Raw genomic sequence first — 72,089 nt, 5'->3', positions numbered from 1 at the left:
TGTCTTCAGTAAGCAGCTTTCAGTGTGCTGAGGTCACAAGGGTATGCGGGGAATGTTAGTGTCGCTACGCTCTGACCCGGTAATTGAGGTACAACATACCTATAAAAACGTGAACAGGTTTGATTCACTTTAGGGAGAGGTGACAGGCCTGCTCTGAGCTTCAGAAAGATAGTCGTCACAGCCAGGAGGAAAGGGGGCGGTAAAGGAAGCCAGGAGGAAGGGGGCCTCGTATTGAGATGTTTGTCAGAGTGAGATGACGAAGAATCAGGACTTGAACAAAGGCATCGGCAATGGGAAGGGAAGGAACAGAGAGATCTGAGGGAAGCTACCTGGCATCTCAGGCTCTCTGTAGTGGTTTACCTCTAATCAGTTAATGGCTTACCTGGATCTAGAAATAAAAACCCCCTCACTGTAACTTGGATTATAGCTTAGTATTTTTCACTAATCAGACCTGTAATTCTTTTTTCTTAGGAAGCCTCTGGTCTTGGCCATGCTAACTCTTTTTATTAACTTCCTTTGCTCATTAAAAAGCCTGCTTATTTTGATGCAATAGGTTACTAACAATTCCTTCCTCACTTTGGATGCCAGCCTTCCTCCTGCTTTATCCCAGCCAGCAAGCAAATAAAATATTGAGCTGCTGATTAATGACCCTACGTGCACCACTTTGAGATGGCTGAAAGAATTATCCAAATGCCCAGACAGCTCTATAATGTCACACTTAAATTAGAGACTGAATCTTTAAAAGGCTGTCCTCTGTTGTGAAGCCTGTGTTATAAAGATGGTAAATCAGACCTAATTTCCTTTTAAGAGAAAAAACAGAAACATTACCTTTTGATGCCAAGAAAAGAGCATGAGATACACTACTCGTACTATGCAAATGTGTAAGTTAATGCAACTTCAGCTACATCTGGTTCTAGATGCAAAGCATGCCTTCTCAGGAGAGTCTACGAGTAGATAGGGACTCCTTTTTGTTTTTAACTTGCTTCTGTGTTAGAATTCTGAGTCAATGCTGCTTTGCCCTCCTCTGGCTTTTATGGGCATTGTTCAGGACTGTACCTCTTCCCATAGAGGGCACTGGTAGTTGACATTGCCCCCTCATTACAGAAAAACACACCACCCCATCAGGGCTACAGAGCAGGAAGTAGTACCTCTGAGCTGACAGCTGAGATTCCATATGGAAGTTCAGTAGAGCCGGGGTCTTGAGGAGCTAGCTTTCAGTCATCTCAATCCTGAACAATAACTGAAATGACAATAATAATAACAGCAGCAGGAGTCATTGTATTGGCAATAGGCATCATATAGCTGATGTGACTAAGGGCTGATTATGTGCGTGAAACGGCTGAGTACATTATATACTGCATCTCATTTAGTCTTCTCAACTCTTATTATCCAAGATCATGCTGCTGGAAGAGGCAGAGGGAAGATCCGAAACAATGCCTGTCTGATACCAAATAATATGCCTTTCTCTATTGTATTACACTGTAAGGATCTGAACTACTACACAGCATGATATTCAGACTTAGGCCATGATGGCTCCCTCCATGTAAATTATATCTTGAGTTTAACCTCTATTTAAAGGAAAACAAACACTGCTTGGATGGGAATGCATGACCCCAAACAGAATATCTAAATCTAGGAGCTACATGACCAAAAGTTATACAGATCTCAAAGTTTCCAGGAAGGCTTAGATTTAAAATATCATTTTCCTCTACCCCTATAAATATCATTTCACTTATCAGACCATGTGTCTCAATTTTTGAATTAGAAATTGTGGTCACAGTACCCACACTGATCTTTTCATGCCAGGAAAAGGGGATGTTTGTCTTTACCTTGAGAGCCTTTTAGCTGAATGCCACTAAGTCCATCTCAGAGGACTGTCACAACTGAAAATGTTTTCTTGTTATTGTATGTTACCTCACCTTAAAGCAATTTTTAGTATTATAAAATCCAAAATTCCCAGCTAGAAAATGAGACATTGTTTCTTTAAGTGCAATAAACTCCTTTCTGAAAAATGACAAAATTATTCTAAAGTTCATCTTGAAAAAAAAAGTAAGAGTTAAGAAAAGAAGGGTCCTGTATTTCAAAATACACTTAAAAGCTTCAATAATTAAAACATTATGGTGCTGTGCAAAAATTGACAGATAAATATGAGTTGAAATATATATCAATATATCTATACCTATATTGAATTACATATATGATTAAGGCCCGGCCGGCGTGGCTCAGCAGTTGAGCATCAACCTATGATCCAGGAGATTGCAGTTCGATTCCCGGTCAGGGCACATGCCCTGGTTGCGGGCTCGATCCCCAGCAGAGGGCCTGCAGGAGGCAGCCGATCAATGACTCTCGCTCATCACTGATGTTTCTATCTCTCTCTCCCTCTCCTTCCCTCTCTCTGAAATTGATAAAAATTTAAAAAGAAAAAAGAAAAAAGAGAAGAAACAGTCAGTGAGAAAATGATGGATTACCTCTATGTGATATAAAGAAAATAGGCTTTTGGGGAAAAAAATTAACCTAGATCCTCACCTCAAACTATAGCCCTAAATATATTCCACATCGTTTGAAAACTAAGTATAAGTATTAAAAACTTAGTTTTATTTAATATTTTTAAATAGGAAGAACCTATATAGAAATATTTAACTTTTCTTACATTGGTCAAGGAATGCCTGAGCACTGGAGAAATGAATGAAATCACCAAGGAAATGATATGTAAAGTTGGCCACTTAAAAATGCAGATGTCGTCTTAAAGTCAAAAATACACCAAAAACACTCCAGAAAAGTTATTTGCAACAAGCACAAAATACAGAGGATTAAAGTCTTTGATACATATTTTTATACTTTCAAATATGTACAATAGAAAAAGAGCAAAATATATAAAAATAAACTTATAACCACCCATAAAACTGAGCTGTTCAGTCTTACTTGTAGTAAAGAGGGTTAATTACCATATAAAAAATTAACGTCAGTGTGAATGCGGTGACATAGGCATTCTCAAACACCAGAGGGAATTTATATTATTGCTACCTGCCCTATAGTAAATTGGCAAGTATACTAAAGAAATTAAAAAGTTCACAATCTGCCCAGCTGGCGTGGCTCAGCAGCTGAGCATCGACCTAGGATCCAGGAGATCGATTCGATTCCTGGTCAGGGCACATTCCCCCAGATTACGGGCTTGATCCCCAGCAGGGGGCATGCAAGAGGCAGCCGATCAATGACTCTCTCATCATTGATGTTTCTATCGACCTCTCCCTCTCCCTTCCTCTCTCTGAAATCAATAAAAAAAATTTTTTTTTTAAAGTTCACAATCTGTGTCAAAATAATTTCAAACCTAGCAATTTTGGTAAAAATCTTATATACAAAGGTATTTATCAAATATTATTTATGTCATTCAGGACTAAAAGGAACAAAGGCTCCTTGGGAAATGGTTGATTCCAGAGCTGAGTGAGACAGGAAATGTAAGTCTGGAACACACTGAGCCAAAAAGTAAGGAAGCCCAAGGACAATAGGGGGATGTCAAAAGACACAGAAGTCAGACTGGAGGGGTGCCCATTAGAGAACTTGAACATCAGAAAATTATAACTGATTGCAAAACACTAAAGAAAAATCTATTAGTCTATGGTAATACTAAAAAAAACAGTAAATAAAAGAAAAACGAAACTCGTTTTTCACTCTTTAAATTAGTACTTAGAACATAAGAAGTAAGCATTAACCTTGCATTTGAAGAGGAAAATGTCTTCTTTCCAGGGGAATAGTAGTTATTCATTGTAGGTGAAATAGCAGAATTAGAAAAATCCCCATTTGAAGCTCTCAGTAAAATAACTGGCTTAGACAAGAATTACTACTGATGCTAAAAACCATTAGGTGAAAAGTTGGGGAATAAGACAGTCATATGGTACCTAAGTGGCAACCCGTAGAATGTGAACTGAAAAAAAACATACCTCTAAGTCAAGAAATCTAGTTCTCAGCACCTTAATCGAGCAATCAAACTTCACATCATTGATCAAGGGACAACCTGATGTTATAACCTCCTGATGATGCAGTTACCTATGAAGCATCCTTGTCAAAATTGTTCACATTAATCTAATTAAGACTTTAGATCTAAATTCCAGTTTACAGGAAATCCAGAGGCTGGAGAAACAAGTTAAATGAACTATAAGACAGCAATCAGACAAATTCAGAAAATGGTAACGTAGGAGAATGTCTTTTTTTCAAGAGAGGCATGCTGAAGCCTTTAAGAGTGAAACGCTAGGATGTTTGCAATATTCTTTTAAGTGGTCCCACAAAAGGATAACAAAAATACTCAATACACATGTCTATATCCATGTAGATACCCCCCCACACACACTTACAGACACACACAAATAAAGAGAGAAAATATAGCACGTTTTAAAAACATTTAAAATATGGGTTACACCATACTATTCTTTCAAATTTTATATGTTTGAAATTTTTCACCATAAAAAGAAAACACATTATTTATAAAAAACTAACATCATGAACATACTCCAAATTATATGAAGATTAATTAGAGAGCATTCAGAGTTGATATAATGCACTTACTAAACATCTTTTTAAAGACTTTCCAAACACATAGGCAAATAGCCACAATGCAGTGGTAAGGAGAAAAACAGAAGGCAAAACTTTATATGTGACATGTATAACTTGATCTCATGTTTCATGTTCATCCAATACATTTACTGAGCAATATAATATGCTGGGAACTTCTCTAGGTGCATAAGAAGAAAATACACCTGCATGTTAATAGGGTTGTCCCTGACTGTTAGGGTTACAGGAGATCCTTATTAGCTTCTGATGCTTTCCTAAATTTTTCAAATTATGCAGTCATTTTTACAGCAAAAATAACAAGCATTTTGCTTCAGAGCAGTCATCAGGAATTCAATGCTAATAATCGCTGACATTGACTGAGTGCCTGGTGAGTGGCAGCCTCTCTTCCTTGCGCTCTACAGGGACAAATCTGCTGAGCCCTCCCAGCCGCTCCTTGAGGTATTACTTTTATCCCCATTTTACCACAGCAACTGAGCACTCAGAGGTTTGGTAATTTGCCTCATGTAATGATTCTTAAGGTGGGGAAGTGTTGTCCCCAAGGAAAATTTGGCAACGTTGGAAGACATTTTTGGTTGTCACATTGGGGAGCAGGGGCAGGAGAGGCCAGGGACATTGTCAAACATCCTGCGATGCACAGGACAGCTCCCCACACCAAAAACAGTGTCAGTCCCAAATGTCAATAGTGCCGAGGCTGAGAAATCCTGACCTAAGGCCACCTCACTGGCAAGCGGTAGAGCCCAGCTCCGAGCCAGGAAGCCTGACCCCCAAGCCCACCCTCTTCGCCCCGTATAGACTGCTCTCAGACGCTCCCGTACTCTTTCAATGATACGGTGTTTACTTATGGAAGGCAATGATTAATAAGGATAATAATTGCTGCCATATATGAGCCTTTGTGATTTATCAAAAAATTTAAGCAAAATATAAAAATGATCATCCTTTTCTACAAGTTCCCAAGGTACAAATGAACTCAAGTGGCACACCGGCCCTGGCTGGCTTGCTCAGTGGTTAGAGTGTTGAACAGGGGCACTGAGGGGTCCTGGTTCGATTCCGGCCAAGGGCACGTGCAATCCATGTGTCTCTCTCACATTGATGTCTGTCTATCTGTCTGTCTGTCTGTCTGTCTCTCTCCCTCTCTTTCTCGTCCCCTTCCAGCCTCTCTGAAAAGCAATGGGAAAAGTATCCTTGGGTGAGGAATAAAAAATAAAAATTTAAAAACATAAATAAATAAAATGGCACAATGTGTGGTGAAAGGGAATTCCATTGGTGTCGTTCTTTCCGAAAGTAATTTTTCAGTTCGCAGCAACATCTTCACATGTATAACCTTTGATCCAGAAATTCTACTTTGGAGAATTTATTCTAAGGATATAAATCAAAATAGGGCAAAATCCTGGGGTGCAAATATATTTTTTAGGGGAAAAAGAAGGAAGCTACCCACATGCCTAATACTAGGAGTGCTTGATAAACGGGGCACATGGAACGGTGTGGAGAATCCCGTATAGCATGATGCTAGGGGAACAAAGGAAACGGGCTGTCAAAGCACGTACAGATGTTTGCAAGCATGTTAAAAAGCAGTGTCCTTTAAATGGAAAGGAAATACATCACTAGGGTTGCTGGATTAGGATAGTAGGATGAAGAGGGAATTCATCACCTTTTCTTTTTTCTGTCTTTTATTTTCAAGATCGTCTGAAACGTAGTTATCATTTTTACGGAGTAAAAAGATAAAAATATTTTTAGATGTACCTAAATCCGGGGAAAATGATATTTTTTTTTAAAAGGGGGGCCCTTTAAACCTGAAATATGTGTAAACAAGCTTATGACCTAGATCTGAGCACTTTAAAGGTAAAAACAAATCTGAGAACAGAGCCAAAGTCCTCCCAACACATTCTCTATGTCGATATTAGATGAGAAAATCTCCTCTCTGGCGATCTTAATGTCTTCTTCTCCCTCGGTAATGACTTGATGCATAAAAATTAATCTTTCTCCTCCGCTTTGATCCCTGAGCTCCTTAGCGAAGATTCCATCTTGTTCTACAACACATGATGAAGCATTTTCCCTGTTATAATGTGACAATGGCCCTACTGAGCACACCAATTTGAGTCTGAATGTGCTACAGCCAAAGAGGAAATTTTAAGAGGCAATTCCACCTAGAACTATTTGGAAAATGCATAAAAAAGACACATTAACACTGTGTCTGAACATAGTGCCCTTAACAAAAGAACACAAAACAGAGCTGAAAAGGGGGAGGTGGAAAGGGAAGGAGGGAAGGGAAAGCAGAGGTGAGATGCTCCTGGGGTTTCCACCAAGGGCAAGTCAAGTAGACCGATCAGTTTCACCTGCCCTGCAACCCCCCCCCCCCAGTGCCTTTGAAAACTTTCTATAGAAAAGACTGTCAAGGCTAGGAAAAAGCATTCTTTAATTAGTTTACTCAAGTATTAAGTTTGACATCTAGAATCTCAATATTAGCAAAAATGTGATAATTATAGCTTGAAGGTTTTTTAATTGAATGTAAATTCATGTATAACACTTTTAGATCTCACCCTCTATTGTTATTTCTCCCAGTGTTCACACTTAACTGGAAGCCTTGGGCTCCACTCTGAAGTCTGATCTCAAATCCAGTCTCCACACTTCTTTGTAAAATAGTTGCAGTTCAGCAACAACTGTGACAGAGGACATATCTAGTCCATCCCGAAGGAAAATATAACCTTGAGAGACCCTACCGACTTGGGGGCACCCAACAAGTCAGAACACCCACTCTGCTCCAGAGGGGCTTTCTGTGTCCGCTGGAGTCCCACAGCACACCACTGCCCCACAGGAGGTTTGGTGTGTTTTCTGGAAATCATTTTGTCTGATTTGGCTGTCAATTCAGGGAGGGAGTTTGCCAACTCCATTTAGTTATTGGCTTGAAAGGAGAGAACAGAAGCAGCGAACATGTGTTCGGTGTTACAGTGGGTCAGGTCTGTGCAAACAGGCGTTTCCTCATTTTACCTTCCTGGCTTCCCGTTTTATAGAGAGCTGGGAGAACATAACTGATTGCCCAACATCACTGATCAGTGTCACACCACAACTCATCTGAGCTCGGGCTGCCTCATGGCAAAGCCTGTGCTCTGCCCCCTCCAGGCCCTGCTGGCGCGGGGGAGGGGAGAGTGCGGGCCACACAGCATGCCGTGGGCGCCCCACCGCAGAAACAACTCAACAGGCACATGCCCAGAAGTGGGCTGACCGTGTACCCCTTCTCCCAAATGGTAATGCATTTTCATTTGTTCTTATTACAAATATTGAGAAGTGGTCATGTTTGATGGTTGGTTTGTCATTTTGTCTTTTGGTTAGATTTTTGAGGGTGGCAGCCATTGACTAATCTTCTAGGTTGTCATCTCAAATGCATCCAGGGACCAAGCTTTTCTCAAGACATGGGAAAGAGGTGGGGACCAAAGCAGCCTGGAGAGAATACACCCCTTATAAAGGGACAGAGCTGTATAATCAATACCTCATGTCACTCTGGGCAACTGTGGGACCAGTGTGCAGAGCTCTGGAATTTTCAAATGATGCTAGAAACTTCTTATTCTTATGAACATTTCAGATTTGTTTTAAGTTTGGCAACTATAAAATTTTTTTTTTTCAATTGCGTGAGCCAAATAAAACAGGTCCATGAGCCTGATTTGGTCATGACCCTTTGCTCTGCAGCTTCTGGTCCAGATGACACACCTGGGCCAGAGCTGAGGCGGTGAGAAGGACCTGAGCTCAGCCCTCGTCGGATAAGAGTAGCAGACTCAGCTTAATCGCTCCCCACGCGGCCAGGGAGGAAACGCCTGTCCATTTTAGGCAGCGTTTGTCATCTTAACCACACTATTTGGAAAAAGGAAACAATCTCACAAATTTTACATTAAAATATGTATAAATTTCAAAACCAATGATCAGGGCAAGAGACAAGGGGATTTTACAGTTCAGCAAAATAGAAAAACAGAAAAAAAAAAAAAAAAAGGCACTGGTTGGTATCAAGCAAATGTGTAACAGGAGCCCCGTTCCAGCTATGTGGAGACCCATCACAGGCTTTCCTGGAGAAGCTATTTTTTTTTTTCAGAAGGAGCACATTTTCTACCATCTATCCTTCCCCCCAACTCTTTCCTCTTACCACCTCGCTTCTCAGGAAACTGATCCCAGCTTCAGTTTATTACTGAAACCCTCCTCTTGCCACGAAGAGATCAGAAGTAAAAGATGACCTGGTGCTCCTGACCACGCCGGCTCAGGCCCCAAAGCGCACCTTCAGACAGCCTTCCTACCTAGCAAGATGAGTGCCCTCATATGAAAATATGCCTAGATGCAAGCGTTTGAGTGCACTTTTTGCCCACATAAACGTCCAGGTGCAGGGACATCTCACGGTGGTGTGTTAAAAAGTGGAGGGGAAGAACTGTAATGAGATCGCAGATGTGAGAGACCATTTAGGAAAATCCTGCATTATTGTTTGTTAATATTTTTAAATGTCTCCAACTGGGCACTGACTTATAACAACTTATTTCTAGCAGAAAAAATACTCCTCGTTAAATAGCTCAAGTGCATTAATTTCTAAATCTAAATAAAACCACTTCGCTGTCATTTATGGAAGGAAAACTAGTTCTTATGTCTGCAATCTAGTTTACCACGAGGAGGTGAAGAACTCTCTCTCTGGAAAATTTGTTTTCCCAAGCATGAAGCTCAGGCCCTTGATTTTGTGGTCTGGGATAATATTGGCAGTGGCATAGTTTGATAGAAAGCTTAAACAGCATGGCCTTTCCCAAGGTCACAGAGCCAGTAAGTAGCAGCATGGGTATTCTGACCTTGGGCAAAGCCAGGCTATTTAAGCTGTTATGTAGGGTGTGTGCCCAGAAAAAAACTGACATGAAATTTTGATCCCCACCCCACTCTTATTAGCTGTGTGAACCTTAGGCAAGTTCCTTAATATCTCTGAGCCTCACTGTCCTTGTCTCTAAAAGTAAGGGTGAAAAGAAAATTAACTAAATAAAAGTAAGGGTGAAGATTTAAAATATCACATCAATAGCTAATTTATTATATGCATTCTCTAAGTTAGAAAGTTCAGTACTAAGTGTATTACCTAACGGATCTCACTTATTAACTAGTAATGATAACATCATTAATTTTTAAAGTTAATACCAATTGGCAATAACACCATCTTCACAGGATCATTATGATGATTAAGTGATAGAAAATAGGTTAAAACTCTTTGCCAACCAAAAAGATATATAGATGTTAATTGTAACATATTGTTAAAGACAAGACAACAGGCCCCAAATGGAGCTGCTTATGCTAAGCCCCACGTTGCTAACTGAAGACTTATAGTTTCAGCTCTTCCAGAAATGGAATCTTAAACCAGTCATTAGGAATCACCTGACAAGCATTTGTTAGGTAATCTGCCTGATAGACCCCTGTCATCCCCTAGCAGCACTGTGGAACCTTTTTTCTGCCAAGAGCCATTTGGATATTTATAACATCATTCCAGGGACATACAAAATTATCAACTTAAAAATTAGCTATGAAAAAAGCTGCTAGATTTATTGAATTTCGAGTCCTTCCCATGGTTGCCTTGGCAGGGCCAGACCACCCCTGCAAGGAAAGTAACTGTGTAATAACCAACCCGTTTTTGTTTTGTTTTTCCCCACTGTAACTTCCTTGCTCTGTCTCCCTTCTGCTTATCAAAATCTTTCATTTTGTACAGCTCCTCGGAGCTCCTTTCCATCTGCTAGATTGAATGCTGCCTGATTTGAATCAATTTTTGCTCAAATAAACTCTTAAATACTTTAATATGCATCAGTTTATCTTTTAACAATATGCAATAAAAATTTAGAAGCACCCAGAAAGGTCCACAGATTACAAAACTGTTATCTGTGTCCTGAAATATCTTTATCAGGGATCAAATTATCTTTTACTCCAAAATTGCCATAGGATTTAAAACCCACTGACCTGGAATCTCTATTTGGGGATTCAGTGATCTAAATATCATACCAAGGCATAAATGGTGTATCAGCAGTCTTTTCCTAGGTCTGGGTTTTGCTTGGGCAGAGGGTATAGAAAAACCACAAGGTCCCTGAAATCTGGGGAGGACGGAGGAGCAGGTAACAACCTGTGTCACAGAGAGGGGACGATGCAGGAAGGACAGCTGGAAGGGTTGGAGACAAACTTGTCTGGCCTTGATGGACTTCTTTTAATGGACAGAGAGGAAATTATTAATTCTTAATAATAACATAATAGATGTTTCCTCAAGTACAGTACAGCTATTTCATTCTATCAACTAGTCCTATGTAGCTGCAACACCAGCACACCAGGACAATTACACCAGAAGTACCAACTTCACATTTAAAAAGCTGAGAAAATAAATCTATCAGCGGCTTCATTAATTTGAACATCAATATGCTGGAATGTGTGGTGATGAATCGGGCAAGGCTGATGCTTCCCTTTGCTGGGCAACCCGCCTCTTCATTGATAATGCAAATTGTGACTGCAAACAGCATCTCTGGGGGGCGTTTAAAGTGCTTAAGGGAACACAGTGCACACTTCAGAAGCGTTTCTTTTATATGCAATTAGTCTGTTCATGACACATCATTCCTATCTATTCATTAATGTAAGTCCCTGGCTTAGATGGAAGCATTGTATGGATTTATAGACTTGGGGAAGCTCGGAACTGGCTGGAGCCTAAAGGTCATCCAGTTCACTCCCCTGCTGGTGGTGGCCCCTCTCTCCAACATCCATGCCTGGCCTGCCTTCATCTCTGATCCCACCCAGTGAGAGGCCACTCTTGACCTCCTGGGGCAGCCCTTGGAAAGATCAGGAGCTCTGGAGGCGGGAGGACCTGCATCAAATCCCAGCTTCATCCTTGACTAGTAACTCGAGCCTCAGTTTCCTCAGGAGGACTGTGTGCATTGTGGCTGGAATACAGTGTGGTCTCAAAACGAGAGACAGGAGGTCTCTAAGTTAGCAGACTCCCGGGCATGGGGATGGGGAGTGACTACAAATGGACACGAGGGTTCTTTTTGGGGTGATGGAAATGTTCAATTAGATTGGGTTGATGGTCACGCAGCTTGTAAATTCACTAAGTCATTGCATTTTAGACTCAAAACAAGCGAATTTTACGATATGTACATTATGCCTCACTAAAGCTGTTAAACAAAAGAAAACAAGATATAAAAAAATACATAAGGACTTACTTTAATTACAAAAACCTAGGGTGCTATGCACAGTATACATGAAATAGAAGCTCATTTGGGGTGTTGTGGGAGAAAGTCTATGTAGTGAAAAGCAAAAAAGAGTTTTAGAAAAGCATCTGCTTTGTACTCTGAAGAATACTAAAGAAAAATTGTCTCTATGAAGGATAAAGATGAAATTATAACACACACTGAAAAAATATATATAAAAGAAATACATGAGACCAATGTGTTTAAGAATTCAGACTTTTTTTGCATTTTAGAAAGGTGATATGGGGCATTTTCCATAAATTACATAACACCCCCAAAAGGGTATGTGGCAACATCTCATAATTAGACACATCAGTATTTCTTTAATGAAATATATGAATATTCATACTAAGTAGAATAAATACAAAACTATAAATAGGCTCATGTCAGTTCAGGCCCAGTTTTGCCAGCCAGGGAATTTACTACAAACTTCAGGAAAACCTTGGTCTGTCAGACCTTTGGATTTCCGGAATGGGGATCTAGGTGTAGCTATTATCACACTCAACACAACCCTGCCTCTCACGTGGGAGATACTTCAGCGACTGTTACTTCCCTGTTCCTCTCTCTCCCTGTCTTATCCCCAGACTGTGACAGTCTCTCCCAAGGGAGACCCTGAAGTTGGGGACCCAGCTTGGAAATAGATTGGAATTGTTTGCTCTTCCACTACTGAGCTTAGATGAGAGTGAGATACTGAATGAAAACAGAATAAAATGGGGATTTAAAACGGGAAATACTGTTCAGGATGGGGTAGGACAGAAGGAAGGACCAAACTCTTTTAAGTCAGGATAACAGGTAGAGAGCAGGCCCTTAAAAACTAGCATCAAAGTAAGGAGGCAGAAAAATGAACATTTCAGGCCTGATTCATTAGGAAGCTCTGTATCCTGGACTTGGCTCATTTATTTTTTTCAGAACTACCTTTCGGCAGTTTATGAACCTTTGCAAAGGGTTTCCCACCTGCTCTTCTGTGTCTTCAATGCCCTACGTGACTGACTCCCTCCTTCTGCTCTGCGGTGGAGCCTGGCTCAGCAGGGGTCCAGGGTGCTAGGGCACCATGCCCGAGAGGGCCTGGCTTTCCCCTCGGTCTGATGAAGTAAGGTGACAGCCCGGCACGGCTGGCCAGACCACAAACGATGTGCCTGGGTTTCAGAGCAACTCTTCTCCACTAGGCTCCAAACTTTGTAAGGGCAGGGACCTTGTGAATCAATGTGATATTTCCAAGGCCTAGAAGCTGCTCAATAAACACATGTTGATTAATTGAATGGCTCAAAGAACCAATCAATCGAATGTCAAATAAAAGTAGTCGGACAGTTTACTGTTTTGCAAAGACTCTGCCCCCTGCTCTGGGATCAAATATTTCATAGGAAGGATGCTTTTCCTTGGGCTCTCCTCCTGCCCCTAATGATATGCTCTTCTGCGCACCTGTTTCTCCTTGTGGACATCCAGCATTAGGGGCTGAGGGAGGCGAGCCGACTATGGGGATGAAGGGATTGGCACACTGGCATCCTAAAAAGAATCAGCGTAGCTTCTTAACACCTGACTGTCATCCAAGGATTCATTAACCACCAGCGAGATGAGAACAGCGTGTGCACTGGAATCTTCCCCATCGCACTGACCAAGTTCGTCAAGTTAGAGCAGGGCAGCTCCCAATTTTCTACATGAGAGGCCCTCAGGGACTGGGGGCAGGTCAGGGGGACAGGTAGGGGACTTGTCTTGCTGCTGAATTTCCACAGCAAGCAAACATTTTCATTTAGACCTGTATTTATTGGGGTCGTCTTGGAGATACTGAAGAGACTATGGAAGGGCTGGTAAGGCTTCCCAGCCCAACCCGTTGTCACTGCTTTAGAGAAACGCAGCCTACTCCATTCACATGCCAAAGAGATGTAGATAAATCATTACTGAACTCAAAGCACAGAGACTAATAGACACAGAGAGCAGCATGGTTACTGCCAGAGAGAAAGGAGGGTGGGAGAGGCAGGAGAGGGCATAGCGGGGATAAATGGTGATGCACGCCTGAGACCTATATAATTTTATTAACCAGTGTCACCCCCATATGTTCAATAAAAAGAAAAGAAAGTGCAGGCATGCCTCGGAGATAGTGCGGGCTCGGTTCTAGGCCACGGTAATAAAGCAAGTATCACAATAAAGCGAGTGGTAACCTTTTTGCTGGTGGAGGGTCTTACCTTTAATTTGCAAAGCAAGGTACCCAGCATCAGCTTTTTCCTTGGGACTTTGTTTACCTTATCACCATGTCTCCTCCCACCCCACCCTCACAATTTTATCGACTTGCAAAATCACGGACTCAGGTTCAGGCGAGGACTTTAAGACAAACAGACCGCATGTGGTTTCAATACCAGCTCTAATGTAACGTCCAGGTGCAGGGAACCTGGAAGCCAACATTTATGCAGTTCCTGGGACAGCCCGGCGATTTATGCATATACACGCACTTATTTACATTATTTCATATCCTTGTAAGTGCTTACCTTAATTTCCCCCGAGGAAACTAGGACTCTGACACTCCGCGTGACTTTCACGAGGCCCACAGCTAATAGGTGAGAGCCAAACCCAGAGAAACGCCAAATTCCGCGCTCTTTCTGCCAAGTCTGTGGTCTTGCTACCCACCAAGAGGCTGAGGCTGTGTGGCTGTGGGAACATTCCTCCTGACAACGTGTAGAAAACTCTGTCCTTGGACCCTTCCCCCGCTGGCCCCGTGTCTGGACCAAGGAGGCCTCAGAGCCCGGCCTGAATGCTCTTGCTCAGACAGACCCCTCTAGCCCGTGAGGACAGATCTCCTCCCAGCCCCGCCCCGCCCCGCCCCGCCCTCCTCCTGAGGCCCAGCTCCCAGGGCTAGGTGTCTCCTCTTAGTGGGGCTTCTCCTCCCTGCAGTTGATTATTCTGAGGCTGCAAAAGCATGGAGAGAAATGGCTTTGTCTTTTGAGACTCCAGAATCTGAAGCCCATGCCTGAGAAAGCGGTTCTCCTCTGTTCCTCTATTATCTTGGTGGGACATAAGCAATCAGAGGCACACAGGATGGACTGGGGAGACCCCTGCCCTCCCTGCCTGTCCACAGAGCACCAGAGCCACAGATCTTTTTAATATGTATATATATCAAGTTCTCTGTTTTGTTCTCCCCTCCCTCCCTTTCTTTCCTTCCTTCCTTTCCTTTCACTCTTTTTTCCCCCTCACAACATCACATTACAATAGAAAGTCTAGTAAACTTAGAATCGAAAGCCTGGATTCAGAATCTAATGTTGGAATCCTCTGTTGGGTGACCTTTGGTAAGTCACTGCAGTGTGTTGAGCCTCAGTTGCCTCACTATCCAGTGGTGTCAGTAACCTAGCGGAGGAAGCACTGGGAGTCGTAGGTGCTGTGCTCCACCGGGGCCGTTTACTGCGTGAGTGGAATGGGAATTACCGGGTAATAAGTGCTGGCATGGCCCAGGGCATATTTCAGAAGTTCTGCACACATTATCGCATGTTATTGCCTATGGTGTTAAGAGAAGGGATGTGGCCTGTAGCTTACATTTACCATGTAGAAATAATAGGAGGGAGGACAGGGCCCAAGGACATGTTTTGCCATTCATCTGGTTGTGGCTCTGGTCCTTTAACAGAAACACTTTAGGTAAGTTATTAAACTAAATAAATATAAGCAACGATTCCACCATTCAATAAGTCATAATGCAGCCAAAGAAAATGACATTGTACAAAATTTAATGACATGGAAAGATGGTCTCAATATTTTTAAGTGAAGTAAGCTGATTACAAAACAGAATATACATTATGACTCTTTCATAAACAATATAGGTTTACATAGACACACATCCCAACATGTTTGCTTTTGTTGTCTAGTTTGTAGAACCGTGGGTGAATTTTATTTCTTTTTGCTACTTTGATTTTCTGCAATAATGCTGTATTGCCTTTGCAATGAAAGATTTTTAAATAAATAAACTCAAGCAAGTCCAAATCGGCCAGTTCATTAACTTCTCATGTCCAGAATATAAGTGCTGGGCCCAATTAATGCTCCGGCGGCTGCATGACTATGTTCCTTATATAAACTGCATCCTCATGCATGAATTCGAAGAGACTCAACTCCTCTCTCAGCATTGGCCGTGAAGCAAATCGCTCTTCTGGCTACCCAGGAAACCACTGTTGGCAGACAATTTGTATGTGAATCAAAGACAGGCCAGCTTGGAAGCCCGGTAGAAATGCTCAAATTTTATAATGCACATATGAATATATTTCCATGAGAGCAAAGGCAATTAGTAATTAGTCTTTATACAGCATGTATTGTGCATGAATATTTATTTATTTATACCTGAAAAATTATGAATTCACAGTGGCTATGAATATACATATATAATTTATATAGAAAGATGAAACTATGGCTTAGTAAATGGTCAGCGGACTGAGAATGAAATATTTGTTCTGGTATCTTTTGCAACTTGTTCAAGATCACTTAGCTGCATGTGCCTCAGTTTACTCATCTGTGTGGCAGCATAGTTTCGCTTGATGGTGCCAGCAAGAACCTTTAAGTAGGTAAAGCTGAGTGTGAAGCCCAGGGATGTGCTTTGGTGTGTTACCTTAGGCAAGCTGCTTGACTTTGTGCTCCTCAGTTTTCCTCTCTGCGCAATGGGCAGCAGTGCCTATCTCGTGGGGTGTTGTGCCTGGCACACAGGAGCTCTTCTGCTAATGATGGGGAGAATGGCCTGGCAATTGCATCTTTCACTTGAATGGAAGAGAACTGAGTTTCTTTTCATTGTCCCCTTGAAGTTGTGCAGGGTGCCACGTAGATACAACATTGAGCTTCAGCACGAGGTACATTGCTCACCTGATACACACCTACTCTAAAAGGGTCTCAGGTTTTCAGCAGCAACAACTTGCTCTAAAAATGTGCTTTTTCATGATAATAAAGTTTCCTCTTTCCAGCAATGGAACTTTCAAAGGTTGACAATTTTAGAAAAAAAATTTCTAAATTACATTTTACAATAATCACCTATTATCCTGGCTTCTTAAACTAAACATCCTGACCTGCAGGTAACCTTTCATTGACATTTCAGGTCCCCATTATTACACTGTGGGGTGACGGCTCTCTCCCTGTGTTAATGTTTGTACCCCTTCCCGTCAGAGGCTCTAGGTCTTGTTTCTTTTCTGCTCTTGTACCTGTCTTGCAAAGCAATCCTATTGCCTCCTAGTCGCGATAAAATCAGTGTTATATGATTATCCGGGGCAAACTCCGTCTTTTGAGAAATAAGAAGCAGGTTTGGAGAGGTGGAGAGAAACAGTGCAGGTAAGTTCTCCTCGAGGTGTTTAATTGACTATGGATCGGGGAGCTGAGGAAAAGAGCTTAATCGGAACTGCATGGTGAAAAAAAATCAGTAAGATCAGATGAAAGTCCCCTGAAAGAAGGAAAGCACATGGCTTGAGTGCAGCCACCGTGTAGCAGTACCTTTTCAGGGACCCTCAGAAATCTTTTCTATACATCTCTCCGCCCCCTGGGATCAAGAGAGCTGAGGGAACTGGGGGACTGACTTCCAGTTAAGAGAGGTCACCTATGTGTGCACACACACACATGCACACACACACACTCCATATGTACGCACAGACGCACACTCACACACGGAAGAGATTGGGTACCTACATGGGCTACCCAGTGAAATAAGCCCCACTTAACCCCTGTCTCGACCCTTGAACAGGCCCCATTTTAACCGATGCCCTTTGAGGTAACCTGCAGGAGCTCTGCGCACTGGCTGTGTGAGAGGGCTGGAGACACCGACATCAGAGGTTTGTCAGACCCTGTCCTCATTTCCTGCCTGTCCCTGCAGCAACTGCCTCCCATGCCTATTGAAGAAACATGCCTTTTCTCTCCAAGGCCACAGAGCTGCTGCCGGGGAAGGAACAAATACAAAAACTATAACAGCATCTCAAGAGTGTTCCCCCTTTGCTCCTCACCAACTACTGACAATCAATGTAAAAGTAATCCTAGTTTTTATTTGAAGCTATCTTGGCTTTAAAAGAACCTTCCAAAAAATGATTGATGTGATGAATTAAACCCATAGGTAACCCCTGAAATCTGCTTTGAATAGCAACAAATTCCTAACAATATCTTCAATGCCTGCAGCAACGAAATCTAATCTCTGAACTCCTAAAGGTCAAGATTTGCTGTCTGGTAGCACGGCTCAAGAGTAAATGCTCCCTAATGCTGTGCTAGGCGATTGCTTTGCACTCCAGACAATGTCAATTTTGTCCAAGTAGCCGCAGATGTGTCTAGCATTAAGTCAGAATGGTGTCAAGGGCCCTTCTTGAACACCGGCGGCTTCTCAGAGAAACTGGTCCTAAAGCCCTAGTCTATTACAGTCCATGCCCAAAAGGCAGACATTTAAGGCTTAAAGGAGGTTGGAGAATAAAGCTGCATTAGGTTTTTTAATGTTTCTGAGTCAGGAGACCCGCGGGAAGAAATTCTCTGGTGATCCTAATGTCCTTCCCTCTCCCTTCCCAGCACCACCGGGCCTTTGGATTCCTGATTAAGGCGCTGCTGTAATATCCATGAAGCCTACCCTGAGCCGCTTTCCCGATAAACCATTCATCACCACTCCGGGCCTTTCCAGCTATGGGAAAGCTATCATAGACTAATGAACCCATTAAATTAAGAAATGTACATGTTACAGGAAGTAATGTGCCCAGGGAAGGCATGGGCTGGGGGCGGGGAGCTGAGATTGAACCAACCTCAGAGCAGACTACTCAGTATAATGAAGCAGCCCCTGCACCCCCAGCCCTGCAAAGGACACATCCCTCTCCCCAGCGCAGCACGCTTCTTTGGTTTTTAAAACTGGTATGATTCAGATGAAAGTATTTTGCTTTTAAAATTGGTAGGGCTGAGTGTAAACCAAGTAGTCCTCATATTTTACTGAGAAAACCCATTTATCTGCCACCATTAGTATCTCTGCTACTGAGGAGTGATTGATTTAAAAAAAATAACTTTATTGAGATAACATAGGTTAATATGGAGTCATTGATTCCCCCCCCCCCCGTTTCCTTCTCTGTTCTCTTTGTCCTCGAGTTAGCCTTAAGATAACAAACATCTACCATGCAGGCTGGCATGAGATCCCATGGGCATGCCTTGCCAGTCTATCGAGGAAATACTTCTTAAGGCAGGGAAATCAGAGTGTTGTTGCTCGTGTCGAACAGAAGACTCTTCCCTTTGGCAGTGCATCTCACATTTTCACTTGGCAGCACCCATGACCCAGGAGGAGGGAACATGCCGAATAGTTTTCCAACCCTCTTTAGTAAAAGATGAGTAACAAGTGGCAGAAGTTACCATAAATTCACTGCGGACAGTCTGTTGAAAACCACAGTGTGTTCCGCAGATATGTCATTCATTCTGTGACATCGACAAAGGAGGTGAGCCTGATTTCTCTGCACTAGAAAACAAGATGTTATGGAAAACCCTGGGGCTTGATTTCCTTCTTTACCTCTGTCCTGACAGCACCGTGGCTTTGGCTCTTCTTTACTGCTAATAACTTGCACTGGACGCTGAGCACCACCTGGAGAACCAGGACTGTCAACGACAGAACCTAGACTGGTGACGTACAAATGGGTGAAGGCAGCAGGTGTAATACAATAGTGTGGTGGGAACTGGGGTGATCTGGAGGCAGTAGCTATTCAGCTTGAGCGAAGAGCTGCCATGTAGAAATATTTACTTGCATTGCTTTTTATTTTATTTTTTTAGAGAGAAATCCAAATTTTACTGTGGGTGAAATCTCCAGATTGTTGAATATTGGCTCAAAAATTTAAAAACATTGTGTAGGCCAAAGAATATTCAGCTGCTGTCTCTCCTGCCATGCCATTTGTGATTTCTGCTTTAAGCCCATTTTTATAGCTCAGCTCAAATGGGAAGTCATCTGACTAATGAGACATGCTGGTGGGGAGATCAAAAGAGGGGAGAGGTAACAGAGGACTAGTTGGGGAAAAATCCAACCTGCATGTCCACACAGGCCTTCAGATTGAGCAAATCCCAGGATTTCACATATGCGAATGGGTTCAAAAGCCTCTTATTGTAAAAGTAGGAATATGGGACTAATAAGTGCCAAAAGGGACGAAGAGAGGGAGCTAAAGAGACCAAGAAAGATGAATGCAGATAGCCCAATGTCTAAACCAGAGGTGCTGCTATGGACTGGACATTTGAGTCCCCTCACCCCCCACCCCCCACTCCCCACCCATATGCTCAATGTGATGGTTCCTTGAAGGTGGGCCTTCGGGAGGTAACTGGATTTAGATGAGGTCATGGGGGTGGAGCTCCCATGATGGAATTGGTACCCTTGTGAAAGGATAAGAGACCAGAGCTGCTCTCTCTGTCTGCCATGTGAGGATACAAGAAAACAGTCATCTATAACCGGGAAGAGGGCTCTCTCCCAGGACCTGACCAAGCTATCACCCTGATCTCAGACTTCAGCCTCCAGAACCATGGGAAATAAATGTTTGTTGTTTAAACCACCCAATCTATGATATTCTGTTATAGCAGCTGAGCTGATTAAGACAGATGCTAAGCAGGATTCCTCACACCTGCCAACTCCAATAGACTAGGCTGATAGGCTGCTGGGGAGGTTGGGAAGCTGGAAGGAAAGAATGCTAACAAGAGTGGTCTCTGAGTGCAATGCTTTTGCTACCCCTGGTCTGAAAGAGCCTAGCATTTGAGGGATTACCTGATAATTAGTTCTTACTCAGGGAGGCAGGGTTCCAAGTCCACACATAAGGCAGCGACATAACCCCAGGCTCTCAGGGTTATCCTGCTTTGTATCTTGAAGTCGTGTTTATAGTGACTCTATAAAACACACTACCATTTGGACTTACATCATTCATTTTGAAACACACAAGAACACTCATCACATTGAAAAGAACAATTTAAAAATATAGATTCTAGAGTGAATGACTCAGTGTCTGTGATTATAAAGAAAAACATCAAGTCACACTTGGCCCTTAGTACTTAAACATTAGAATTACGTGAGTCTGTCTTCCACTCTTTGGAAATCCACTGAAGTGGACGCAGTAGTGCTCTACTCACATTCCCCTTCAGGACCTGGCAATTCACTTTCCCAGCTGCTGGGAGTGTTGGCTACCGCTGGCTCACAGATGAGTCCTCTCCAGGAGCTGCCTTCAGCCACAGAGCTGCTCCTGGGGGGCAGCCTCCATTCAACGGCTGGTCTAAGGAAGATACACAGTCCTGCCCTCCCTTGCCTCAATTAGGTCAACTCTGAAGGGCCATCCTAGTTCCAAAGATCTCATAAGACCACCTGAAGCCTCTGCTGCAACTACATCACAGGTCAGTTCCTCCTTTGCCCGATTTTACTTCCTTCACTCTGTGTGCACATAAACCTCATAGCCTCAGAATGTTTCCTGGGAAACCGACATACAACAGGGCCTTGTTGAAATACAGCTGACCCTTGAACAACGTGGGTTTGAACTGCCCGGGCCCACTTATACGTGGGTTTTGTTGTTGTTTTTCCAATAAATGCTGTAAATATATTTTCTCTTCCTTATGATGTTCTTAATAACATTTTTATTTTATCTAGCTTACTTTATTATAAGAATACAGTATATAATACATATAACATACAAAGTGTGTGTTAATTGACTATGTTATTGGTGAGGCTTCTGGTCAACAGCAGGCTATTAAGGTTTTTGGGAGATCAAATGCTACACTCAGATTTTTAACTCCATGGGGGTTGGTGTCCTAACCCCCACATTGTTCCAGGGTCAACTGTATAGAAGACTAGACTAGCAGAGATGCTGTGGACCAGGCTAATTTATTTATTTATTTATTTATTTATTTATGTATTTATTTATTTATAAAAATATTTTTTTATTGATTTTAGAGAGAGGAAAGGAGAGGGAGAGAGAGAGATAGAAACATCAATGATGAGAGAGTCATTGATCGAGCCCGCAACCTGGGCATGTGCCCTGACCGGGAATCGAACCGTGATCGCCTGGATCCTAGGTCGACGCTTAACCACTGAGCCATGCCCGGCCGGGCGGACCAGGCTAATTTTAAATGACTTTCCCACTGATGGAGTAGAATTGCAAATTTAGGGAAGCAATTTTAGTGAAAAACATTTTCATATGTCAATATTTAGCTTTATCTATGCGTGAGGGATATATGTTGTTGCACCTTACCCAGGATGCCTCTCTGTTCAGTTGAGGGACTTCTTCCCATTCCAATCATAAGATTTGAGGAACAGATGCCAGCTGGGATGTCCAAGTCCCTGGAGGCAGGAGTAGGCAAGTGACCCCGCTCTGGACAGTCTTGGTTCACCATGTGACCAAGGCAGAGCCAATCAGAGTCATTCCACAGGATTTACTAGAACAAGTCAAGGAAGACAGAGTAATCCCTTTCCTCTTCTATCACAAGCTATGATAATGTAAGCCTGGAGCTGCTACTGGCCACACACCTCACGGCCCAGCTACAGAAGAGAATAAATTCAACACAGAAAGAGCAGCAGAGCCGAGAGATGAATTGATGCAAAAAAAAAACAAACCCCAAAACACACAAAACACTGTGTATGTTCTTGGATTCAACTTACTTGAAGTCAGAACTGACCTTGGACATCCCAGTTACATGAACCAAAAGCACTCCTCCTCATTTTGCTCAAGCTATTTTGAGTTGGGATGTCCATCACCGGCAACCAAAAGAGCCCTGACTAATTCACTGTATCAATAATGCAGAGAAAGATGGAAACAAAGGCCAATAACAGCCCTGAGGGGTAGCAGCAAAGCAGAGGTCCCTAGCATCAGGGGCCAAGAGGCCAAGAGCTCTACCAGGTCCCAGCAGAGTAATGCAGCCATGAAATAGAGAGAGGATGCTCTTTGTCTAACAGTTCAAACCTAGAAGAATTAACAGAGGCAGAGTATAGACTAGAACACAGGCAGAAATAAAATGGTGCTTGCAGTGTATAAAAAAAAAATCACTAATGATCTGTGGAATTAAAAATAAATAGGACAATAAAAAATTGTACCTGATATTTTTGGAGAAGAGGAAACAGGGTGTTGAGTTGAGGTCAGGGAAGATGGAGAAGGTTGGCCTGACCTGGGCCGAGGCTAAGAAGGCTGATGGCAGTGGAGGAAGCCCAGGTCCAGGCGGGCAGTCCGGAGGAAAGGGCTGCCAGGTCACGTTAGTGCAGGGGCCTTCCAGGTCAAGGAAAAGGCAGGTGAGGAGGGAGAGGCTCACTGGCGTAGCCACATCCTGCAGTTCATAACAGAGGCAGATTAGCTGTAACGCTAACACAAATTAAACTTCAGTGTTCCTCACTTGCAAAAGCCCATCCAGGCTCTTGCAATTTGTTTGCATGGTCATATGTCTTTGTGAAAGTAAGATATTTTAGCCATGATTGGTCAACAAGTGGTTTAAGTCTCTTTCTCACCTGATTTCCCCTCTTTCCTACTGACCCTCATGTTGTGTGGAGTAAGCGGCCATGAGTATCTTGGGGATCCAGCTAAGGGGAGTTGAGTTAGGGGTCCATTTCGATTGGGTTCCGTGGATTGTATTTATGCAGTTGGGCATCTCTTCCATGCAGAGCCATGCCGGTATCGCTGACCGTCCTAGCACAGGGCTGTCTTCCAGGATTACTCCTAGCGCTGCTTGCCTGGCTCTTGAAGGTGCAGAGCAAAGGTGCTAGAGCCGTGTGGCCCTCTCCTTTGCCACCTGCCATCAGACAGATGTGTGTAAGGGAGGAGGGATGCGGAAAGTGGTCATGTGAAAAAGTCTTCCACTCATCAGATGTGGAAAACGTAAAGAGGAGCCATTTCCTGTCACCACCTACTCAGAACAGAAGTTGGATCTCCTGTCAACAATAAACTCAGTAATTCAGGATACACAACTCCTTTTTATTTTCTAGCGTTTGGGTAGGAATTGCATGACTTATATATAAGAACCCTTGTGTTCCTAGGCATAAACCATTAGCGGTACTGCAAACAGCTGTGTGACAAATTGAATGCTTTATGCCTTTTCATAAAAATCTTGAATCAAGTCAGACATTTTGTGCACCTCTGTAAATCCAACATGATTGAAGGTAACACGAAATTCACATATTACGTGCCCGTAATGAGGACTTTGACAACACAGTGGTTAATGCATGATCTCATTTCAAAGGATACTTAAGCTTAGTCCTTGCACAAGAAACCTTGAGATGTTCTGAATCCTTAAGTGAAAGAAACTGGATAAGTTTTTCCCCAAATTTAAAAACAATTCTACAATTCTAAAAATGTATTCGACATTACTGGTAACAATTTGTGAAGCTAAAAAAGTCATGATTTTCTAAATGGTCAATAAGTGAAAATTTGTCTGTCAACCATATTAAAAGAAATTAAGGTTTCTCTATAGGATATATTGCATTTGAGAAAGCAAAGTGTCTGCAGCTAGAAAATATTAGGGGGGAGTATTTTAAAAATACACCAAGCAGATAATTAATGATGGGTCTAGTGAATGTTATTTTTTCCAGATTTTGTAACAAATTTTAAAATTTATCATTTATTTTGATTTCTATGATCATTCTAAATAAATATATCCACTCACACCTAATTTTGTACCTATAATGTATTCTTTGGCAAGGCCCCCTCCCATCCTCCAGGTTGTAGGTGTCAAGCCCCACAAAAGCTGTTCCTGGGGATGGATTTCCTCCACTGGACAAGGGACAAAGTGCAGCCGGAAAAGGCCTTGAACCAGCCCTTCCAGTTCCACCCAGTGACCATGGCAAAGGTCTACATTTTTGTTATCTGCATTCACAGCCAGTTACGGAGACTATGAGCTAATTCAGGGGACTCATTCCTTCCCACGACATCTTTGTACCTGCTTGCTGAAACCTACCTGGCGCCTGGGATTCCTTCACCAGGGGTTAGAGAATCCTATTTTTCTACAATTCAGCTTAAAATCAAATGTTTGTGTAAATTAGTTTCAGTGTAAAAAAACAAGATCTGATCTATAACTATTGTGCACATAAGATCTGATTTAAAGGCTCAGGAAGGGCAGGCTTGGAGGGGACAGTAGTTATCACAGAGAGACACAATGGACGTGTGAGAGAGGGGCGCTCCACAGCTATTCTGCGGCAACAAAAAGGTTACATTACAGGCCAGCTGTGTTCACTCCAGTCCCAGGTCTTGCGTGGTTTCCACGGGCAAACAAAGCTACCTTTTTTCCAGCCCTCTCTCTTTCCCCACGGGCTTGCTGTACGAGCCATGGGCTGTCTGTTCCGATCAAGACGTCAGGGTGCCTGCCATGCCCTTGTCATCCCCTATCTAGGCTGCCCTGTCCTCAGCTCCCTCGGCAGAGTAGGCACGAGACTCTTCCCTGCCCGGGGCAGCCGCTGACTGGAGAAGAGACGGACGAGTGACACAAGGGTGGCCCATCTGTGGGTCAGCAGTGACTCCTTGGAGGCCACAGTAACTAACCAAACCAACCAGGTTGGGAAGCTGGGAACGTGCCTCGCTCCTGGAGCAGCCTCCTTCTCGGTGGCTGGCTGCTTCTGGTGCCAGTTCTGGGCCACATGGCTCCTCACACCAACCACCATCCCCTGCTTATTTCAGAGGGTCCTAGGAAGTTTTGTCACTTCCATTTAAATCTCTGATGCAGAGCAGCAACTCACTGAACCCGAACGGCAGCAGCTTCGGTTGTCCCAAATCCTCTCTGGTGACAGACTAAGTCACAGAGCAGCCCAGAGGGGGACACCACTACAGCTAGGTTCTCAAGGTTGTCCCCAGGGAACACGGATGCTCAGGGCGGCAGGCTACATGGTAGACACACAGCAGGGGTTTTGTATTCGATCAAAGGCACCTGTCCATACAGCAGACCCTCCCCAGGTGGGGGGCTGTCCCAGAACATCTGCGAAGGCGGCAGGGGAAGGTCAGGGCACCCAGCAGCACACTGCCCTTGCTGAGACAGGCTCCAAGACAGCGGCTCGTTACAAACACTGCAGATGGGGAGGTGCTTCGGGCCACCTGCCTTTGCCCTGGAACGTCGGGAAGCTTCAGAGAGAAAAAAACAACTATGGATAAGAACCGGTATAATAAATTAGAGAGAAAGCCATTGCTCCCAGCCGTGTAACACATGAATTTTCTCCCCTTGTCAGCTTGTCAGAAATGCAATCCTGATTCCCCTCCGTCAACGTCAAACCCTCCCTGCCTAGTTAACATGGCAGGACGAGGTGAGACTGGCATCTGATAAGTGCCGGGGAGCGTTGCTTTAGAAAAGCGCATTCACCCTTTTTTCTGTTCCAGCTCCTACGGGGAGACAGAACCAGTGGGCTTAATTGGCTCTGAACAAAGTCCTTGAAATTCCCTAGAAAACTATATGACCAGATGTCACTGACTGGCGCTGGGTGTTGAAGGGGCGTCTTTGTAACGAGCCCAGTGGAAGGTGGATGGCAGATTTGTTTTCATGAAACCAAGCTCCCACCCTCACTTTACGGACATTTGAGGACAACCCACCAGAGGAAAGAAGACAACAAGGTCCTTACTGGAAAAGATTATGATTTGAGTTCTAAATGGACCACATAAGGGTTGAAAGCCAGGTAAAGAGCATCCTGTCAAAACAGCCAGACCATGGAGTTGTTCCCACCCCCGCCCTTGTTCGCGCACTTGCCCCGGTTTTTGAGGCTAGTTCATGTGTTCTGATGGAAAGACCAATTTGCCAGGAGACGAAAGTCCTGGGTTTGAGTTGTTTCCCCCGTTTACGATCTGTGTGACCCTGGGCATGTCCTTGGTCTACTCTGAGCCCCTGTGTCCTTCAGCATCAACGGGACGGCTTTGTGTCCTGTCCCCTCGCGGGCTCACTGTGGGACTGAGCATTTTCATTTGCAGCCATGTGCCAGGCGCTGCTTTGTACCGAACGGATATCCTGGTGAGGGCGGCTGGAAGGAATACCGATTTGAACTTGACTTAGTTCCAACCTTACTGGGCAACTGATGCGCAGGAATGTGCTCTGTAAACGGACGAGCTCCTCACAAAGGGAAGCCGTTTCCATCCTGCTGCACAAGCTGTTAGAGTCCTCTAGATTTACCCGGGACTGGGCCTTGCTTTGTTCTTCCAGGCAGTTTTAGCTCATTCCCTCCTGGTCCCAGCTGCTTTCTTTTGACACACTTCTAAGTTATGGCTTCTACATGAGCTTCCCTTGCGAGCAGAGCAGTTCCCAGTTTCTAATCCACATTGAATATGAGCCCTGAGAGGGGCAGCCCTTCTGCTTTGAGACCCTCTGCCTGGGCCCAGGAGAGATTCTCAATCCAAGATGAGCCTATTTGCAGATGGAACCTCTATCCAGGAATTCCGAATTGGGACAGTGAATGACGGACAGACAGCAGCCGCCACACGCAGGGGTGGCGTGTGAGTAGTGAGCTCCAGGGTGAAGATCCATCACTTTACCAGGTGGGTCCCCAAAGCCATCCCAGTGACTGTCTGGGGAACTCCCTGCCCTGTCTGCTTTATTTACATTAGTTTGAGGGGGGTTTTGTTCCTTGTGAACAGATGATCTCCGTCTGACCTCCTCTCCCAGGGAAGCATGGCCCAGGGCCCTGCCCCAGGATGGCCTGCAATGTCCTAGGTCTCTGGGTTTAGCCCAGAAATGAGCCGTGCATCTGTGTGCTGCAGCCTATGAAGCTGTAGCCATGGAAAACCTGTGTAAAAGCAGCAGCTATTAAGGAAACAAAATGAAAACAAACAGTGGGACTGCATCAAACTAAAAAGCTTCTGCACAGCAGAGGACGCCATCAACAAAATTAAAAGGCAACCTACTGAATGGAAGAAAACATTTGCAAATTATATATCTTACAAAGGGTTAATATTCAATACATATAAAGAACTCACAGAACTAAATAGCAAAAAACTAAAAATCAAAACCCAACAAATAATTTAATTGAAAAATGGACAGAGAACCTGAATAGACATTTTCCCAAAGATGTACAGAAAAGGAGCTCTACTAATCATCAGGGAAATACAAATCAAAACCACAATGAGATATCACCTCATACCTCTTACAATAGCTATTATCAAAAAGGCATGGAATAACAAGTGTTGGTTGTGGAGAGAAGGGAACTCTTGTGCACTGTTGGTGGGAATGTAAATTGGTGTAGCCACTGTGGAGAACAGTATGGAGGTTCCTCAAAAAGTTAAAAATAGACTTACCATACAATCCAGCAACTCCACTTCTGAGTATTTATCCAAAGAAACAAAAACACAAACTTGATGCATCCCCATGCTTATTGCATCATTATTTACAATAGCCAAGATGTGGAAGCAACTTAAGTGTCCAACGACGGATGAATGGATAAATTGTGGAATGCAATGGAATACTATTCAGCCATAAAAAAGGGAATCTTGCCATTTGTGACAACATGGATAGATACTGAGGGAATTATGCTGAGTGAAATAAGTTAGAGAAAGACAAATACTGTATGATTTCATATGTGGAATCTAAAACAAACAAACCAACCAAGCTCCTGGGTACAGAGAACAGACTGATGGCTGCAGGAGGCCACCTGGGAGAAGGAGTGAGAGACAAAATGGGGGAGGTGGGTTAAAAAGTATGAACTTCCAGTTATAAAATAATCCTGGGGAAGCAATGCACAGGATGGTAGCTATAGTTAAAAATACCATATTGTATATTTGAAAGTTGCTAAGAGAGAAAATCTTAAAAGTTCCCATCACAAGAAAAAAATTTTGTAACTATGTTTGGTGATGGATGTTCACTAGAGTTACTGTGATACTTTCACGATATAAACAAATAATGAATCATTATATTGTAATACCTGAAACACGTATAATGTTCTATGTCAATTATATCCAAAGTTCAAAAAATAAAATAAATTTTAAAAGAAGAAGCTATGAAGAGCTAACCCAATGTAAACACAAACAACCAGTGTCAACAGCGTTACCATATATCCAAAACATTTAATAACAACTCTGTCAAAACCACATCAACAGATTAGAAAATATTATCTGGTCCAGGCCACAGAACTTGCCTTCTACCTCAGTTTCCTTGCATTACACCCCATTCTGCCAATAGTAACAAAGTTGGGCATTGGACTTTGGCAGGAGCCTTGAGGCTCCATTGGGCCCATGCTTACCCACTGCCCCAGATGCAAACTGATGTCCACCATTCATTCACTCTTTTACTTAACAGATAATTATTTAACATCTAGATGACAGCTAGGCACTGAGGGGGAGAAAGAACACTTGAGGAAGAGGAAACAGAGCATCACCCAGGACCACAGTCCTTCAACCCCTGCCCCTGCCCCTGCCCCTCGGGGTCGCCTACCACCAGGCCCCAAGCCTGGCCACGGCTTCTGCAGGCTCAGTGTCGCAGATCTTTGGCTAAGTTTACAGAGGCCATGGGTCTCGGCTATCGCATGCCTTTCTCCCGTCCTTGCCCACGGTCCTGATTTATCCCTCTTGTCCTGGTCCTTTGGTTGAGATCCCAGCTTTTACTATTTCCAGATTCATCTGGGCTGTGACCCTGAGGATGCGGTGAGTGTTTCATGCATAGAGGTGGGGCTAGGCCCTGGAGGGTAAGAAGTTGGTGGGGAGCAGAAGGAGAAAATTCGAGGTGGGGGTGGAGAGATGGTGAGCCTACCCTGGGCTCTGTGAGGGAGCAGTGGATTCCTCACCGAACAGGGCAAGGAGAAACCGAAGAGAGGGATAGTTACGCTGGGAAAGACACTGCTTCAAACAGTAATCTCCTGGGCAACCCGTCACACACAGGTGCCAAGGGCGTGGTGTATCCAAACAGCCTTGAGAGTGGGACCTTGTCCTACCATGGGTCCGAGTCGAGCAACATTCTAAAGCTCCAATTTGCCCTAAGTGAACCAATGTGCAGAACTAACGAGGTCATCAATTTTTCTTCCAGCTAATGAACTCGTCAGGAAGGGTGTGATGCGGGAAGATGATGAGATGAGCAACCAAATCTGATTAAATAGTTTCATCTTCATCAAAGAATCAGACAGCGCTGAAGCCCCATTATTCACTGGAAGGGGATAATTACACAGAGGGGCCTGCCAGCCGGGCCACCCCACCCCTCGCCCCTCACCCAACTGGCTCTACTCCCGTGGGTGCGGAGAATATGTTGGACCTGGGAACAGGCACTCATTTAATTCAACAGCTATTTGTGGGCGGCCTGCTCTATGCCAGGTGTGGGCCAAGAACAAAAGATGGAGACAGATAAGATGTTGTCCTTGCTTTTAAGTAGTCCATGGGCGACCTAGTCTGGAACAACAACTGACTGAATTTGCTATGAAAGATGCTCTTCTAGCACTTTGAACCCAGTGCTGTGGGGCTATAGGGGGTGGGAGAGGGGAGGGAACCAGGAAGTCTTCTCATGGGTGGTCACCCTTGAGCTGGGCTGCAAAGTCCAGCATAACCTCATTATGGAAGAAAGCAGGACCTGGAAGGACACACTGGCAGAGGGATGAGCTTGAGCTAAGGTGAGGTAGTATGTATGATAACATCCCGCTTGACTGGACAAACAGCTGTTTCTTACCCAGCTCCATAGATGGGCAGCCTTCCAAGGCCATTCATATGCATTTTAAAACAAATTAATGAGCTCTTTTCAAATAATCCAAATTATATCGGTCATTCCCAGACGTTTTTGTGTTGGGATCTTGTTGGATGGTTTTCATGACAGCTTTTTCGCTCACATTCTCCATATTCTATGTCATTTATTTTGCTCCTTTATGATCTTGTCTTACCATGAGATGTTCTGAAATTGTAAAAGAGCAAAGGCTGGCCCAATAACTTTAAATTGGACTTCACAAGAGTTTTGCAACCAAAGTACAGTAACAAGACATTTTGTACAATCCTGGTCAAACTGTATTGTTCATTTTATGATGTGATTGTTGGTTGCACTTGGAAATAAATACACTCTGATCTGAATTCGTTCAGGGGAAGCTAAGCTGCTATAGTGATACAGGAACCATGAGCATGTAGACGTTTATCTTCCTCATGCAACAGCACTGAGGTGGCAGCCCTGTCCAGGATGACCGCTCAAGAATTCAGGTTCCTCCCAAGTTGTCACTTACCCTTGTCTAGGGCATTGTCACCATCTGCACGATCGAAGCTGGGATGCTACCATGTCTAGGTTCCAGGGGAAAGGCATCAGGTCTCAGAGCAAAAGTGACAAACATCACAACTCACACTCCACTAGCAAACACTTAGCCACATGGTCAGACTTAACTTTAAGGGGCGCTGGGCAGCCACGGGTAGCTGGCAGCCAGCTCCGCTACTATGGAAGCAGGGGGTAATGGGGTTCGGAGGACAGTTAGCACTGCCCACCAGCGTCCACTCTCCTGATCTCCAGTATCTTCCTCCCATGTGCCCCCTCTCTCCAAGGACGATTACTGCAAAATCCCCAAGACCAGGCCTCTGTGAGACAGATACCCAGCCCTCTCAGGATCAGATTTGGTTTCTCAAGATCTGGCGACCTATAAACTAAAATACATCATCTGTCTGATCTCTCAGACGCAGTGTTGGAGCAGAATCAGGACAACCACAACGGCATGTGACACCCAGGGCAGCCACTGGCTGACGGCAATGATTAAATCCTACTGGGAAAGAATGAAAAGCCCCCCTTTCCTGACGTGGAGGAAATTCTTTGGTAAGATCCGGGATATGTTCACCAAGAGAAATTTATTTATCTTCCTATGTGACCTCTAACTTCATCCTATGAAAAGCACCCTCTTGTCCTTTATCTTCCAAGGCCACACTTGAAGCGGGTGTTGGCAGATGCTGGTTCCGATTTAGGAGCCCAAGCCTTGCTTCAGGCTGTAATTATCACATGCTCTTCCAGGCCAGCTCAGTCTCTTTGACATACTGACGGTTTAATAAGCTTACTTGCTTCTAGTCAGTTCCATGTGCCAGTGACCAACCCAAAGGTTTTTTTCAGACATAGTTTCTGAGTCGGCTTGACCTCTCTCTTTCTCTCTAGCTCTCTCGCTCTTTCCTGTGTCTCACTCCCTCCTTAAGCAGTGACTGTCCTGGAGCCATCGAAGACAAGGAGCATAGGTGAGAAGGCAGCACCTTTAGTTTTATCTTTGCCCAAGTCTGAGGAACTACAATTTTACTCTTGCTACTTGGGGTAGAGAAGTAGCTATTTTTCTCACTTTTGAGCTTTCAAATTTCCGGGCATTCTCTATCTTCTTCCATCTCTGCTTGCACCCTTTCTTAAAATCACCCTTTTTGGAGTATCTTGCTAAAAGTAAAGATAATACACATTAACGTTCTAGATCCTTCCGACCTGTTTCTCTAGAGCTACAGTGTTGGTGGTTGCTTAGTCTGCCTTCCAGGTATAAGGAGAGGCAGTGTCGCCATGTATTTTCCCATGGCATCACAATATCACCACCTTTCTAACCTGAGCTCTGTTTCCTCGCTGTCTGCCCTCTTACAGGTGAGCCGAGTCCGTGTAATTTAGTTTGGGTCGTGGCAGCACTACATCTATGGCACCAACTTCAACGTCAGTCAGGGTTGAGCTAAGCTGCTGTAACAGAAAGACCAAAAGAGGGAGTAGCTTCAAGAATATAGACCTTCGTTTCTCTTTCCATAACAGTCCTGAGAAGAATGGTCCACAGTGACTGGTTGTTTCTCCTCATTGAAGTAACAGGGACCAAGGTTCCCTCTCAGTTCGAGCTCCACCATCCTCTAGGGCACTGTCATCACCTTCATGTGTGAAGATGGGTGTCTGCTCTGTCCGGTTTCCCTCCAGAGGGAGGGAGAAAGAGCCCCCAAGGAGGCTTATCTAATTAATGCCTTATGTCCCAGAGAGAGAAATGGCCCATATCCACCCAGCTCACATTCTGCTGGAAAGGAGAATGTCACACGACCAAACCTAACGCCGAGGGAGGCTGGGAGATGCAGTGTAGCTAAGACTGACTCCAATCCCGATACCATGGAAGAAGGGGCGAATGGATCAGGCGGCAACAGACGCTACATTCTGCAGCACTGCCTGGAACTTGTGGACTAGTTTGGATTGTAATTTCTTATTAAGTTCCAGAAAATCCACAATAGACTTTAAACCTCTTCGTCTTACTTACCACTGTCACCTTGATTCAGCAGCACGCAGTAACCATGGAATGAATGGCAACTGGTTGGAAAGGAGTTACGATTAAAAACAGTAGTCTCTCACCACCTTCAACTATAACCAATAAATAAGTCTGCACCTTCACAGAAATAGAGGTTTACTCCATCTGAAAAAAATACTCCCACAGAATTAGGCAAACCTCTGTAGAATCCCAGGGTTCTACTGAACACAGTTCGAAACCCTCAAAACTATTGACAGAACAGGGTTGAAGGCTTATCAAGAATCCACCCTGGGATTTGGATTCATGAGCAAATCTCCACTTCCACAAATAGAGCAGAGCTGGCATCTTTTCAGCTGTGAATCAGGAGAATTGAACACGTTGATGGGAGTAGAACATTTTGGTATCTACAAGCAAGTACACCACCCTCCCGCTACGTTGCCTGTAAAACGTTCTCTAACTGCTCCAACAGGGCAGCAAGGCTCTTTACAGCCGGCCCCAGCCTAACTTTCCATCTCCAATCCTCTCCCACCCCCCGCGCACGCTCCCTGAGTCACTAGCTATTTTTTGAGCATAGCATAACCTTCCACACCCTTATACCTGTGCCCCTGCTGTTTTTGCCCCCTCATCTTAAGTGCTTTTCTCCTTTATTTCTGCCTATTTCAACGCATCTCTTCCTAATAGTTACCATGTCCATCAGAACTTTCCTGGTCCTTCCAATCTCATGTGCTTCATTCCTTCACAGCTCCTTGCTTTCCATTCCGCCTTGTAGCTTTTGCTGGCTTCCTTGATAAACTCCCCTACTTATGATGTAGCCTGTCAGAGAGCGAGCGAAACCGTCCCCAACCACAGACACTAGCTGAGGCCCTATTAGGCACCGGTGCTCATGCCAAAGGGCCTGTGCATTTGCTGGGTGTGAAGGGGGAGCACGCAGAGATGGGTCAGGCACAGTATCAGTTGAGGAGGCAGGACATATATTAAAACAACAGCAACAAACACTAACAAGCACCCTATGCTCCTTACCAGCCAGGAAATCAGTCATGGGGGCTGTGGGCCTTTGGAGGCAGGATTGCTTGCCAAGGGCACGTAAGGCTGAAATACCTCGTAGGTATGGAGGGACTTGTTCTGGGCATTGGCAACTGGCTGGGGCCTGGATACACGGGAAAGAGGCAGGAAGAGGAATTCCAGGAAGAGAGAGAGGACTGTGTGATGAGCTTAAGAAATACAAATCGACTTTACAGGAGCAAAGCATTCGCTCATCCCTTTTGCATTAATCCAGCATTCACAATGTGCGAAGCACTGGCGAGCTGCTGGGAGGGTGTCACAGAGATGTGGGTGTGGCCCCTGCTCCGGAGGCACTGAAATCTAGCTATGTGCAGAAAGAACCAGCAATCGAGGCAGTAGGATTTCATCTTCCTGATGTCATTCCATCCTCTGTTTTGAGTTAAACAAGGGTAGAGAGAATCATCTCCAGGACAGTACTGTTAAGAAGCACTTTTGCTTCCTGATGATAAAGGAAACACACAGAGGAGGCTGGTGGTACCCGCTGATTACTTCATCCCCTTAGCTCGCTGATTCCTTGGTAGATATTAAATGGGGAAGTTCAATAGAGTTAGGGGATCTAGCTAGATAATCAGAGGCTGGTGAGCTGGATGGAGATCTCAACCTTTACCTTCCCCACTCCCCAGTCCCCAGAATCACTCACCATCTCCTCCCCTCCTTCCTTCTCCAATAGCTCTTCTGCCACTCTCCTTTTCTGCTTACCTGGGTCTCATAGAACTTAAAAAGAAGTGGTGCTCTAGGGGTATTTCTTAGGCCAATGTCAAATAGGATAAAATGTCAGGTGAAATAATGAGTCACCTTAGTCCTGAAATGCCTCCTTTGAGGAGAAAAAATGTAACCAACGCCTCAGTAAGATGGGAATTGTCATGTATATAGATAACAGATCCCCTAACTTTCAACTTTCTGTCTTCCCTCCTACCCTTCTGCCTCTGTCAGGGCACAGCCAATTGTTTGCAGGAGAGGGCATTTTTAGTTTGGTTAATATACTTAATAAATTTCATATAACTTAGAAACCTATAAAGTTCTCATAACTTTCCTTGGCTCTTTCCTTTCCTATTCAAATACTGTTGGTTATCCCACAAGGAATCCACTGTGGTTCTAACTTTTTATCAGAATTATTCTAGAATAACATACATTCTCGTGAATGACCTCCTGTGTCTTGGAGACATCATTTTCTTGATCAGTCCCTTGACTCTCTTTTTGCAAGGCTGGCTGCATAGTTTATTGGCTTTATAATATGAAGCTCTCACCGTTAGGGACTGAGCTAAAATCACCAAACTATTTCCCATACATCCTTTAGCTGAGCTTCGAATCACAAAAGTAGTAGAAGCCCCAGCATGATGTCTCCTTCAAAATGAGCAATCCCTTAATTAAACAGAAGTAAATAGAGGTTACAACGTGTTCCTTAATTAAATAGATGTAAATACCCAATCACTCTGCTTTCTACACACATCAGTTTTGCATCATCTCATTTTCCTGTTTGCCCAGAGGAAATGAAAATTCTGAGGCTCTATTTTGGTCAAAATCTCCCAAGTGTGCCTGCCAGGTTGGGTGTTCAATCATGAATATTTACCTATTGGTTTATAGAATTCGGTAGCTTGTGCATACTCTCCCTTCCTTTGACATCTGTGGGCTTATAGGTTACTATGAGCCTGACATTACTGGACCATCAAAGAGGAGCATGGTCCTGTCTTTGCCCAACAAAGCATCTTGACTCCTACCTTGGGGAAAAAAATCATACCTAGAGGCATGAGGTGAGAGGTGTGGTAAAGGAAAGGCATCTAACATAAAAACTGAGCTCTCAGTGTTGGGTGGCACTGGGTGACCCTCAGAGTTACAATGCCTCATGCCTGCTGCCTTTCTTTACGCCCAGTCTCGAGTTTACAAAGATTCCTTCTGGGGATTGTGAATATAACTCATGGAATCTGTGATGGTTAATTTTATGTGTCAACTTGGCCAGACAATGATGCCCAGTTGCTCAGTCAGACACTGGTCTCAATTTTCTGGTGAAGGTATTTGATAGTTGTCATTTAACATTTATAATCAGTTGGCTTTAAATAAAGGAGACTGTCCTCCATAATGTAGGTGGGTCTCATTCAATCAAGTGAAGACTTCACGAGCAAAAACTGAAGTTTCCTTGAGCAGAAGGAATTGTGCCTCAAGACTGAAACATGGGCCCTGGCCAGTGTGGCTCAGTTGGTGGAGCACTGTCCCATGCACCAAGAGGCTCTGGTTCCACTCCCAATCAGGACACATGCCTGGGTTGAGGGCTCAGCCCCCGGTAGGGAGTGTGCAGGAGGCAGCTGGTCCATGTATCTTGCTGATGTTTCTCTCTTTCTCTCTCTGTCCCATCCTCTCTCTCTAAAATCAATAAAAACATTAAAAAAAAAGACTGTAACATGAAAGTCCTGAGTTTCTAGCCTGTTGGCCCACACTACACATTTCAGACTTGCCAGATGGTACAATCATATGAGCCAACTCCTTAAAATAAATCTCTATCTGTATATATACATCCTATTGGTTCTACTTCTCTAGAAACCCTGACTAATACAGAATCTGTCCAAATAAGGTGAGAACATCCTACTTTCAACTTAGAGAAAATAGTCCAATCCAATCACAGGTCGAAGCAAACTAACCGATAGTACCTCTTAAATAGCTAAGGTGAGACCAGGGGTGAGTGGGGAAGAAAGAATTGAGTCCACACTGCCTACAGCGGTGACAATATTGGGCTAACTCTCATCACCTTGCTAGTTCTGGCGAGGCCAGCAGCTTGCCATCCATGAATTAGATGGTGATCAGAGGACAACAGTGGGTTAACAACGCTTTAACTGAGTCAAACTGTTAATTGGAATAGAATCCATCTCAATTTATTCCTAGAAACAGTTCTGCTTTTCTGAGGCATTAGGAATAAATTGAGGTGGATCCTGTTCCAATTAGAATTTATGATTAAGACCATCATTTCAGAAGGACAAGCTAAGCAAAACCATCCGCATTTGAAAATCTATATGACTGAAGGGGTCTTAAGTAAAAAGGTTACTTGCTGAGGAGAAAGTCATGACAACCCAATCTCCTTGGTGATTTCTCCCCAGTCCTGAATTTCAACAAAGTGGCCAACATTTGAAGGTTAGGTTCAAGAAGTATTTTTCATTGAATCATGGGATTTCAGAGCTGGAAGGAGCCTTTTGAAAATGAGGGAACTAAGCTCAGAGAGGAGAAATGACTTGCTCAAGATTGAAGACAACCAGGGGAGGCTGTTTGCCCACCTTCCTTAGGGGGGATGGGTACCCCCTCCAGCCTCAAGAGCAAGATGAGCCAAGGGTCTGAACAACTCTATTTGGGTGGTCTCTGTTTTGTTCTCTAAAATCATCAGTTAAAAGCCAATGTGTACTTTTCACTTCTGACCCGAGAGTCAATGGATAAAGGGACTGTGTGCTAAACCTGGCTTTTAGGTTCAGTTCCATTACCTGAAGGGAAAACCACATGCATTAAGATGTCCATGTGCCAAGAAATCTAATAATAAGCGGGTAGGTATTATCAGAACACCTACTATTCTCCTAGCACTGTGCTAAGTACTTTACAATAAGTCTTTACAACAATCCTATAAGTAGGGCCTCTTTTTATTCCCTATTTACAGAAAAGGAAATTGAGGCAGAGAGAAGTTCAGTAACTCCCCCAGAGGCACACAGAGAGCAGTAAGCGGTATAGCTAAGACATGAACCTGGGCGGTGGAAGGCTGGAATCAGCAGGCACCAATGTGCTGTTCCAGGCCTGTTCTCACTTCATCTTTACACTTTTATCATGGTGATATTATTATCGCCATTTTTCAGATTAGAAAACCAAGGCTCAGGAAGCTTGAAGAACCAGTTTGAGATCAACGCATTTGCCGTTTTGGGGGCAATCTGCTCCCAGATACCACTGCTACATAACTCACCAGTAACCTGTCTTCTGTTCCACCTTTACCCTCCCTACTCGCCTTATTGCATATACGACTTTGGCAAATTGATTTTCTGAGTTAGTGTTTGAATGAATGTTTCCGGGCAGATTAAACCAGTTCTTCCTTTGTGGAGAGAATAGATGCTTTGACCAATACCTTTACATGCTTCGGTCCTGAGCGAAGTGCATATGGATCATTCCTGCTCACTAGTGTTTCCCACACTTCCTTGAAAACAATCACCTTGTTAAATACAAACTCCCAGACTCAAGCATTTTTAAACCCCATGGAATAGGCCTGGAAAGCACCATGACTAACCAGCACCCCGCGTGATTCTGTTTCTCAGGGAAATTTGGGGTGCTGGCTAAAACTGACCTTTTGCTACGTCTTCCAGCCCCCAAATGAAATGGCAGCAGAACGTCGGACAGACCTGGCTTTGAACATAGGGCCTTACATCAAACACACTTGATTTGGTCCCTGCTCCATTACCAGCTCCAGGGAGTCCTCACTTAATGGCACCGATGGGTTCTGTGACTTTAAGTAAAATGATGTATAATAAAACCAAGTTTACCATAGGCAAATTGATATGAACGAGAATTGTGCTCCTAAGGCATCTCATCAATATTATAACAACAAGACGGTGAACAAAACGATGTGATTTGAGGACCTGCTGTATACGTTCTCAGGTAAGTTATAAGTTAACCTTTGATACTTTGGCATTCTTCTCTGTAAAATGGGCATAACATTGGAGTCTATCACATGGCACTGTTCCAAGGGGTGGATGCGATAAAGCACCTAGCACAACACCCTCATAAAGGCAGGGGACGGTGAATGCAAAGCGTTCTTTTATTATTGCTGTCTCCTTGTCCAGGAAATTTACATTCCAGGGGCTCAGTCTCCTCAGTTGTCAAAGGAGCAGTTTCAGCCTTCAGCTGTAGCTGCAAGAGCCGGCTGGCAGGGCGGGGCATTGGGGTTCTGTCGTTACACCTGAAATCTTAATGCACACGCCTCAGGGAGCAGGTGAAGCAATGAAGGCACACCTGGGCTCCAAGCTGCACGGGCTCCCGCTTCTCCCTGGGGCACAGGGCTCCCCCATCTGAGCCTGGCATAGTGACCACAGTTCCTGTGAGAACTTAAAAAGCTCCCAGAGAGCTGGAAGGAGTGTCTGCTGGTGCCTGAGCTGGCCCCTTCTCCTCGAGAGCAGGGAGGTCCTGGGGTGTGAGCCCCTCCAGCACGCCTCAGGTCTGTCTCAGTCAGAAACGACACCTCTAAGTCAGCTCACACCCAAACTCCGGGCCCAAATTTGCAAGGGGGTGAGGGCAGGGATGCATCCGTTCATTCACTTCCATAAATTTTCAGTTGACTCCCTGTGATGGACAAGACCCTCCACTAGCCCCCTGGATACCTGCTCCTGCCCTTCAGGAGTTTACTGCCTTACAGTTTACTGTCCAAGACAGACGCACAGCCAGAATCACACAGCGTGGGGGTGAGTGTAATGAGGGGAACCTCAGAGTGCCTCAGAAAGTCCTCTTCAATTCTGCTTCAAATTCTCAGCACAGCCCACAAGGGATTAGGTCACACATGGCCCCTGCTGATACCTACCAGCTTCGTTTCACAGCCTGTCCCTCTTTCCAACTGCGTGACAGCCACCCAGGCTTCTTTGCTATTCAGCCGCAGACCTGAGCACCAATACCGCACCTGGTGTATGTGCTGCCAGACCCACAGATGCTTCTGGCTGAATATTGAATAACACACCATTGTCCCATATATCCAGGTGGTAAACATGCCCACATCTCTGCCATCACTAAGAGAACTTGTGTATTAGCTCTAAGATGCCAACCTTTTCAGCAAAAAAAAATCCCAGCAGATGCTACAAAATTGCAAATTTTCTCTTAGCATGAGCCAACTTATTTTTGAGTTGCACTGCCTCCCTTTAATAGAAATAATAGATCACCACTGTAGTGGGAGAAATAGCCCCAGTCAGTTTTTTCATCATTGGTGGTGGTGGTGTTTTTAACAGCAAACCCACTGATAAGCTGGAGCCAATCATGGGATTTTGTGAGCTGATTGTTAGACCAAGACGTTATTAAAAATATACATAAACTTACAGGTAAATATATTAAAAACCAATGTAATAAGTGTGCAAAACTCACTACTTCCTACTTATTTTACTACATTTTACCCTATCTATAGTCTTGAGGTTATTGACATCTATTGTATCTGTGTGGTGGGTGGACATACTTTACAATGGTGAGCCACTGTTTCTCTCTTCTCAACTTTGCATTTAGTAGCATCATGTTGGTTGCTTGAAATCAACATGGTGGGAGCATTTAGCAAGGAAACCAGTGAACACTACAAACCAGGGCTTATCATTTTTTCAGGGAGATGGCTGTTAAGCATTTACTGGCATACTATTACCACTACTGAAAGACAAACGAGATCAGAGTCCCTAATGCCCAGAAGTTTGTAATCCAGAGGCAGACACACAAAGGAGAGAGTCGAGCGTGATCCGAGGCAGAATGGCATGCTTTAAATGGAGCACTGGGCAGCATCCGGGGGGAGGGGAGGTGTCACTAGGGTCCGAGTCATTCACCTTCAGATTTGGACATAAGATCTGGTTCCGATAAGATCTGATAAGAAAAGATTCACACAAGAGAACCAGAACATCTGCTTTGCCACCTAACTCATTTTGGGGATCCTTGTTAGTTAATTATTCAGAAAGATCTTTATATAGGCACCAAGTTTCAGTTTGTGATCAATTCATACTCTCACCTTAAGGTGACATGCTCAGCTTCCCCCTCTGCCAGACAGAGATCAATACGTACAGGTCAGGCTGTTGGAATATATCACAGCCCTTGGATTGCCTCCAAAGACGGCGCTGAGAACCAGCCCTCGGCGTGGTGAGTGATCATGTGGCCTGTTCATTACTGGAACTCAGCAATGTGGGTATTGATTTTTTCCCAAAAGATTTACCAATCTTAAGCAGTAGTCCCCACAACGAAGATAAAATATTATTAAAAATGTGCTGGACTCATTTTTGTGATTATAAAGGCCAAGAAACTGTTAAAAATTTTAAAAGATGGGTGGGGAGCTCTAAGCCAACCCAGCTGCCGTAGCAACACGCTTGGTGGCCGCTGAGCCTCGGGTCAGAGAGGCTCCTCCGTTTTGTTCCCCGCCACAGCCTTCATGGGGCTGGCACAGGTGGCTTTGTTAAAATTTAAACAGTTCTATTCCAACTTGACCTATATTTGTTTGTAGCACTTCTTTAAGAATAAAAGGTCAACCACTTTCAGTTTTTAAGTTATAGCTACACCTAAGTGTGCACAGAGTGGGGCAAGAGTAGGTTTACCGTTGTGAGTACGCGAAACAGAGTTTATTTTCGTGTTATCCTTTACTAATTATTGTATTATTTTCCACATGAACAACTGTAAACCTACCTTTGCCCCACCCTGTATACATGAGTGAATCAGAGAGTGAAGGAAGAGATATCGAGGGACAACTGAAGAGTGGAGGGAAACGTAAGGAGGGAGGGGAGAGGGAGGGAGAGAGAAGGAAAGAGAGATGGCAGGAGGGCCTGAGATGGTGGAAGAGACTTGCAAGATGAGAGGAATATCTGAAAGGAAAGGAGGAAAGAGGAGGAAAGGGGGAGGAAAAGAGGGAGGGAGAGAAAGGAGCAGTGAATTAAGGTTTGGCAGGAACACTGGTCTAGACTTGAATCCCAGCTCTTCCACCTGCAGCAATTGCTATTCCAGCCTTGGTTTCCTCATCTGCAAAATGGGAATAAAAAATCCTCCAGTGCAAGGTTTTGGGGGACTGGGTGAGCACAGGTGTGTAAAGAGCAGTGCCTTGATGGTGGTGCCAGGGTGTCTAGCATGGGCATGGTTTGTGATCTCTTTCAAAGAACGATCTCTCCACCCAAGCGCCACCTGCCTTAAAAGACAGCACCCTGCTGGGCACCTGGGGAGCGAAGCAAGCGCCCCCGAGGCTGCACCCACCCCGCCGGGGTCAGCGCCCTGGAGGCGCGGCGGCCACCAACGAACTTTCACAAAGACAGTTTGCCTCGCGCCCATCTCCATCCATAACCTTTACCGGTCTCTGCAGAGTCATTAGGACCATTAGGCTGTGGACTCAGCACTGCTTTAGCTCTTAAGTTAATACAACCGAGACTTTTTTACTTTCCTATTGGGAAGGAACGTGTGCAATTTCAGTGATTTCTTAGATCATCCCATAAGTAAATCAAATATTCTTTCAAGCCCAGTTATCAAAATTGTGTCCTTTGGTACCACGTCTTCCATCAAACTGCAGTCATCCAGATCCACACATTTTAAACCTCTGCCAGCTCCTAGTATCAGCCCGACTCGCTAGAGTAATTAAATTTGTACTTTTTTTTTACAAGTCGTACTCAATAAATCTGAATAAATTAACAACGCATTACTAAGACTGCTACATTAAATTTGCATAGTGCATTTAATGAATATGCAACCGCAGTGGAAAGGTCTGCGCCTGCGAACCTTCCGCATTAGCATAACTACTTCCAGCATGTTTCTGAAATAATGCGCTCATTTGCACATCACTGACTTGGCTAATTCTAACTTCAGTCAGGGTAGCCTTGTAATTAAGACTCTTGCTTTAATTTTTAATGAAGTTTATGTTACATCAATCCTGACAGTAATGAGGGGACATGGAAACAAAAAGGCTGCTAATAATTAAATTCACAAACCAGTTTGAGGGATAATAATTCCTGAGGAGAAATTACATGACTAATTATTAATTAAATATTCATACTATTGCGCAGCCATCTCACTTAACTGCTCTCCGTGTTGGTAATAATATTGAGATGTGGATGCCTTTTGCCAACCATTCGGAGTTTAAGGTCTCTGGTTAATTTTAGTGCGCCATTAATCAATATGACACAAAAAATAAAATTGTTTTAATTGGCATCATTTTATTGTGTCTAAATATTACTACAGTTGGTTTAGTTTGTGGAGGATTAATCTGGTTAGTCGGTGCCTGTTTTATGGAAACATAAATCGAGTTTATATCCATAAACATCTAATGGCAGGACAACTTGACCTTTTTTTTTTTTTTTTTTGTAACATTACTGTTTACAGATAATTACACCAACTCTTTAAAAGGTTATTTAATAGCTTTGCATTCATCACAGTAAAATGAAAAACACGCAATATTATTTAGCTCCAGCCTGTTCTGAGGAGGTCTCGGGGACCCCCATTTACTCCCGCTGAAAAGTAAGCAATATTAATGTGTGGGTTTTTAGGAAATGTATGAGAGCGTTCTTGAATGTATACAAACAGATTTACATGTTTGGGTCTGGATCTCTGAATGTCTAATTCATAACTGAGATGGGCTCTGGGAAGGAAGGAAATGTTTCCCATTGTCAGGACTTTCCATTGGAGGAAAACATCAGGATGGAGGTTTGATGAGTCTACATATTAGAATGGCAACAATTTCCCTACAAAATCCAGTAAACAAACATTACAAAACCAGAGAAATTACCATAATGAAGCCTAATTGGCTGCAATATTTATTGCAGACCATTTTTTCTCTCTCCATTTTCTAAGTGGTCTTTAGGTATCTGCCTTTATAAAGAAAAAGTTCCCATCTGTGGACAACGTTAGCAAGAACGAGAAAAGACCTACAATATTTAAATGGATAACATTAATCTTGAAGTTAAAACAGATTGTGACATTTGTTTAAAGCTCTGATAAATTCAGGACAAGATGCTTTGTGGAGACTATTATGCATATTATAAAATTAAATAGATACAGGAAAGGACTTTTTTTTATCCTGCAGGGGCATTTGGAAGTTCTGGAACCAGGGCAAACATTTCATTTCATTTTTCTAATAATTCAACCTAGTAGAGTCATCAAAGTGAACCAAGTTTATGACCATAAACCGTGCAAGGATTCCTCTCAGCTACTCTTGTCACCTTACTACAAACTGACAGGTTTGTAGGGCATTATTACTGGGCCTGATGCATATCAATCGTTGCCTTTTACCAAATCTTAGAAATCTTTTTAACTTTTCTTTTTTAGCTGCTCTCTTAAACTAACACCTGAAGGCAATTTGAAAAGACCGCTCACTGTGAAATAGTTTATCAGCGCAGGTCAGCGTCAGGATGTCACAATAAGTCCCGGGTCCCTGGTCCTGTTCTTGATTCCTTTATTTGAAGAAATCCTTCTGTGTGAGAAACTCTACTCGAGCAGCAAAAAGCCCTTCGCGGTGGGCAAAGTGGAGGGCACAGTGCCCGCGCTGGCTGGCAAAACGCCGGGCAGCCGTTGTTCCGGAGGAGCCCTCAGAGTCCTGCGTGTCTCCTTCCATTGCCAGGTGCACGCTGAACCTGTCCCAGGCGGGGTAGGTGGCGGAAGCCGCCCAGCACCCCGGAGGCCAGGTGACCAGAAGAAGCCTGTGGCCTCCTTTCAGGGAAGCAGCCAGAGTGCCAGAAAGGGTAGGGCGTGCAAGCCCAACACGCCTGGGCCCTGATCGCCCTTGGCCTATAACTCCGTCTCTGAACCAGTGTCCTTTTCCGAGTGGGGATGATCGGGCCTCCTTGGCAGGTTGTTGTGGAGAATCGGTCACGCCTGCAAGTGCTTAGCAGTATGCGGGGCTCGTGAGAGACCAGAGCAAAATGCCCATGGCCTGTTACCATTGTTATTTCTCCCAAGGAGAGGGTCAGGATTCTACCACTGAGAGCCACTCCTTGGAGATGGCACCGCAGCCTCAAGACTTCTTAGAAATGCAGATTGCATACCTTGAAAAGGGACAGCAGATAAAGTCTCCATTGGTCACCAAAGCCTCTGTCAGTTCATGCACCAGCTCCCTTTTTCTGTACCGGGGCAGATAAGACAGTACCTGAGAGGTGAGTCAGAGGGAGAGTGCGGAGCAGACGGAGGAGTGTTGAGATGGAAAATAGGATGGAAGCTGCGAGGAAAAAATGTGATGTAAGTCAGGGCTGTTTCATAGCAAGGGTACGACAGAAGGAATTTCAAGAAAAGAAAGAAAACCCTGCGCCCTGGATGTGGATTTCAAAGTTCTTGAACTTCAGTCCTGTAAAGTGAAAACTGTTTTTTTCTGAGAGTTTGACTTTTAAAATGATGTCAGTGAGGGTCGTGATGGCCTTGCATCCCAGCTTTTCTAGAACAGCTTAGTTTCAGCTATTCTGTCTCAGATCCATCAAGACCTGGTTGGTTGGGGAAGAGGTGGTTTATGTCATAAGTTGTCCCTACTTGAAGGTTCACTTTGTGATGAACTTCAGAAAGATTAAAGTGTCTCAGTAAACAAGCATCATCAGATCCCTGCCTTAAATACAAACTACCAAAGGATAAAACCTTTTCTCCTACCTCCCTTCACACCCAAAAATCGTCCAAGAAAGCACCACACAGATCCTTGCCTGTACCTATACCAGGCTGGAGTCACTGGAGGAAAACTTCTAGCATCTGGCTCTCTCTGGCCTGTTGTAAGAAGGTGTTAATGGTGAAACCTCAGATTTTAAGCTGGACAAATTCCCGCCCCTTCATTTTACCAGCTGTGTGGTTTGGATAATTTGTCTGACCTCTCTGAGCCTTACCACGTACCTCATAGGACAGCATTGCGGGTTAAGTGACATGCGTATGAAAAGGTTCAGGTGCACAGTGATTGTACAGAGAATCCCTTTTCCCTATCCTGGAATCCAGCCAAAGTCTCTGTACAGGGCCCAAGGACTTACTGCTAAACACATAGATTTAAAAGTTCTGAGTCTGGTTCTATGGTATGACATTTACCATAATTTCTTACACACACACACACCCCGCCACCGCCCCCAACCAATCATCCCAGATTTTTTAAGACAGCCCTTATTTCAACTCTGTGGTCCAACAGTCTGCCTAAATGTTGTGAAGATTAAATTAGTTAGTATTTGTAAAACAGCAGTGTCTGGTACATAGCAAGTGTGAATAAATAAAAATTTTAAAACCATGCTCTAAAGGTTAAGAGTCTAACCCTGAAAACCTATCCATTCCCATTCTGTGCCCTTCCTTCACCTGCCCATCACAGTTTATTATCACTAAGTGGCAGGCATACATGCAATTTCTTACCACTGTGCCTCTGCAAATGCTGTTTCCTTTGCCTCGAATGACTTTTTTTCTACTTGACCACCTATCAGACTCTTATTCATCCTTCAAAACCCAACTAAACTATTACTTCCACAAAGGCTTTCCTCATAGCTGCTATTCCTATTCTCACACTTCTATTATACTGTGCACACCGTGCTATAGATCATCTGTTTACACTATTTACATGATCTTCATGCCCCGAGCTCCTAGTACACTGCAGGGCACACACTGGTTCCCCTCAAATGTTTGTTGAATAAACTGAATTCATGTGACAAGTAGCAATTCCATGATTATATTTATAAACCTGAACATCAGGCTTTCAATATACATTTCATAGTACTGCCGTATTTAATGGACAAAGCATTTTCCTTCTTTTAATCAAAAGGCAAGAAGGTGACGGTAATGAGATGAGAGCAGAGACGTGGAAGTGGGATGGAGATGGAAGGAGGCAGGGAAGAGAGTGATGTGTGAATAATAAATGTCCATTTCCTACATGCTATGATCAACGCAGAGCGAGCTGTTCATTGGCTTTACCAATGGTTATTCAGTAACAGATCTAAAATTTCTGTCTGAATTTTAATTAAAAGAGCCACTAATGTCCCAAGTCAGCTGGCACACATGTACAGTATTTTTCACAGTCATAAAAATTATCTGTCATGTTGAGAATCGCCTGAACCCAGCAGCGTTTGCAGGCAGAGATATCGACACCCTTCCTCCTTAATCCAAGCGCAGGAAGGCCGCTTGGTGTAAAAACAAGCAGCTCGGGGTGTCTCTCAGTCAAAATGCACAGCCACCTGCCGCGGGTGAGCAGGCGGGGCGCGCCCAAAGCCACCGACCCACCGCCACCGTCTGCTGCACGGGGAGGGCTGTGCAGGGAGCAAACAGCCACCGGAGTTCAGAGGAGGGAAGCCCGCGGGCGCCAGCGTGGCCCTCGGCAGGCTGTCCCCAAAGCTGACGGCTGCCCCGTCTGTCCTAGGCCTCTGCTGTCGGGGGGGGGGGGGGGTACAGCATTAAGAGCTCGGACTCCAGTCACCTTCTTTGGTTCACATCCCAGCTTTTCCACTTATTACCACGGACAAGTTACCTCGGCGCTGTGTCCTGTGTCTGGAGTACGTATTGTTAAGAGAAAAACATGTTAGGGAGTAGTATGTTTAGGACAGCAGCATTTCAAGGTCAGGATGTCATTCATATTCTTGTAGAGAACAGAGAAGGGGGCAGCATACAAGCCACACGTTTACACCGATCGGCCCGGTGAGGGTGCACATGAAGGCTGTTCATCTTTTCTTTATTCACCTTAATATTGTAAAAAAATCGAATAAAGTAAAAAGAAGGGGAGACTGATGAGTCGATACCACTTCTCTTTCTCAAAAAGGACTTTTGAGAGGCTGAAGGAAAAATAAGAATAGCACAGTAAAATGAAGCTAGAAGGTAATTAGTAGCGAGAATTTTCTACAATAAGCATGTGTCACTCCAACGATGAGGAAAAAAAATAAAGTAAAAATGAAAAAAGAAGGGAAATTTCCTCCACCACTAAATGGTGCTGCTCTCTAGTCTGATGCTTATTTTTAAATCCTTAGAAATTAGAAGAGTTACACTTTTCCCTGAAAGGAAACCTGGCTAATTCACAGCCGCGTAGAGAGAAGGGAGCGATGGCCCAGCCCTGCTGCCATCTCCCAGAGCAGCCGGGGGCTGAGGGGCGCCCTGCCCCGCGCCCCTCCCGCCTGCACGCCCAGGACTGGATGCGACGCCGCGAGCGCAGGGGGTCCTGCTCACTCCCGTCTGCTGCACAGGGACCCTCGGGCCACGGGGAAAGGTGACACAGGAAGAGCAATGCACGCCACAGGCTGTCACAGTCGCTACAGCGGCGCTCGGGTACACAGGGCGGCCTCAGAAGGTGCTTTCCGGGTGACAGCTCCTTCCCCATGCCCAGGAAAGATGGCACGGAGGGCAAAGCATCCGACTGGTTGCGATGAAGCCGAGGGAGAAGGGAGAGGGCCGCGGGCTGGTACATATGCTCCTTTCCTCAGTTACGACGTGGTCTGTCGCAATGTTCATGTCTGTGCTCACACTCCTCCTGGGGCCTGCTCCCAAGGTCACATCACCCCCTACTACTCTCTTCACACAACTGACATGTGGGGTTTCTCATCCTAAGGTCGAGGCCTCACTGTCGAGGCCGTGGGGCATGAGGAGGGCTCGGTGCCCCACGTGGGCGCCATAACCCCCCTTGGGCGGCCTCCCACTCTGTACGCGGTCGTCCTGTTCCCACGGCCAGAAAAGTACAAACGATTCCAACTTTCCCCGCCTCTCCTTGATTTGTCTGTCTCTCTATAAAGTCCTACTGAAGTTCACACCTTTTAATGAATTTACTAATTTAAGTCACTGTACAGCTACTAACCTAACTTTCTCTTTCCCTCCTCCAGTACGAGAGATCCCCGCTCTGACTCCTCCCTGTGCCCAGTACTGTCCATCCAGTGCCGCCCTCCTTCCTCGCCTCACCCCAACAAAAGCGTTTGTTCGTTTTGTTTCATAATCTTGGCCCCACCATTCGTTATAGCTTATAGTATTGGGTAGACTCTGTCGTATTTACTTAAAAACCCTCTCCTTGGCTGAGCACATGGGTTGTTCCCACTCCACTATCAGGAGTGGTCGTGAAATAAACATCTCAAGGTATGAAACCTTTTTTAACTTTTAACGTTTTCCCCTTAGAATAGAGTCCAAATAGTGATTTTGATATTGTGTCTTCTTGGGAAAAAAGTTTATCCTTCATTAAAAATGAAGCATTTCCCACACGCATTCATGAGCGTGTTAGGTTCTTTTGTGAGGGGTAAGAGGAACAATTTCCTTTCAGTTAAAGGACATTTTCTCCACTTTTCCCTTCTTTCTCTTTCTTACCTCACTTGCTCCTTAGAATCTACTTAGGATTCAAAACAAAAAAACACCAAAGCACAAGCCTCCGGAGGGTGCTGTCGGTGCTGCTGCTTCAAGCAATAACGTTATGGGGAAATTACTTTACATCTTTACCAAATCGAATCCCTCCCTTTGATCAAATTATCTCCCAGATCCCATCCAGGGCTATAGGTCTTGAGTCCTTAAACCTGTATTTATTCTGCTTTGGCTCAGCTCTCCTTCAGGTGCACCCTTCTGCTCTCATAATTAGCAACTAAAAATGCTCAATTTGTTATAACAAAATAACTAAATAAATAGCAAATCTACGCTTAAGAAAAGCATGTGGGCAAATGCTTTGTCACACTCAGGTTCCTCTTGTACTTTTACCTGGTAAGGTAAATTCAAGTTCCAAAGGGTTTTCGTGACGCTGACAATGCTTACTTTGACAGCGGCAGCATTCTTTTTTTCCTTTTTGTTGTGTTGTTGTTGCAAATGCAATTCTATATCCTACAAGGTTTAGGATTAAATTCTCAGAATGAATGGTCCTGCCTTTGGTAGTGTGGTTTTTAGGGCCAGAGAGATCATACTCCTTGCTGGCTTTGCAAGTCATGACAATAACAACAGTTCCTAGTTGCCTAGTATTTTATCATTTGAAAGGCACTTCTGTATGTTAGACTATTTATTCTTCCACACAATCTCTGAGTTAGGTAGTACACACGTGCCAATCCTTACTCTATGGAGGAGGAAACTGAGGCTCTAGATCTATTTACCGGCCTGAGGCATGACAACCAGACCTCCTGGACTTGGATCCAGTGAGTGCAAACTCCCTGTGCTTTTTTTCTGACATAGATCTAGATGGAAAACAACCAAATATATACTAAGTGAACCAGATAAACTGGTATTTATAAACCTCAGAAGTCTCAAAAAATGATATTCTAATACAGAGAAGTGTATGGTTCTGTCCAGGATTCATTAGAAAACACTCTTGCTTCGCTCTGTTAAAAATGAACCTATATAATAAGAAAGAAGCATAATTCACATAATTTAACTTAAAAATACCTATTGAGAATTCACTATATGCTACCATGTATTAAATACATTATATGAATTATTATCTCAGCTAATCCTTATAAAACAGGTCTTTGAGGAAGAGACCAATACTATTCCTATTTTACAGAGAGGCAAACAGGTTTGAAGAGGTTAGTAATTTGCCTGAGTCACAGAGCAAGCGGTGGCGGGGGATTTAGACCGGGGTCTGTTCAGTGTGACAGCTGGAGCAACCAGAGTCACAGGCATGTTTCCAATCGCGTCTCCCAGGCTCTCATGACTGAAAATCAGATCTCGGGGTCAAATGGCAAACTGGAGTGTCTTCTGGTTAGGGTTGTAGATGGGTTGGAAAGTGGTATTAGACACCACGCCGCTCTCATTATGTACCTGACTCCTGCTCACTGTCCCCCCCAGGCCCCTTCCGCACGACAGGTGACCGGACTCTGCAGGGGAAGCCACCCTGCTACTTCCACCAACTCTGACAGTTAGAAATGCCTCCCTTATAGTGACTGGGCTAAAGCTCAGCTCCTGTTGGCTTCCACTTCCTGACCCTGCTTTTGACTTTAAGGCTCCATAGAATAAGTCCAGTATTTCATTTAGCATGAAATTTGGAGATAATGGCAATTATCATATGTACTACTGATCTTGTTGATTGCCTTAATTTACACAGCTTCAGCCCTCAGACGTAATGGAACCTCAGGGTGGCTATTGGAAGAATGGGTGAATGAGGGGGCTAACCCCATTTTAGGCTGTAACCACAGCCATATCCCAAGGGGCTAGAGTAGCCAGAGGGTGGAGAGGGCAGGTGTCAGACCCTGCTGCCAGTGAACATATCTCAGATGCCAGAAGGTGGCAGTGTGGTTGTACCTGTAGAGGTTTACTGACCAGAGTGGACTCAAGCCACTAGCAGGGGTCAGTGAGGTGGCTCTTCTCAGGGGAGAGGGGTTTGGAAGGGCTGCAACTGTGTTCATGACGGGAGACTTCAGTCCTTCTGGGCTTAGGGTTCAAATCAGAAACAGGGTGAGGCTCAGTGGTAATGACACTGTCACAGCAGGCTTGGAGGGTGTGCAGTTGGAGAGGACCGCCATGGTGCCCTGAGGACTCATGCCACAGATTCACAGGCTGAGGGGCCCCAATATCCTGCAAAGGGACTTGGGGTAGCTAAGCCACTAGCTCTCAGGCCGCCATGCCGGTTGTTAAGGTAAATTGGGGGTGGAGGAACCTGTGCTCATTCGGTGGATTCAAAGTCTACGTCACCCTGAGCCATGATTAGCTCCAGAGAATAGACTGACATTTCAAACTTTGGTTTCCTTGCCCTGTGTCTTGTGTTCTGGCAGAAATTTTTGCCTTTATCCTAAAACCTTCTGCTAGTTCTTGATTCGAAAGAATGAAGTTAAAACCAGGTGACATGTCATAGATCCCAGATGAGCAGCAAGGACGAGTCTCTGAGCTCGGCCTGTGGTCTCTGCACCGATGCCAGGACCTTCCCGACCTCGGTCCCTCGCTCGCTGTCCCCTCAGGGTTCGGAGGACTGCAGCACGTGGGCCTCAGGGCGCCTCTCTGTAAAGCACCCACTTACATAACTCTCCCAATCATTATCTAAAAAATACATCTGCCTGCTTGGCTGGAGAATATTTTCCAGACTTAAATTTACCCTCAACACGTTGGCAGTATCCCAGGAAGCGTGCTGAAACTCCGAGTATAAAAGCTCAGGCTTTCTAATAAGCACTAGGCAGCGCTCACCAATAACAAGGCTCCCTCGAACCCTCCGCTGAAGGACTCGGGATAATTAGAACAGAGACACTACCCCCCCCCAATTAAACCAACTCCCGCTCTCTCCAAAGGTTTTCATTCAGTGCAGGGGAAGCAGCATCGGGTTAGGGGCCAGAGGACACGGGCTGCCGTCCTCCTAGACACTTGCTAGCCGTGTAACTTGGGGTCACCTGGCCCGTCCTTCTGAGCTTGTTTCCTTACTTGAAAAAGGGGGGTATTCGATCCTCATGGCATCATGGAGGGGATCAATCGTGATGAAGCGCCTAAAGCTGCGAAGCTGTTGTAAGCCTGACAACTGAGCCCCTTCTTTCCCTTTTGATAGCAGTTGTGCTTTGATGAGCTTTCAAGTTAGGGACATTCCTCATCACTTTTGAATGGGCCGCTGGGTAGAGGAAGACTCCGAACGGGACCCTCGCTTGGCTCCGCCACTCACTGGGTGGTCCTGGAAAGCTGCGGCCTCTCCGCATCTCAGCCTCCCGTCCGGGAGACCTTGTCTCTGTCAAGCTGTGGTGTGGGCTTTAGCCTTCCGATCAGCAGCACTCCTTCGTGAACCATCTGGACCAGCGATGAGACACAGTACTTCTGTCTCTGCTGGCAGGTTAGCTACCCAGCTGGTGGGTTTAATGCACAGGTGTTTCAGCTCCTGCTTGGCTCTACATTTCCGAGTTGTGGCCTCATTGACTTCTCATAAAACCTTGTGAGTTTGGTTAGGCAGATATGACTGTCTAGCATCATTTTATAGATGAAAATAACGCCCCGGGAGGGTGGAGAGATCTGCCCGGATCGCCCAGGCAGTAGGACAAGTTCTCTGGACTCCGGAAGTTTGTGATTGTGCTGGGAACCAGGGGACCCCGACAGCCACTTCTCACCACTCCCCAGCATCCACCTTTGTCAGAGCCTGGGGTATTATAACAGCTTCATAACCAGTCATGCTGCTTTTACCCTTGCTCCACCCTTAATTTTGGAAGCCACAGTGATGCTCTAACAATGTAAGTCAGATCATGTCCCTCCTCTGCTCAGACGCCATCCACACTCAGCATGAATCCTTACACTGGCCCCTGGCCCTGTGTCGGACCTCCCTTCCTCCCAGGAGCGCTGCCTTATATACTCTGCTCCACCCCTTAGTCTTCTCATTGGCCCTTGCACATGTCAGGCACCCTCAGGACCTTTGCACTACAGTTCCTTTGGCCTGAAATGGCTTCCTGCAGACATCTGCCCTGTCATTTTCCCACGTCCATCAACCTTCTGCTCAAATTATCACCGAATTAGACAAGCCTTTCCTGACTACCTGTTTAATGTCCTAATAACCTTTACCTTCTGTATTTTTCCTCCCACAGCGCTCATGACCTGCCAGCATATATCATTTACTTTTTAAGTGCTTATTACTCACTGTCTGTTTCCTCTTCTAGAACATATACCTTCTAAGGGCAGGAGTATTTGTTGGGTGATATACTGCAAGTGCTTATAACTGTCTGGCACACAGTTAAGTGTAAGACAAATGTTTGTGGAATGAATGGATGAACCAAAACAGGGCTAGAAAAATATCCAGGACCAAATCATGAAAATCATCCATTTGCCAAGCTAAATAAAGGCACTGGTTATGAGAAAACAGGCAGGTTTGCAGAGCTGCAGGGTGGGGTTTCATTCACTCCCCAGAGGTGACCAGGACTTTATCCAGAGGGAGAATCCTTTCCTAACCGAGCTCACATGGTTCTTATGAGAATTCAATGAGATCACACCTTGGAAAGCAGAGGGCAGGAAGGAAAACACCTATGAGTCAGACCCACCAGCTGAATATCTGATCTGCTAATACAAAAAAATAAATGCTACTGTCTCGTCATTGGCTCAGACAATTCAGTGTGTAGCTTCCTGAACCTTGTCAAATTAAGACGGGGTTGCATTCAAAACCGACAAGGTGCAGAGCAGCTAGGGGTCTCATCATACACATGTATGTATCTCTGTGCTTTTGCACACACTTTCCCTCAGCCTTCAACGCTCCCTCCCTCTGCATCCTCAGTCCCCAACCTGGTGAACTCCTATTAAACCTCCAAAGCCTTTAGTGTCTTGCTGTTCAAAGTGTGGCCCATGGACCAGATGCAGCAGCAGTACCTTGGACCTCTCTAGAAGCGCAGAATTTTGGGCCCCACCCTAAATGTACTCAATCAGAGTCTACATCTTAGGAAGATCCCCAGCAGATTCATACATATGGCAATGCTCGAGGGCACATCCGAAACACCTGAGGATCAGTGTCCCCATGTACTTGGCCAGCCCCCCCCCCCGCCCCCCAGCACACATTAGCGTGGTAGGGAATTTTGACAGAGCCAAGACAGAATGACTAGAAGCCTCCTTATCCTGTTCCCCGTGTTTCTCAAAATATAGTGATGCTTGGACCAAAGCATCACTTTCCAGGGATAAGCCCCTGAAATCAGTATTTTCAATAAATTTTTCAAGGGATTCTTATGTATATCAAAGTTTATAAACTTCTGCCCCAGGAAAAAGAAGTATCTAGGAAGAACGACACAAAGTGCTCCTGCTGTTTTTCATTTGTTTGTTTGTTTTTTAACCTGCCTAGAAGTTCTTCACCAAAGCCCAAACCGACATTTTGTAACATCCCTCTCTTGGAGAACCAGTCTCTTCTATTTTTAATCCATGTGGCTTAGATATGACTGGCCCTTCCAGGAGGAAGCAGGTAACCTGGCCTGACCAGGAGACGTTCCTTCCCTCTGTCCACCGTGAGGGCTTCGAGGTTGGGCACAGGAGATCAGCACTGTTTCTAGAATCTCTGGGAAATGTGCAGATGTGCGCTCCAGGAAGCAGGGTGGGTGCAGTGGGGAGGGAGAGCACCCTGCCCGTCCCAGAGCCGCGCATGGAGTTGCGTTGATTCAGTGCTTTAAAGCTGACTATAACTCAGCTTGGCGGCAGCTGCTATAGTCACGCGCCACAAATGACATTCAGGTCACGGAGGGGCTGAATATAAGGCGGTGGTCCCATAAGATTAAAAGGGAGCTGAAAAATTCCTATGGCCCAGTCCTAAATTCCTATGGCCCAGTCCTAAATTCCTATGGCCTAGTCCTAAATTCCTATGGCCTAGTCCTAAATTCCGGTTTTGTGCCAGCTCAGTCTCCCAGCACTATGGGCTAGAAATGCCTGGGGCTTTGATCTGGGCTGTGAGCTTTCCATAGACATCCCCTTACGAAACCATTGTTACAACTGCATCAACCCTTGTGATTCTTATTAGGACTGCAAGACACCCTTCAGCTATAACCAATTAGGAAACTTGGAAGGAAGGAAGAGTTTGTTACTTACAGACCCTGGAGCTGACAAGGCAGGCCTGGGGTACACAGCGAGGTCCCCGCAGCCCCAGCAGGGAGTGAGAGCTAACACACCTGGGCCCCGGTTCTGCTTTTATTGGGTTCGAGGGTGGGGCTTAGAGTTTCACAGGCTCACTATTGGTGAATTTAAAACACAAGCTTGAGAATTTAAAGCGCCAGAAGAGAAAAGAACAAGTAGCCCAAATGGTCAGTTATGGAAATCAAGGTTTTGGAAACAAAGCGACCTCAGGGCGGGGAGGCAGCCTGGCTCTTAGCCCAGCCCTGTTGGCTGGCAATGTGTTTATTCGGGAGTGGGTGGCTCCCCAGTCAAAGCTTAGGGCAGGCACCTGTATTACAAAGAGAAAAGCCCACTGTCTGGGCTTTCACTGTGATTACCCCTTTGCGGTGCTGTCCTGCTGGTGTAAACAAGCCCGCGGTGTGCTGCCAGGCCTATAAAGGCGCAGCACACGTGGCCACAGTCGTGGGCTACGCCGTCTCGGCTTGTGTAAGTGCACTTTATGGTGTTCGCACAATGACAAAATCGCCTAATGACGCATTTCTCGTCATTAAGTGGCACAGGACTATAAATGAAAAATGGATTCCGTGGTCAAATAGTTTGTGAGACGTTGCATTAAACAAATTTCCAAAGAGTTCACTTCTCAGATTCTTTAATATGCCAAAGCACACTGGGTTTCAGAGGTGTGGTATTTTACAAACATGGATTAAAACAACAACTTACAGCATGTATGGTACAGTATCCCTTGGGAAAAGCACAGGTTAACAGTTTACAAAATGTTTCCACATATGTGATTTTATATCATCCTTCAGCAGTTGTTGAGGACAGCACTGTTGGTGCAGGTGAAGACAATAGGGCCAGAGGAGTTGGGTGAACTGCCCCAGGCTGCAGCCAGCAGGTGGCCAACCTCCTCCCAGAGTCACTCGCAGAGCCGAGCAGGATGGTGGAGATGCTTCGGTCTTTCTGAAGCTCTCTGCTCTGGGAGGGGCCAGTTCCTGGAATGAAAACAAGCCAAGGAGAGCTGGTTGGTTGATGTGGCTATAGCAAGATTACAGGGAATTATACATTAGTTAATTGATGTAAACAGAGTACAAATAAACTCCCAGCCTTTTTCTTTCAGGTGGCTCTACAGAAAGTCTTTGCAGAGACTACTACTCCCATTCTAGCTTCTAGGAAGTTAGAAGCTAGAATGGGAGTTGCTACAGGAGCAATAAAAGGAAGGCCTAACCTGTGCCTAAGTCACGGTCCCCCTGAGATTACAGAGACAGATGTGTAGGCTTGGAGGATAATGAATCCCTCCCCTGGTGATTCCAGCTGCTGCTGATGTGCCAGGATAATCCAACAATCCCAGGAATTCGTTTTAAGGATCAAATTTTGGAACATTTATTATCCAAATCAAACTCAAAAAGGCCCCCAGATTCATCCTGTGCTGAAGCTAAATCTATCTCCTATCAATGCTTAAAAGACTCAAAATGATACAACTAGAAAGTAAAATAGTGTTTTCTGATTTAAAACCCATGCTCTTTCTGCTACATCACGTCAGAAGGACTTAACTGGAGAGGGTAAGGTTGAAATACTACACTGAGATTTAGCTGTGTGGCCTTAGGCAAGAAACACATGCTCTCCCCACCAGTTTCCTCAGCTATAAAACAGAAGGAAATCCTGTCTGTTCTGTAGGAGTGTTATGGGGATGAAATGACACAAGCTATGTGAGGCTGCACTTTGAAAATGACATGCAAGGAGAATGTTATTTATAATATTTAACCAAGTATTACTGCTTCTTCAACTACTGTTCCACAAGTAATAATAATCTCACAGTAGAAATAAATATGAGGCTTAAGTAGAGAGGGAGATAAAAAGAGGTATAAAAGGAATTGAAACTCTTTCCCCTTCATGTTGTCCCTCATCCAGGCCTTGGGAAAACAAATGTAATCATCTGTTTTTAAATCCAAGACTTGATTTAGGAAAATGACAACAGGCATTTCCAAAATTGATCATCACTGACAAAAGGAGTGCACCCCGTTCCACTGCTCCATAAATTCCCACAGTATTGCTAAGTACCGGAATCTCGCACGTTTTGAAAGCTCACTTTGAGCCACTTTGGATTTAAGGAAGACCTACATTACTACCTATTTTCAATAACCAAAATAAATGCAAATTGGATTTTAACTTTTAGGGGAAAAAGGCAAAATGCAAAATAGCATTCAGTGTTTGTTTTGCATGGAGCCGCGATGGAGGCGGAGGCACCCGAAGGGTGACAGTGGCCCTGCGAAGCTCCTTCCCAGGAATGACACTCAGCATCTCACCATCAAGCCACCATAGCTTTAAACTGTGTCTGTGAGCATCTGTGCTTTATCTTGATTTAGTTTGTGCATCCATTAGCAAGATGTGTCCTAGGGCGATTGCTTCCTTGCTTTATGTCTTTTCAGCTTTCGAAAGGCTCCATAGGAACACTCCACTTCGGATAGCGGGGGAACCCTGGGCCCATCTGCTCCAGGCCCTGTGCTGAGCCCCAGCGGAGCCTGCGGGCATCCAACACTCCCACGGCGGGGAGGGTGGAATAGGGGGCGAGTCTCTGCCAGGCGCAGGCATTTAGCACCCAGGGGCTTGTCTGCGTCTCTGAGACCAGCGCAAAGATGCACAGTCATATCACTTCTTTAAAAAGAGTATTTTTTGCAAGGTATCAGTAGGGGATAGTCCTAGTTTCAAATCTTTTCCCCCATGTTCTGACCATGGGCCACATTTTTTAAAAATCCTCACTCAAGGATATTTTTAAAAATTTATTTTAGAGAGAGGAAGAGAGAGAGAGAGAGAAATTGATGTGAGAGAGAAACATCAATTGGTTGCCTCCGGTATGCCACCCGACCAGGGATCAAACCGGAAAAATGGGTATGTGCCCTGACCAGGAATCGAACTGAACCCACCACCTTTTGGTGTATGGAACAACACTCCAACCAACTGAGCCACACCAGCCAGGGCCAGGGGCCACATGTTTATGCTGAAAATATAGTTAGCAGAATTTTCATCACTTGGAGATTTCCCACATTTTTACGGATTTAATTTGGTATTCAGCATCTGCCTTTCAGCTCTCAGAACCAAGATGCAGGTGCAGGCTCTAAGATGAACTTAGCAATTTAATTCAACCAACATTTATCGTGTGCCCTTGAACGTGAGGCATCGCGAAACTCCGCGACCTTCGGCGCGTGGACCCCGAGGCGGCCGCGGAGCAGCCGCACAGGCGCCCCGAGCCCAGCCCGGCCGCAGAGCCCGCTTTCATGGGGAGAGCACATAACCCGAAGGAAAACTTCTGCCTGTGTCATTACAGGCCTTCCTTTTCTGCTGGGCCACGTGTGCCGAGGAACACAGAAACCTTTTTTATTTTAATTGTGAAACATTCCAGCTAAGAAACATCCTCATGGCTGGCATGTTTAATTGAGCTCCTGAGAGGCTGTGTCGGTGTGACTTCGGGATGAATCGCCCGCAGTCCCATTGGTCTCACCAAGAACCCATTGATGTTTCATAAATCCAAGTCGGTACAAATCTAATTGAGTTACCATGCTGAATTAGCTCACATCTAAATGGCATTCATGTCTACAAATGGAATAATTAGAGTCTAGAAAATGGGATATATCAAGTGGCATCCCAAGTGACAACAGAGAGGCATTTGTATTCATTCAATCAACTGCTTGGAGGAGAAAAAAAAACCACTGTAAGACTTGACTTGGGCTGGAGGATTAGACGCAGCATTCGGGCATTTGGTTTCTCTTATTTTAAAAAATATTTATATTTACCTGTAAGGTGCCCCTTTACTAGTTCTTCAGGTATGTGAAAAAGCAATGCCAGGCCTGAAGTTCTTTTTGACCACCTAGTTTAAAAAAGAATAGGAAAGAAAGAGACAGATGCATTTCAAGCTACAGATCTATTTGTTTCCAACGAGTGGAAATGGCTTCCTTGTTTCATTCCTTCTGAACTTTATTTTTTCTTCTGCATTTGCTCCTAAGTACCTGGTTAAGAGGACTTCCTGCCCTGGGGGGCGGTGGATTCAGAGGCGAATGCCAGACCATCCTCTACTTGAAAAGTGCCTAAGTGCCTAATCATAAAGAATAAAGTTCACATCTTGTCCAGAAAGGATCTCATTAAGTGGTTTTATTTCCAAGTTATTTTAGTTGTGAAATTTTAGGATGTTTGGATTTAACGCTTCCTCGATTAACAGTTCAACTCAGCAACTATTACTGCACAGGAAGAAAGCATTTTGACTCTGCAGGCTCATGGCCTCCCTCTAATTCACACTGTAGTCTTCAGTCTAATTTACATGCTTAGTTTATTTATTACCCCAATTAAGTTTTGCAAATAGTTTGCAATGAGGTCCCCATGACCTCATAACTCACAATTACTCTTGGGATCTCCTGCCCACTTTGGCATGTTTTGAATAATACTGCAATATCTTTCAGGAAAGATTATACTTAGAAAATGATGGATGGTCAGTGTGAGCATCTTGTCCATAAAAGACAGGATCTGAAATGTGTCTCTGATCTGCTAACTAGTGTGTCACTCAAATACCAAAACATTTGAAACTTTGGCTTATCAATGATCTCTGTGGCCATGGTTTTTCTCTTCATTGAAGCATCACCCTGTGTCCACTGACACATCAAGGGTGTGGATGTTTGGTGTTAGAAGCCTATGCTGCTGTGTGACCAGCCCTGTGGCACATACAGTACATGGTATTATCTGATGAAGGCCAGAAGACTTTATGTTCCCAGTCCTATTTCCAGTCTCCAGTTTACTTACTTGTCCATTAAAAATTTAAACTGGTGAAATCCAAATGAAGTCTATAGTTTAGTTCATAGTATTGTACCAATGTAACGTCTTACTTTTGAGAAATGTACCACGGTTAGGTAGGATGTCAACATCAGGAGAAGCTGGGTGAGAGGTACACAGGACTCTCTGTACTATCTTTACAACTTTCTGTAAATATAAAATTACTTCAAATAAAAAGTTTTTAAAAATCTTCCTATTTGTAACCCCAAAGGCTAGCAGTACCTTTATAAGAGGCCCCTTATTAAAGTCCACTCAAGAGCGGACCCACTGGAGACTGAAGCATGTGGGGTGGAAGGGGACTTATGGGGGAAAGGGAAAGTGAAGGGGAGCCTGTGCTCAATGCCCCAGCGAGGGACCTTAGACAGACCCTTCATTTCTCTGTACCCCAATTTCTTCATCTGACTGGAGGTGTCATTAATAATGCCACCATTTCAGGGCTCAGAAGGACTCAATGTGAAAATGAGGACTATGCTTAGGGAAGCTAAAAAGTTGTACACATTTTTATTAAACACCCCTGATGGAGGTGAGTGTCAAGGGCAAAATAGAGTTGGGGTGTGACCAATACCCTAAGATGTTACAGAAATAGTGGAAAGAGTCCTTGGAACTAATTATCCCAATCTACCCTTCCAGATGAGAAACCAGAAGTACAGAGACACTAAGTGACTTGTCTAAGGGTCATGGTCAGAAACAGAACTCACACCTCTTGGTTCCCCAGCCAGCACCCTCTCCATTGGGCTGTGGTATTTCCAGATGTTGTGTTCAGGCCTGGCCCTGACAAGGGTCAAGCAAGTGATCTGCTGGGTGTTTCCTTTCCAGTTTTGATTTGAAAAGCACCCCGTCTTCCATCTAATATTTTATCACTATGTAATAACAACACATTTCCAAACCCAAAGGTGTGCCTGATAGGGATGGACTAGTTATCAATCCAGAGAAAGTTCCTTAAGATAAATGCAATCAGAGGACTTCACAGAAGTGGGTATTTAAACAGCCTGGTGATATCCAGCTGTGTGAAAACATCTCTGCAGACCTGGCTACAACATCCGAGCTTCCACACCCTGGAACCTAAGCTCATCTAAAACCAGAAGCTCCTCCCAGTTTCCCCATTTCCCTGGCAGCATCGCTCTCCTCACAGTCCTCCTGGTGCCAAACCTTAGAGTCATTTTTCTCTTGTTCTGCCACCATTGTAAGTTAATGTCTTATTTGGGATCCTTTTGGAAGTAGAACCTAAGCCTGACTCATCTTCACAAACTCCCCCCCAGCACCTCCAGGATGCTTGATACCAGCTGTTCGAGACTGCTGCATGGATGTATCCATGTGAAAGCCCTTTCGTGAAGTCCTTCTAAAGCTCATGTGAGGCTCCTCAAGGTCCCAAGGTATGAGGATTTCCCTCTTCCTCTTTTCCCACCTGAAATCATGCAGTGTTATAAGATAAAATTAATCCATTTCACTGCAAGTTGGGCTAATGAATTGATCCCAAAAGAATATTCAGAAAATAATCTCTTTCAACTGCCAGGTTGCAGGAGACTGAACTTTTAACATTAAATATTTCCACCGTAGGTTACTATACATTTCATTAGCCGGCATATGTGTTTGCTATTCTAATGTGGATATGTTTATTTATCACCCCACTGTGATTTACCTTGTGTTATTTACCTTGTTTGTGCTGTTAACATCCCATATTGGTAATTCAATACCTGCATGTGTACTTTTTGAAATAATCAAATGCAAATTGGCTTCACATGTTGAATGCTGCACCACTCGGATGTGGGAAAGCGGCCTGGCTGAATCTTACATGGGCTGGAGCAGTGCAGGTAAGAGCACGTCTGGTCAAAACCAACTAACGACTCTTTGCAGCGGAGGACAGACATGGGGATAACAGCTCCGTCTACTCAGCTTTCAAGAGAAAAGTTTTCCCAGGAATTGTAAGCCAACAAGAGAAAGTTTTGGGGAAGGGTCATCTTGGCTGACAATAATTGAGAGAGTTCTGGTACAGTTTTGTGCATCCATGTCCTGGATTCATTTATTTATCTGAAAGTCAAGCCATTTATTTATCTGAAAAATAGGGTGATGGAATCAATAGGCAAGATGAAAGTCCCAGTGCTCGTCCAGTACAAACTGAGAGTCAAAAGTTTAGATTGCATAAGAAAAAATATGTAGCCCTCTTTATTAAGAAAGGGTAACATTTATTTTGCTTTTAGCTGCACCTAACAGGGACCCTAACTCATATGGCTTTAATAAAAAAGGAAATGTGTTACATGCTGAGGAAGCCCTGAGTTGGCCAGCTCCCGGAGCAGCTTGGTGCCGCCATGAAGAGCCCAGGTTCTCTCCATCTTTTCCTTCTGCCAGTGTCATCAAGTCAGCTCTGCCCTCAGACTGGCTCCCTTCATGGGCCAGCAGATACACAGGAAGGAGTGGGCCATTTCTTCCTCATGTGTCTTTATAAGAGAAGGCATCATTTCTAGAAGTCTGAAGCAGATTTCCACTCCAGTTGCATTGGCTAAAACTCAGCCACATGGTTTCCTCTGAACTAATCACGGGCAATGGAAATGAGATTACCAGGCTTGAGTTAGCCTAAATCAGGACTTACCCTTCAGCCATGGTCACATTCCCTGGGGAGTAGACACTTAAATAAACTTGAATTTATGTTTACAAGAAAGAAGAGAGGGATAGATGCTGGTAAGTAACCCATAATGGAACACACACTCTGTAGAATGACATGGGAATCATATCTCCAGGATCGGGCTCTTCTTCAGCCACAACATTGGTTAAGCAGATACAAAGAACTCAGTGATTCTGACAACCTACAGGTCATCTTCCTAATTAAAGATAGACAAGGGGAGATGAAATTAGAGTAGTATAAGTTCTCCAACTTCTGACTTTACATGTGAATCATACAAAGTGCTTTCACTGGTGGATTGTATATAGAGATGAAAATTAGGTAACTGTTCCTCTGAGACCTTGGAAACACAGTCCATGTACTCTGTGTGACTATTTATGGGAGAAAACAAGGAGATTGGGTTTAGGAAGATCAAAATACAGTCAAGGTGATTTGGGATGCATTCTTAAAGATGGACCAGGGATAGGGTTGTAGTTAAAAAGGTATAATAGAATTAACATCATTGCATCCTGTTAAGAGAAAGAGGTTCATATAGAGGGGTTTAGAAGAATCATAGAATATTTTAAACCAGACTCCTGGAGGCATTGTCAGTGCCCACACATGAGATACTCTAGAGAAGCCTTCCTTTCCAAGGTAAGAGTGTCTCATACTATCTTTACTGAGATGTTCTCCCTAACGCCAGCAAGCTTCTGATAAGTGGGCCTCTGTTAGCTCTTCTTAAAAGGAATGGATGCACTGTGCAGGTGTGTGAGCAATCTGCCCTCGAGACTGGTATACATCTTGCTATGTATGGTGTGAATTTTTGTGCCCCCCCACCCCATTTCATATATTGAAATCCAAAACAAGATGATAGTATTAAGAGGTAGGGGTTTGGGGGGTAATTAGGCCACAAGGGCAGAGATTAGTTCCTTATAAAAGAGGGCCAAGAAAGCTCCCTTGCCCCATCCACTATAATGTTAAAGTGAAAAGATCACCATCAAAGAGGAAGCTGGTTCTCAGCAGACGCAGAACCTGCCAGTGCCTGATCTTGAACTTCCCACCTTCCAGAACTGTGAGAAATCAATGTTTATTGTTTACAAGCTACTCAGTCTGCTGTTGTTACAGTAGCCCAAATGGACTAAGATAGTTCTCATTATAAAATAATGAACTGACTTCCTAATACTGTATCAGAAATTAGGATTCCCATGTATATATAAGAGAATAAGGTACAGACATACCCAGATGCCAGAATATATATTCCGTTACTGGCATCTTTTCCCAAGAGATAGATAGTCCATCTACCCCATGTCAGTGAACAAAATCCAATCATGTAGTCCTGGTGGTGAGTTCACTGAGGCAAGTGTCACCTGAGCAGTCTCTCAATTCATTATTTAGTCATTTGTTTTTGTCATCTTCCATAATTAGGAATTCTCCAGATTGCCAATTGGTAATTAATGGAAATATTCTAGTGATTTTTATTTAATAAGACAATAAGACCTATCAATTTTTATGTCAAACATCTTCAACTAATTCAACCTGATAAAAAGCTACAAAGCTTACCATCATAAAACCTTACTCAACTAAAATTTCCAGCCTATAATTATTTTGCTTACTATATTTAAGTTTCAGAAAGAAGAGGTCAGTTGGATAAGCTACATCACATATTTAGTTTTTAAATGCACTTCTCTGGGATCTAGAAAGATTTGGCTCAACCTCCTGCACCTTCTGCATCTCCACCGAAGACTCACAGATGCTAGTTCACACTGGGACCAGGGAGCAGGCAGTTTGCAAATATCTCAAGCGTCAAGGAAAATTCCAAGTACTTCCATAAGGCTGTAACATGGAAAAATAATCCAAGAAGCATTTCAACACGAATCGCAACCAACATGTTTCTGATTAACTTGTGGGCAGCTTATCAAAGCCCTGAGAGATCCATTCCTAACATAAAGCTGCTTCTTGTAGCCAGTTGAGTGCTGTTCTTCCACCAGATGGAAACTCATCAGATGTGCCTTTCCTTTCCAAAGCTCTGTCCTTATTAAAACACAGTCTGTGCTCTTAATTTATTCAAATGTGCATTCTCTAGCCCCTGGCACACAGGGGGCATACTTATCAAATGGCAATGGATAGTCACTGCTAAAGGTTGTGGGGTATCCTGTAGGGATAAGGTGTTTTTTGCTATGAACCTCAACATGCAGGAAACCAAATGTCAAGACAGGTTCATTGATTAACTGGGAAAATTAACTCCCCCCCCCCCCCCCCCCCCAGTGTCTAAAATGGATGCAACACTGAAAATAAAGACATGTCTATCCTCTGAGTCCTGTTTGGCTGCAAAAGGAAGCTGCTCGCGTCCCTTTACAATTTTGCTTAAAACCAACATCTCTCTCCTAGATTTAATTGCATCTTTCAACAGAACCTGAAGTCTTTCTTTTATTATTGTAAATACCATCTCATAAATCTGAAACTAAGGCAAAACAGAGAACTGAAAGCTCAGTGATATTTAAATCAGCAAAATGTAGACCACACGCTCAGCTGTGTTCACATTTTGTTAAAATGATATGCTTTAAAAACCAATTAGTAGAGTGCATTATGTATGGACATAAATACTCAGTCACTAACACGCCTGCATGAGAAGACCCTGGGAAAAACCACTCGGTGAGGACCCGTCAGCCGTCGCCGTCAGCTCAGGCACCTCCTGCAATAGTGGGTCCGCCTTCATCGAGGAGGACGATCGCTGAGTCCCACGCCCCTCCTGAAGCATCAAATCTAACTCTGCCCGTTTACAAGTCCGCTTCAGCGTATGTGCTTGTTACTGAGAGTGTGGTTCAAGAACCAGCAATACCAGCGTCTCCTGATAGGCAGAATCTTAGCTTTTTTTCTTTTCTTTTTTAATCCCACCCAAGGGTATATTTTTATCGATTTTTAGAGAGAGGGGGCAGAAGGGAAGGAGACAGAGAGAGAGAGAGAGACACTGATCAGTTGCCCCCCATGCGCACCCCAGGTGCACCCTGACGGAGGATCGAACCTGCAGCCTGGGTATGTGCCCTGACTAGGAATCGAACCCGCAACCTTTGGTGTATGGGACTATGCTCCAGTCATCTGAGCCATCCATCCAGTGTCTTACCTCTCGAGCACAGTCGCATGCCCAAGCACACCCCTTCCAAGCCCCAGCCCCGAGTTCCCACCCCAACCACCACTTCCATCCCCAATACCCTGAATCACGATCCTCCTTTCAGAAGATCCTCAGGTGATTCAAAGGTGCATTCCAGTTTGACCGGCACTGGTATAGATCACTCAAAAGTAAATAACTTTTCTTCAGTGTCCCCCATTTTACTGGGCTGCACCACAAAAGACACACAACCCAAGCGGTTGTTTATCAGTATACAAATCACAGACAGAGGAAAATTTTCCCCAAGGAGGAACAGGCTGAATAGTATTAACAGTGCTTTAAACTGTAATGAATTCCCAGTCTAATTCACTATGAGGTTTCAATTTATACCACATTTAGAGTACTCCAGGTTCAAGTAATCACTGCAGTAATTAGCTTACTTCCAGTCCTCCAAAATAAACCCACTAATTTTTGCAATCAGCCTTCATTTGGTTAATCACCAGTTTAATTGATTTAATTAGTTTGATCTGCAAAATTAGTCAAGTGTAAATACTGTTTTGTAAACAGAGTTTAGCTTCAAGCTGTAAGATAGGGAATTCTAATTCAAACCTAGAGTTAATAACAAAACCCACACATATGCAGGATTTTGTCATGGGACGCAGCAGTCGCAAGTTTTCAAGACAGAGGCCCGTGGATGTTCTGGTGACTGTTTCGGAAACGTGCTATTGTAATTACAGTATTGACTAGGCTCAGAGACCCACCCACCCCCTTCTCAACCAGTTCTAACACCCTGCACTGATTGTGTTTTGAAGATTATGAAAGGAATTCTTTGATATTTCTTTTCTAAATGAGCTGGCTGAGATAACCCTAATGTTGAGAGAGTAGTCCAGATTTTAATTTCATGTTATTTTTTAACATCTGAAGCCTTGCCCACTAAAGGGTATTTTGAAACTTTCCTGAAACAAATTTTAATACAGTGGCTGGATTTCTGATGCAAATGTGTATATATATTAACGATACGAAATGTCAAAGATGTAGCACACACTGTGTGATGTAAAATCCTTCTTCCCTTTTTACTAGTTTTTCCATACAACAAATTTGACAAGATAAAAATTCTCTTTAAATGCCCCCAAATGAATTAATTCATTCCAAGTACTAAATTCAGTAGATTCCCTCTAGAATAAGACAGTCTTTCCATTTAAAATCTCTGCCTGGTATATTGTAAATGAGGGATGAATTAAGTAGGAAGGTAATTGTTTATAGACTGTATTTTCCCAGATGGCTCCTCATTACTGAGCTACTATTAATGCTACCACTTTAGAATTTTCTACACCTTTTCTTGATATTTTTAAAAAAATTTTTTAATTATTATTTCAATACTTTGGGATTCCATTAATTGTTCTACTAACTGAAATGTTTAACCTGAATTAAAAACCATTTTGGCAGAGCGGTGCCACAAATAATTTATAAAGTTGTTAAGAACGCAAAAGACAATAATATCACTGAGGAAACAAACTGGGTCACCCCATTACAATTGTTACAATTCAGTGAGTGTGAAACAGAGGCTAGGAATGGGGGCGTTGAAGCCGTCTGTGAATATATGCCCTATTAATTGCCATGAACACTTAAAAAATTTGTTTATCAGTCTAGCAAAAAGGTGTGGTGTTTTTGTTCCAAACACAGTGTTGAATTTATCTGTAAGATATACATTTTTTAGGTCAGCAACTTCCATGTTCCTCAGCAATGCTTTCTTCTGGCTCAGGCTTTTTCTGCGATGAATCAGATAGTAAATATTTTAGGCTTTGCAGTCATAGGTCCCTGTCACATCACCACCACTCAACTCTGCTGCTCTGTCATGAAACAGAGTCAATATGGCAATGAGTGAGCATGGTTGTATTTCAACAAAACTTTTTATAACCACTAGAATTTGAATTTCATATAATTTTCTCGTGTAAGAAATAGCCTTCTTTTGATTTTTTCCAACCACTTAAGAAGGTTAAACACACTGCTAACTCACAGGCTATACAAAAACAGGTGGCAGACAGCCTTGGCCTTGGTTTCCCCGCCTTTTTCTAGTTACTGTGGGACAGGAGGAGACATGTAAGCCTCAGTTCCTGTGAGGGTTAGTGGAGACATTATTTCCAACTATGCCACTTAAAAGACCATATCATAACCTCATAACCTCTCATTTACAATTTCATATCAGTTTCAAGTAATTGCTCACATACTAAAACCAAAAGGCATGGAGGCAACAAGGAATTAGACATGGAGGCTCAGCTGGTATTAAAGAAAAAGAAGAAACTAACCCCCCCCCCCTTTTTTGGACATTTTCCCTATTCAAAGTTGTTCTAAATTATTTTTACTTTAACTTGATTTCACCTGAACCAAAATACTGTGGCTGTGGGGAGGAGAACTGGTTGAAAGGCCACTACACTATTCATCTGTTCCTGTTCTTCGGGAGAATGACTCTGAGCCCCAAATCTCTGCTGGAAGGTTTGCAGATATGCAGTGCAGGTGTTCTTTTATTTTTCTTTCCTTTTTTTCATATACCTTTATTGATTTCAGAGACAGGGAGGGAGAGGGAGAAAGAGAGAGAGAAACATCAGTGATGAGAGAGTCACTGATGAGCCGCCTCTTGCACGCCCCGACCGGGAATGGAGCCCGGGACCCGGGCCTGTGCCCTGACTGGGAATCGAACCTCGATCTCCCGGATCCGAGGCAGATGCTCGGCCCGGGCCACGCCGGTGGCCGGTGCGGGTGGCCCTATTTGTCGCCCACCCTCCCTGGCGAGGCAGCCTGAACCGGCGCCAGCGGGGCCTGGTAATTATGTTTCAATAAGCGCTTAATTTTCTACAAATTCCCCATAGGTAAAAGATGAGGAGCCTGAAATGTATTCATCTCAAGTTGTTCCATTAATGTTGTTAGGTAATTCCAAAAGACAGAAAGCAAATTTTTTTTTTAAAGTGAGTCTGATTTTCCCCATTTCCCTTCAGCAGGCACGCAGATCGCTTCTTAGAAGTTCTAGGGGCACCGTAGCAGGTGCGTGGCTTCCGGGGGGGTCGTGCGATCTCTCTGAGCTGCAACATCTTTTCTGCAAAGTGGGTTCACAGCATGTGCCTCGCTGACCTTGGGATGTTATGTGGATGACCTTGGGGCATTCCCATACAGGACAAGTGCATATAGAAATACTTTTTAAAAGGACAGTGATTCAAAAAGGTGGAGTTCCATTAACATGCATGTATTGGGCATCTTTTGAGCCTAAGGGGCAGAAATGAGTAAGTGGAGGTAGAATAGGCTAAAGAACAGTGCAAGCAAAGGCCCTGTGGTTTGGAGCACCCTGTCTTCCTGTCGTGCAGCTGCCAGGGAAGTCCTGAAGGAGGAAAGAGAGCTAAGCAAAGGGAGGGAAGGAGCATTTAGGCAGCGAGAACGGCACTTTCATCATTTCACATTCGATGACACTGCTGTTGTTTTCTAACTGACGCCTTCCTGCTCAGCCTGGCATATTTTCTCTGTGTGAAATGTCCCTCTGCAGGATTTGTACAATGAGCACCTACTCCTGACTTCTCCCCAGTCTCAGGCAGAGGTGCCTGAAGAAGGAAATAAACTAAAACCAGAACTGACCGCTTTGCAAATTTCTTCTTACTGTTTCATTAGGTATATTTAGATCTAATGAGTTATGCAATTGTTAAGTCCTATTACAGCTTTCCTGGGCTTTTTACGTATAACTAGGTACCCATAAAACCTTCAAATTGTTTGTGGGGTTTCTGCATTTTCTAACAAGGAATGGGATTTAAACTGCAGGTTTTAAGCATCTTGGCTATTTTGAAATTCTCAGGGTGTTTGTGGGAAATTGGTAAAGAATTCTGTGGGGAAAGGAGAAAACTGCCTCACAGATGAACTTGCCCACCTGGGAGTTCCGAGTGCAAATAGCAGCAGGATTCTGGAGCCTTAACTTTTTTCTTTGGTGCAAGAAGTCCCCAAATTATATGCCAGCATGTATCTAGGTTCATACATATATTTGGCCAAGCTACTCAGGGTCCTCCTAAATTCCCCAATGTTTTTACAGTCAGTACACTTTCCAGATCTTGGGTGCTAATTTGTATCATTTGCAAAAACAACTGTGAAAGCTATTTGGTGCTCGCAATGCAATTACCACTAAAGAGGTTTTGGGGTATTCTCATTAAACTGAGTCCCAGATGTTGCTGCCCTCGTGATTTCTGTTGATCTGTTCATTGTCGGTTTTAATTATCAATCAAGATGAATGAATTAGTCATCCACTTGGTGAAAAGCCAGTTTATGCATATGATCAGGACCTACGCTAAAAGAGCCTTCAGAGATGTCTAACCTTGGAGAGGACTGTTTCCTCTGCTCACATGCACAGATGGTGGTATAGCATCCCTGTTTGTCTAATGCATATATTGGGGGTATACATTTGTGGTACATGAGTGCACAAAAATATGGACACACTCATATATATATATATATATATATATATATATGGATACACACACACACATATACATATATACATAGCTTTCTGGATAGACTATAGATCTATATGTAACCCCTTCCTCTTCTAGTACAATATTTTTTGCTTGAAGACTTTCATATGAATACCATTTCCAGGGGGAAATCTCTAATTGCTGAGCTAGGAAAAAACGGTGCCCTAGGAATCTGATTACAGTATTTTAGAGTGTGTTTGCTTCCCTTGGAGTTGCCACCAGTCTGCTCTTCACAGGGACACGGACTATCGGGTAGCACTCAGTGCCCTCACAGGAGACAGGACACCTTGCGTCCCGATGAAGCCCTGGGCCTCTTTCCCGCCGCAGCCTGCTGTGCCCGGCAGGCGAGCTGGCAGGCTTTCTCCAGAGCGATGCTTGTGGTATCAGACTGGCATAAAGCCACCACCCATGAAATATGTGTCTCTTTTATTAGTTGTTTCCAATGCTCTTGGGAACAAATTGGCCATCTAACAAAGATCCTTTGAACTGGGAATTCAAATGGCTTTGGATGGGCAAGAAACGTCTGTCTGAGAGGCGGGGGGGGGGGGGGGGGGGACACAGCACCGAACAGCAGGTATAGGAGTCATCTGTTAGCAAATTCCGATGCTTCCATTCATCCATGTGTAACATGACAACGGGGAGAAGAGCCTTCGTTTCTACATAGGCGGGTGACATCGCCTATCCAGGCCAAAGGAGATGCAACTGAAAACTGTTGTGTGTTGAAAGGGGAGAAATTAAATCTGCTTCATCAAAGACAAGATAAGCATTTTCACTGAGTTCATTTCAGTCTGTGTGTATGTGCATATCCATTATAATATAGATACATTATAATATATACTTTATTTTATATATGTATATATATAAGTGTTTTATAAAAAGCCTATTCTCCAGTTATCTAGGAGAGCTAACCAAAAAAGTGTCATTAATGGACAATGACATACATTTTTAAAATCACTGTTGTTAACATTTGGAAGATAGCTCTGGGGGGGTCTTGAAACCCTATAAGCATGTCCTTGGTAGATCTGTTGGATGCTAATTTGTCTCCAGGAATGAGCGAAGCAGGCTGCACTTGTCCATGAGGGTCACTCACTAGCACGCTGTGTTTCAGTAGGTAAAAAAATATTAATTCTGTTTTGTTTCAAATCAGATGAGGGCAAGACCTTTCCCTTGAATCAGTAAGACCCTTTGTGGCTATCACAAAATAGTCTTCCTAGTGTCCCTTTAAAAGGGCCAGGGAACTTTGGCAAAGGGCATCAAAATGCTTAAAAAGTTTTATACCCTTTGACCTAGTTATCCCCCTTCTGGGAACCTATTGTAGAGAAACTAGCCTGAATACCTGAAAAGTGTTCATGCACAAGGCTGGTGGTTACAGCATCAATGGTACTCTTTTGGTCAATTTTCCTAGATAATTGAAGAACAGACCTGTTACAAAACAGTGCTTTAATATATATATGTATGTATGTATATATATGCATATATATTATAATATATGCACACTGAGACAAATGAACTCAACAAAATGCTTATAATAACAGGGGAAAGTGGAAATCGATTTCTTTATTTTGACTCATTCAAGTTAAGCAAACTACCTTATATCCAATAGATTATCATGGGTTACATTAAGAAGATTTACAAATATACTAAATATATTTACAAACCTTATAAATATATTTATAAACTTATATTTATAAACAATTTACAAATACATATTTATATATTTGTATATATTATAATTATTATATAATGGATAAATATATGAATTATTAGTATTTTCCAATTATATTGTATAAATATATTTACACTAAGTATATTTATAAATTTATATGAACAAGAGGAAATATGTATATTATACTGTTAAATTAAAATGCAGTCTCTACTATATTGGGGGAAAAGACTGGAAGTCAGTTGGCCACGATGTTAACAGTATTTATCTCTAGGTATCTCTAACTTTGGGTGAGCTTTCCCACTTCCTTCTACTTTTCTAAAGTTTATATATAGTCTATACTCAATAATTTATAGTTATAATGTGAAATGTAGTTTAATTCTGGAATTGAATGGACAAGGACATTTGCCACTGCTGTTGGAGGTGGTCAGCAGATAGACGGGAGAAGTT

Source organism: Miniopterus natalensis, chromosome 1 (genome assembly GCF_054644295.1).
Source record: "Miniopterus natalensis isolate mMinNat1 chromosome 1, mMinNat1.hap1, whole genome shotgun sequence".
Lineage (NCBI taxonomy): Eukaryota > Metazoa > Chordata > Mammalia > Chiroptera > Miniopteridae > Miniopterus > Miniopterus natalensis.
Note: the sequence above shows the minus strand (reverse complement) of the source record.